This window comes from Chroicocephalus ridibundus, chromosome 4 (assembly GCF_963924245.1).
Source record: "Chroicocephalus ridibundus chromosome 4, bChrRid1.1, whole genome shotgun sequence".
Lineage (NCBI taxonomy): Eukaryota > Metazoa > Chordata > Aves > Charadriiformes > Laridae > Chroicocephalus > Chroicocephalus ridibundus.
In genome coordinates this window covers 23,470,839-23,542,927 of record NC_086287.1, presented here as the reverse complement: position 1 = coordinate 23,542,927, position 72,089 = coordinate 23,470,839, and the positions used below count along the sequence as shown (strand labels likewise).

Here is a 72,089-nt window from a genome sequence, read left to right as displayed (position 1 = left end):
AGAGCCAGGCAGAGAAGCTTCCTTTGGTAGAATCAGTGGGAATTTCAGGCAGCAAGAGCTAAACATTTCGCAAGCCCATCAGACAAATATTTGGAAGAATAATGACACAATAAATGTGGCATTTTATAGCCTCAGCTAATGAGTATGCTTCAGCACTTACAGCTCTAACATAATTGAAAAGCAGAGCATTACTTAACCTATTTCTCATCAGTGTAGGTGCTTCATCCTCAAGGTTCAGTTCAATCTCCTTCACTCATTTACTCCACCAGCGATCTGCCAAGAGTATTTCCCCCTTTGCTAGGCTAGTGAATTCTGCCTTCTCTAAAAAGCAGGACTATTAATTGGAATAACTCTCTTTGGGATTTGTTTCCTTTCTTTGTTTTGATGGGTAAACACCAGGTCCCACTGCCTTTTTGCTCTCTCTTCTGTGGCATATATTGAATATATGCACTGCTTTTACAAGACCTATCAAAAGTGAAAAGATATTTTTATGCAGGTTTGGCAATAGTCCTCTTTAGACTAAAAATAGATAAATAGGTAGAATAGGCAGGTTAAAGAAGAAGACAAAAAGAACAAGGTACCAGTCTGATGCAATATAGTTGCTATAGCTTTATATGGACTGATTCTGAGCTGCTGTTCACCCCAAAACTCTTCTTCAAGTCTGCCTGAGTTGTGGATGCTCAACCTATCCTTTTTATTAATCCCACAAATAGCTCATGAATCAAATTTGGCATAATTTTCCAAAGCACTCAAGATTTCCTTATCATTCTGATACCAAAGAACAAGACAGCAGCTGCTGGCTGCTCTGTTTGTGTAAAAGGGAGTTCAACAACACTTGAGGAAGTGTCTTGGAAGTCAAACCCCTGAAAATTAAGAACTCTTCCTTAGAGAACCAGACCTTACCTCTTTAATTAGGACTGTTCTGGGGCTGCTGGAGCCCTGCTCATCCCCTTCCTTAGCCCTCCAAGGAAATCACCAGCCACACCAGAAAACCTAATCTTAATATTCCCAGCATTGACAGAGGTGGAAAAGAAATGTAGAGAAACATCCTTCTTTTTTTTTCATGATAAAAACCTTTTGGGTTGTTTCTGCCCTCAGATAAAGATATGGAAAACAGGAGAAATCTGATTCTGCAGGTCACCCTTACAGTCCTGACTAAATAATAGACACAAGGGTGTCAGTGACCCTCTTATAAGATGGTTATCTGCTGACCTGCTTGGAGCCAGTTGCGCCTGCATAGAACTGGTCCCACTGACGTGTTTACAGCTCTAAGCCTGTTACAAAGGCTGAAGGAGTTTAGATGAAGGAAGAAAAGAATACATACTTTCTGAGATTCATGTCTACAGGGGGGCGGTGGTTTAAAGAATCCTATAGTAAACAGAAGTCAAACACTAATCCTCTTTTATTTTTTGTCTCTTTAGCAGAAGCGCAAGGCTCCAGAGGCGTGAGAAGTGCTTACTTGGGAGAGACAGGCAATAAGACAGGCTGAGAGCCCTCGGCTGTATTTGTACATCCCAGGCAGGGAGCTGGGGCACTCACACGGGAGAGTCAAGGTAGTGACTAACAGATCTGCTGCTCTGGGCTGGAAAGACCTGGTCCTCTTCTGCAGAAACCTTGCTTACAGCTGCTATAGCAACAGGATAAGAAGGATGCAGAAGAGGACATTATTTTTTTTAACTCTGTGCTGAGTCACCTGCTCTGCCATGAAGAGCAGGTAAGATTGTTTCATCCTGAAACGAGTGGGTTGTTTCTGTAGTTCAAAACAAAGCATCACAAAGCAGTTAGTGCATATCACAGCTATAATCCCGGTACTCTGTACGAAATAGGTCCTGCTCACTACACCCATCGCTGAAACACAGACATACCACGGGGGGACAGCGATGCAGAAGAAGACAGCGTACCAGTAATCGAGAACCAGTGCAAGCAGGCAGAGCACAGTGTACATTATTACAGGTTACAGGGCTCACAGCCTTAGTGGTGCAAAGCCTGACACTGCCTAATTATGTCCTAAAATAATCAGGCCTTACCTCATACCACATCTAAAACGCACCATGCATGCTAACATCATTGCGTACCTTTGGCTGATGCATGGGCCAGTGAGAGAAATCTCCATCTCAGTGGCCTATAGCGTCCTGGGTTGGAGGTTTCCTGTCCAAGTTCTGGCCAGCTTATGAAGACTGACGAGCTCAGGGTCCCCAAGCGTAGGTGCTCTGGGCACTGAGATAATTAAAGACACTTGGTTCCATCCCCAGCTGACTCAATCAGCAGTTGCAGGAGAAACTATGGTTGTGCTGTACAATACAGGGAAAGCCTTACTATCACCGTCTAGGGAAAAGTGACCCTCCTGTAAATATAGATTGTTATTTTGAGAAGGTTTTTTTGGTAACTAACATAGTGGTCCAAAGAACCCAGCCACCTTCATTCAGCAGAGCACACTCTAGAAACTATATTGCCCCAAAAACCCGGCTCCTACAAAAGCCAAGACAAAGCCTAGGAGCAGGAAACAGTCACATCTGCAGAACTGAAGCAAAAGGGATTTACTAACTGTCACACAGAAAGTCTGTGGCCAAGACAGCTGCTTTAAGACCTGTCAGTCTAACAGCTAAAACACAAGATGTTCCTCCCTTTGTAAGCCGAGCCCTGACAAACTTTCAGCTTTATTTTGAAGCTTTCATTTCACTTCACTTTCACTGCTAAAAGTAATACTGGTTATCCCAAGAGGAGGAGAATATTTCTTTGCCTCTCAGAGGTGCCATGGCAATTAACATGGGTATAACTTTTTAGGAAGCTACAGAAATGGAAGGCACTGCAGAAGTTCAAAGCAATATTATTATATGGCTCAGAAAATGATACAATATGCTGACAGAAATTACACACTATAGTGCTTAATAAACTTACAGCCAGCATAATAAAAATTCTGTCAGTAATAAACTCCTTTCCCAGTTGACTGCAGACCTGTGTTGCCAAAAATTATCACCCCCTTGCAGATTCTATAGAACTCCACCTTCATACTCAGTAAAATGGTACCCCAGTGACATTGGCAGCCATTTTATTTATTATCTACAGTAATGAAAAATACAAATAATTGACCTTAGAATTCTTGGGCTTAGTCCTAAACTGACACATTAAAAAAGTAATAAGTCTTTATGCACACTTAGGTGAATGTGTCTGCATCCACGTGAGTAAGCCACCAAGCTATGGACCTACCTGAATGTAATATCTTAGAGGTAACCTTTATTCCCCGTTACAGTCTCTTCCTTGCTGACCCAGATGTTATTTGCACTATGACTTATTGCAGAATCATCTGGGCAATCCGTTCTTACATCCCTGTCTGGCCTGCAAAGGAACCAACACACATCCAGAAGCCTTAAAAATAATACAGAACAACAATAAAGTATTGGTAGATATTTTTTCACTTCTGGCATGATGTCAGCTTTTCCTATTACTTTAACAAGTGGCCACAAATGATGTATTTGTGCACTCAAATGATTGTGGAGAACAAACATGCTGCCACAAATGACAATGGCCAGTAATGTCCATGGGACCATTTTGCAAGGCCTTGATTTACTTGTTAGGCATAAATGATCCAGTCACCGATTATCTGATCAAAACCAATATCTTGTCCACTCAGCTGTCAGCACTTTCCAAAAGGAGAACAACATAGAGAATAATTTGTAAATAACGAAGCAAAAGCTGTTCACGTAAACAGATCAATGGACAAACGCATAGAGAAAACAGCACCTATTGACAGATTAGTCATAAAGAGAAGTGATTAGAATTCATTAAATGAGCATTACCAGTTTACCAGCTCTAACTATCACACTGCAGCAGACACTGGATTTCAGAAGACAGTAGTTTGAGCACAACGTGTTTGAAGTATTTGAATACCCATGAACCACTGGTTTGAATCCACAACCTTTTGTCCCTTTATGGATGATAGGCCACATATTGGGATCCTTACTGAATGCAGATAAGACTCAGAAAGAAGTCTCCAATGCCAGTATAAAAACAATCACTTACTAGCTTTTAATTAAAGGAAAAGAATTAGTCAACAGTGTCCTTGGCCAGACTTCTCAAGTTCGGCACAAGCATGCTATGCATGACTCCTATCTTTCTGTTTGTTGCAAAGCTGTGGACAGTGGCTTTTTATGTTATGCATAGCACATATTTATGTTTCTGTACAGTCCCTTGCCTTGTCACACTGATCTGAAAGTTTACTGCAGACTCTGAAAGCACAGGTTCTGTCTTTCCATGTCATTTACCAGACCAGACCACCACTCACATCACTAACAGAGAATGTGTTAGTTTGTCTTTCCCATATGAATTGAAAGACAACCCATAAGCAAAATTCAAGCGAACTCTAAAATACAGCCCACAGTCAAAACAAGAGGCACACGCAAGTTGTGGGGATGGAGGGGGCACGAGGGGGAGAGGGGAGACCCTAGGACCCCCTGACACCAGGGTTAGGTTCTGTAGTGTCTACAAATAATTTCTATTTCAAAGGCTGTTGAAGCTGTGGGAGTTCCAGAGAGATCACAGCGGGGCATGACAATAGAGTGCCTGTCAGATCCATGGGTGGGACATCCAGATTTAAGAGAAAGCTGCTGTCTGCACTATTTGATTCAAGTGCAGTGGGGTAGATGGCGCTGACCCTACCTGTAACTAGCCAAAGCTGAGTGATAGAGTATGCCTGGCCAAACAGCATCAGCGGGGAGTGCAATTCATTACTGGGTACCAACTGTGCAGCTAGAAAGATACTACGACCAATGCTACAGCCATAAATCTTTACCTGAATCCTACCGAAGGGCTTAAGCATCATCCTGATGAGATTCTTCTCTTTGCATACGTTATGAAAGAGCACTCAATACTTGGAACTGATTCAGAGAAAAATTATTGTGTGAAATATGCAAAATCTAAGACCAGCCTGGTTTCTTCTTGCACTAAACATTTGCTTATGGCTGGTTAAAAAAGCACAAAAAAAAAAAAAAAACCAAAAAGAAAAAAAAAAGAGAGAGAGAGAGCTTAGCAAGTCATTTGGCAAAGGAAATTATGAAGAGGGAAGTGCTTTTTCAACACAATAATGTCTTGAGAATGATACAGATTTATCGTACTGTGGGAAACGTCAAAATTCTTTTGATATATTTACAGTGCTGTTACCCTGTGTTATGTCTTCAAAGGATGTGATGACCAAATGCCACAAGGCCTTCTCAGAAATGTAGCATGGACCTAATAAATACTTAAATAATCCAACATTTCTTTGACATTTATTGACTTCCCAGGGGCTCATGGAATATGAAAGACAGGCCTCTGGAATTTTAAGCAGTGTTGCCTTGCGTAATTGAAAGGCAAAAGATGGAAGGACTTTGTGTACCCGTAGTCTGACATGCGAAGAGAATACAAGAAGTTGAAGGTGGGAGGAGAGGAAGTAGCTACTGAGCATGTTCTGAAGTCAGAGATAATACAGGTACCAATCTCTCATCCAGAGGGCCCGTCATTTAAATGTCATCTGTCAAAGTGAACTGTGATTGGTGTTTAAAATTCATATTCCATAAAAGAAACTAGAATTTAGGGTTGAGCAAAGTTTAAGATGCCTTATCATGTCACAGTGCCTTTGCTGAGATTTCTCCCTTGTTCCCTCTATCGGGATGCCGATACTGCTAGAGTCATTCAGTGCACCACCAGGAAAAAGAGGTTTTCCCCCCTACTGCATCCTACCTCATCAGACAGTGGTAAACGGGAAACAGATTCTGTCATTGTTCATGTACATAGTTTTTCTACAAGATGCTTCAAAATGTATGTAGTTTATGAAGATATTCAATTTGGATATGAAGGAATGTACTGAGCAGGATTTCATGAAGCAAAACTAGCATTATTGGTGATAGCTGGTCCAATGTTGTGAAGATCTCAGAATTTGTGCTCTTTTTTTAAAATGTATTGTGGCTGAATTGCAAAACTATGAATGCAAATAGTTTATATCTCTGTGTGTATACATATCAGGAAAGAAGCAGAATGTAAAAACAATGGAATAGCTCAAACTCCAATTCAGCTATCACGCTTGCAGATCTTGATTTACTGTTTTTAATAGGGTGTCTTCTCTGTGCTGGAGCTGTCTTAGGCATCATTAAATTACTAAAATTTGTTGCAAGCTAAGAACATACATATGTTTTTACAACGGTTCAGCTCAAATACCATAACTCATCTGACAGCAATTGTAAACCACTGTGAGACGAGGCTGAGACCAGACTGAACCCTCATGTACACTCTCCTCTCCTGCTCCCCTCCCTCCCCAACCCCCGCCCAAATAGCAAACAACCTCAACATTAGGGAAAAAATGGACTGACAGTTTAATTTCCAGGACTAAATCAGAGAGAACAGGGGTCTGAATCTTTTTATTCAGAATTCAGAACCACCAACCCGACTGCCAGACTGTGAACTCTTCTTCCCTCTATCTGAAAAATCCCGATCTGCTTTGGAATGGTAATAGATCCTTTGAAAATCAGCATTAGGAAGGTCTGCCCACATCTACTATAAGCCATGAAATGTGCATAGAAAGCACTGAAGCCAAACTTGAAGTCCCTTGTTATGGTGCTTTTGGTTGAACCCAAGACAAGGAGTCATGCCAGATGCATCAAGTGGATTCAAGAAAGGACGATACTGAAAAAGACTCTCCTTTTTGAAGTTCTTATGCTCCTGAAGGAACAAATCCAGGAAAGTTATTAGACCTCTTATCTCACTTTTGCACATTTTTTGTGAACATAATGGATCTAGTGTGGCTTCTCAATCTGAATTCCCCTAGAGTTAAAATCCGGATCTGTATGAAATCAATGGAAACTCAAAGAGGTTACTGAAGCTAGAATTTCACTGCAAATGACAAATGATTTCTTATATCCATGACAAAAGATGTCATTTCCTTGATATCCTTTCATTTCCCATTCCAACCACAGGCAAAGGTGACAGGTACCCTATATTATGCTCAAGAGGATGCTGCAGCAATGAGATGGCTTTGAAAGTTGCCCATTAGTGGGTCTTTCCCTGCTCATACAGAAGTAATTTTGAAAGCATCACAAGGAACACATTGCTATCCCTTTGCTACCCCATCGGGCAGTTGTTAAACACCATAATTTATTTGCGAGAAGCTGGTTCTTGTTTCCTCAGCCTCCTCGTTTTTTCCAGAGATCTGGCTGCCTTGACAGACGCTAGGAAAAAATCAGAACCATGTTGTCATTGTTCTCTCCAAGTGGAATTTTTCCCTTGAATTTTCCAAGATTAATTTTTTCCCATACCATACCAAAGACATCTTTTGCTACAGGATGGAAATTCCATTTTTCCATGTCAGTTACAAAAGGTGAATAAATAAAATACGAAAAAGAAGCCTTATCATTGCGTTCATCCAAATGAAGTTTAGGCATTTAGGCATGCTTTACACAACAGACGAATGCCTCTCAGGTCTTGGACACAGTTCTCTGCCTGAAGCAGGTCCCAGTGTCCAGAGCTCAGCTTAAACCATTTCTGTGTGCATAGCAACTGAGCTTTCATTTCTCAGTTGTTGTGTTGCCATCACCTAACTACAGCCCAGGTTTTAGTATTCCAGTTCTCCAGGGTAAATTCCATTACATGATGCTGACTTCCTATAACACAAGTTATTATTTCCAGGAGGGAAGGGGGAAGGGGAAAGGATTTTTAAAAGACAAGAGCTGTAATTCTTGTATTTGTTGTCTGAGTTATAATCATACTTTTTCATTTGTGATAGCATTTTTATGAATAGATTTCAAGGCTGGAAAATTGGAATAATGTTACTGGCACACCATTTTACAGACAGGGAATCTCATATACAAGAAACTCACATCAGTGGCAAAAGACTACAAAAATCTTAACTCCAGGACTGGTGCCAAGACTGGGTAATTCTTCAGTAATTCACACACATTCCAATTTCAGGTTTACAGGGGTTTCTTTTCTTCAGTATTAGAACTCTGCCAACGGATTGACAACACTTCTGTGTTTGGCCTATCACTTTACAAGGGTACCAGCAGTACTAAAAGCCACTAGTGGATTAAGATGGGGGCATTCTGTCCCCTTGGTCTGAACATGAAAACCTACCTCCTAAATTTCCTTAATCATCATTCCTTAAGATATCTTCGTGTCTTTTCATCAAGTGAGTAGTAAGGACAGAGTGCACAAATGAAGTCTAACCAGAAACCTTTACAGATCTGATCTGCAGAAGGGCTAACTACCCACAGCTGCAGCTGAAGGTCACCAACTTCCTTATCTTCACTTCCTCTGGGAGTTAGGTCCATTCCCTCACTTTAAAGATCTTTTAACTAACAGGGGGTTGCTCCTTAGACTGCTATTCCCAGGTACCCTGCCTTACTCCTTTGGTCTAGAGACTGGCACAAGCCCTCCATTTGATGTGGTGTTTTCCACATTACAGCTCTCAGGAGAAGACTCTGCTCTGCTGAGTGTTATGTATGGCTGTCTGAGGCATCAGATTATAGCTCAGCTCTGTTACTCGAACTCCTTCTTATTAACTTTACAGCTCTGTGCTACGTGTTACACACGAAGCAGCCCAAGCGCCCACCAGTGCTGCAGCACTGGGGCCAAACAGGTGGTTTGTCATCATGAAGGGGGAAGCCAGAAAGAGGAGCTCTTCCCAGCAACTGGCAAGTGCAGATTTACAACAGCGGCTTGTACAGGCTCTTCCTTCTCTCTCAGGAGGTAAAGTCTCTGTCTTAAGTAAATTCACTCACTAAATAACCCACAAGGAACTTTTCAAAATGACTCAAAGCGTTGCTAACAGGCTGCCAAGCTACAACCCTGCGCTGACTACACAAAACACAGTTGTCCTGGTATTATCTTGCTGGCCAAGACAGGGCCATATAACTCACCTGCTCCAAAGATACTTGTAAACAATCACTGTCCTCTACAGGCCATACGATATCTTGGGATCTCTCCTCCACTTTACTGTATCTTCACTTATCCAAGCACACTTTTTGGTAAACAATTTGTCTTCAAAGTACTGTGGGTGAAAGGGAAAACTTATCAAGGTTTCATGGTCACATTTCAGTCCCTTAGCACCTCTTGGTAATGTTTCTTTCTCATTTTTGCACAAGAAGACAAAGTTATAGCAAGGAAAGGCAAAATGAAAACCTGAGATGTTCCTGAAGATTACGTTCTGTCACAGCAGACTACAAGGAAAAGAGCTGTGACCCAAACAGCACAGCGCACGTAAGGACCTGTACTCCTTACTCCAACACTTGGAGGAATTTCATCAAGAAAATGGACAAAAAAATACACAGACAGTATTACGGTTATAAACCAATAAGCAAAATTTCTGTAGTTCTTTGAAGAAGATATTCCCTCTCATTAGACACAGGGACACGACACTCCCACAGAAAACATTATCTTCCTCCTCCGCAGAAACTCTTATGAAATGCTGGTCCTAAGAGCCACTTACAACAAATAAGCACCAAGTTCCATGCCTTGTGCCTTCTCCCCACCACACAAACGATATATCCACCCTTTAGAGAAGTGACCCTCATGGATGTCTTACATAAAAGCAGGACTAAAGAAGAACAGTGCCCACTTCAGTTTCACACGTCCTCTGAGTATTGCTAGAAACTGTGTCAAAATCAGAAAATCAGAAGGCAAGGCATAGCGAATTTTTTCTTGTATCTTTGTTTTAAATTCCACAAGGTCCTTCTACTTCTAATCTCTACACACATCTGGGTAGGCCTTTTCTGGGACAATGCAAAGGGCACAGAAAAAAAAAAAAACTGTGAACCCATAAATAAGGATTTCCTTGAGCAAGGTGTTACCAGAGAGGCTGAGCTGAAATGGCCCGTGCTTATGACCAGCATTGAGCTGCCTGACATCGGCTGCCTGTGAGGGACAGGGAAGGACATCACCTCAGGAAGTCTGGGGCTCAATCTAGAGTGAAAGAAAATAGCTGTCTATTAACCTACGGCACATAAAGCTTTTGAAAACCTGGCATGAGGGAGTGAATTGCTTTCCCAGTAATCACTGCTCATTTACCTCTCCCATATTTCTGATTATGCTGTTCTGAGACACTTGATAATGGCCAAATGTATCCTCCCTTTCTGCTTTCACACTATTGAACCCTTTTCTTTTTTTTTTTTCGTAAGTTTCTCGCTCACCCCAAAGTCAGTTAGTTCCAGTTTCGAATGTGCTCTTCGTGTCCTCCCTTCGGCACCTGTTTACAGGGCTACTGCCTTACCTTGTCTCCAGACCTCTTTGAGCCAAGAACTGCCTTGTTCAAGGACAAGCTGGATGACAGTTCCTCTACCAGTGCAAACATGCTGCTTCTTTCTCACAAAGTGTCTCTGTCCCTTGCAGCTGCCCAAGCTATCGATTTGATATTTTAAAATTAAAGCAGAAAAATATGAGTCCAACACCTCAGAAAACCTCAAAGTGACAGGAACTAACAGTCTTGCAGCTGTACACTGCAAAGAGCTTCTATACGCCTTTCTCATTTGCTGTCACATCTAGTCTGGGGCTTCATTCTGTGATCACGTCTGTGCGTGCGCAAAGCTCTCCTGTACAGAGTCTCAGCAGAGCACGTGTGGCCGCATGCAGCAGTACACATGCGCACCCTCGCCGGCAGACCTTCCAGTATCGGGGCTGTGGTGTGTAAAAGGCTTTTAGGATATGGGCTGTGTAGCAGCACAATTATCAGTGAAGAGCAAACACATTGTGCACTAAAAATAATCATTGCAGATCCTTTCACAGCTCGAACACATGAGTTAAAGATTACTGAGACTCACACAAAAGCTATGCCACTGGCAGCAATTGGACATTTGGGGCTTTTTCTTGTTTTAATGACTTTGATCCAGACAAACCACTGTAGGTAATAGATGCTTTACAAAGCATTTAGTTTTTTATAGGTTAATCTGCTTAAAGCAGATGCAAAATTATTAAAAGACGAATTAGTATTCCTTCTAAGGGAAGCCTTGGGTTTTATGCACAGAAGGCTGTCCGTCCTCTCAGTCTTATCTTTCTTCTCAAGTAAAGCCGCCTTCATTCCTTCTTTTCATGGCTCAGAGAGGCTGGCCCCAAACGCAGCAAGGCAGCTATTTTCTTAGTCATACTTCCACTGCCATCTAGTGCCTCCGGAGCAGACCGCAAGGTCCTCCTTCCTTTACGAACTTGTCACAAAAGATAAAAAGTCCTAAGGTTCATGTCAAACCTCAATTTTTCATTCGGAAACCAATCTTTGTGATACCACTATAGATTTTTTTCTGAGTACAGATCAGACTTGCTGTAATGAGGTTTGGGGTTTTTTTTGTGTAGCCTGAAGTATGAGCCACCCCTCCTGACTGACTGGGGTGAGCGGTGGTTTCAAATACCGTGTCAGTCACGCTCAGTGAACTGGAATAGCGTTGCTGTTTATCTGGTTTTCGTTAGGACCGAGAGACTTTTCACAGGGAATTAGTTCTCCAAAGGAAAAGAAGTAGCTATAGTTAAGCAATAATGTGAACAGCCTTCATTAGCTTCAGGAATACGGCATTGAGAAAAGGTGACTGCAGACGTAACAAGGGGACTTGGCCTTGTTTTCCTCTTGTACCATTCTGCTCTTTTGCTAAGTACAACTTACACAATTTTTTTAAAGGAAAGAAGGGAGAGAGCCTGGCGACGAGCATTTCTGAAGGCATATTATGGACTCAGGCCTTTTATAGATGCATTAACACAACTCCTCCTATCTCGTTAAATCACAATAAGTACTCGGGGACTGATACAATTCCAAGGAGACACTATGTAAACTTTACACCACTCCCCAATCTGCTACTACATCAAAAAGGCCGTTTCCAACCTATCCTACTCATCTCCATTCTACCAGTTCCACTAGAAAGGCAGCTCCATGAAGCATAGCATGTTGCCTTACCTTCTCCAGAAGATTTCTTTGCGGGTAGTGGCAGCTATTGGTGATGTGCTTATGTTTCAGCTCACTGACTCCATCACTTTTGCCTGTTTTTCCCCTACTGTGAGACTGTTGGACAGAGAAACCACAGGACACCAAGGTACTGCTGGTACAAGGAATCAAGGGACTCCCCTCCAAAACTCTGTGAAAAGACCCACACCCACAGCGTGACTATCATTAGAGGTAGAGTATCATCACTGTCCTATGCACTGTAAGCCTCTGACATGAAGAATAAAAAAAGGCAGCATGTTCAGTGGCAGGTTCAAAAGGAAATAAAGCCACCGCTCCCAGTCCCCCACCATCACAAACGCAGAGCAGACAACTGGCAAGCAGAAGCACATCCACAGTGGCTTGCTCTCAGAGCACTGTCACACTTCCGATAGGAGGTGACACTGAGCTTTTAATCAGCGCTTTTCCCTGCTAATGCTTTCAGTCTTTGTAGGAAGGAAGTTAAAGCAGCAGCTCTATTTCATACCTATTAAGCAAGAATGTTCAGTGCCACTATATCCCTGTGTTGCATCCCTTTTCTAATGAGGAAACTGAGGCATGGAGTGAACCCAGGACACCATGTTAGGAAGAAATACCATACTAGGACATCCAAGATTTCTTTAGATCTTCAAACTGTTTGTATTCATTCTGGTTTGCATAGGGACCTTGAACAGCAGTTGCAGTTTTCTACCCTTTGACTGGTGCACTCCAAATCATCTACCACTCACTTAAAGCTCAGGTAAATTTAGTGAATTTAAATGTTATAAAAAAATTCAGGACTATCCAGGACTGCACACAGTGCTCCATAACCACTTAAAACCATAACAGTACATTTTGAAAAGTCAATACAGCTTCATAGGTAAATGCATTATATTCTGCATTAACCCCAACAGAGATAAACCTAAATAGAGAATTTCCAGATCGGAAATGCACAGCATGCAACGCGCACTTCTCTTTTACCTGCAGTAGAGGGCAGTGGTAATACTTACATGGTACTGAGCTCCTTGCAGGATTAAAGAAGTGGGATGTGGTCCACAATCTTTTGAAACAAGGAGGCACAGGGAGAAAAAGACAATTCAGTTAGACAATGCAAGGATAAAACCTCACAGGGCAGAAAATAATCATCACCACACCTATAATCAGCACTTTAGTCGAAGCCAGCAACTTTTCAGAGAAACTGCCTTCTGAAATGACCTAGTATGGGTAACTACCCCCAGCAGAAGTCTTCAAAGGCATCTGAGGGTGTAGTATATGCTCATCAGGGAGGCTGCTAAACTCAGACTTGCTGAAATCAGGTTTTGATCTAATAAAAGCAAGCCCGCACCCTTTCTGCATAAGGCCACTCGGGGAAAGGAGAAAAAAAAAAAAAAAAAAAAGAAGAAAAAAGTCAAATGTGAACATTTTGGTGGTAAAAGGACGAATGATAAATAGAAACCTGGTCCAAAAGGAAAGAAAGAAAATTCTTCAGACTATTAACACTACAATGCCTGATTGTATAAGAAAAGTGAAATTGGCATCTACGATTCCAAAGTCACCAAAAACCAAAAGAAAAAAAACTCACCTTCAGTCATTAATAGCACCATTGAGGTAGCCACCTTGTATGGCACTGGGGAGCCTGTGGGGCGATAAATGTAGAGAAGAAAAAATATAGATAGGATGACTTGTGGCTTGGCAGCTAAAACACCATAAGGAAGTTTAGTTGCCTACAGGGTCCTGCTGATGCCTTCTTGCAGAACCTGTTTTATATGTATTCTATTTATCACAAAAATCCTGTTCCAGTGAAAACCTATTCAGTTTCATTAACTGTAGACTATGTGGGAAAATCCAGTGAAGTGACAATATTGCAATTCAGCACAAGAAAAAAATTAATTAGCTGTAATTAATTGAATTGTACAAAAGATGAAGATTATTGCATTTTCACCTGGCTAAGTATTTGAGTGGAAAGGGTGACAGATGTCTGTGAGTATCCAATATTTAAAAAGTCTGAACAGGGAAGGAGAATGAAACCAAGGGATATAAAGAATATATTTACGTTTCTGGAGGGTGGGATTTCTGTTGCAGAGATCTACTAGAACTATTGTTAAGAAAAAATTATTTACAGCTTTCTCTTATGGCATTTGAAAGGAATCTCCCACATGGGTTCAGCAACAGAAACTCCCACTGGCTTGGGAAGTTGGTATTCATAGTAATAGAATCATAGAATGGTTTAGGTTGGAAGGGACCTTAAAGATCGTCTAGTTCCAACCCCCTGCCATAAGCAGGGACACCTCCCGCTAGACCAGGTTGCTCAACACTGGACACTGCCAGGGATGGGGCATCAACAGCTCCTCTGGGCAACCTGTTCCACTGCCTCACTGTCAATATATCTATATGAAAGCATTTCATCTCATCAAAGCATTTTGTCTCTCAAGGTAGCATCACAGGTATTTCACAAAGGGCTCAAGCCACCCCACAAATAAACACTAGAGCTCAATAGATATTAGATGCATTCAGCAGTATCAATCCTGCTTTTATCATAAATGGGGAAGAAAAGCTAAACTATCTCCCTCCACCTCTTACACAGATCATAAATGGAAGTAATGATGCTGTTTGTTTTAAAATCAATAGCAGAATAGCCACCTACAAAAGAAAAGTGGAAGTTCTCCCACTGTTTTGTCTCAGCAGTCAACTAAGGCAGGCCCCAAAAACATACAACAGGAAAAAATTCTTACTTGGCAAGGAAATGGGCTGAACGATCAACAGGGTGTTCTCAGCCTCCTCCTCCTGGTACAGACTTGCCCTGCTGCGTTGAGCAAATTTCCTACAATGCTAGCAAAACATTTTTTTAGGATAAAGGATCAGCTGAGCAGCAAGAAAAAAACCTGAAGTTGAACCATTAAACGGCAATCTTAGACTGAATAGGAAATAGGCAGCTTATGCCAGAGACATCATGCATCCCAATGCAGCTTTATAGATCTCTGTACCAAGACACTAGTGCGTACCTCAACTCAGCACAAAACCTGTCTGATCTCTTGCCAGCAAACACTACCATTTATTGCTCCCACTACAAGAGCAATCATATCAGAAGCGAACATGGACACCCTTAATAGGATTTGCTGTTTGCCATTGCCGTGTGCTCTTTCAAATGCCTCGGTTAACTTAGTGTAATCAAGCTGAGAGGCTATAGAGCCACTCCTGGGCGATCTCTGATTGGCTGATGTACATGAAGCTTCCCAAAACCTTGGAAGGAGGGTGGCAATAATAGACAAACATTTTCCCTTTTGTCACAGCTCTGCTGCTATGCTAGCAGAGAAGAAACCTCTTGCAACCAGGAGCAGGACTGATTCACACATCACAGGCGTGCCTTTCAGATGCATAACCTGTTAGAAAACATGACAACCTTTTCTAATCCTCATGCTCTTGGAAAACAGCAGCGACTATAATTAGCTAAAGAACATTTGCTTTTTAGTAACAATGAAGTCTTGTATTCTCTATAGGCATTTTAATTAAATTATTGTTCATGGAAAACAGCAAGGAAGATGACTGCATTTCCCAGAAGGAACTGAACAAAGGAAGTCAAGCTAAACCTGGACTGTTCTTCATTTTTCCCTGATTTTTTGGGTACACGTGTGCAGAGTATGTTTTGGGTTTGTTTCTTTTTGTTGTTATTGGTTTTGTGGTTTGGTTTTTTCAAGTCATTTTGTTGTTCGTAGAATCATAGGGTTGGAAGGGACCTCTGGAGATCATTCTAGTCCAACCCCCCTGCCAGAGCAGGGTCACCTAGAGCAGGTTGCACAGGAATGCGTCCAGGCAGGTTTTGAATGTCTCCAGAGACGGGGACTCCACCACCTCTCTGGGCAGCCTGTTCCAGTGCTCTGCCACCCTCAAAGTAAAGAAGTTCCTCCTCATGTTTAGGTGGAACTTCCTGTGCTCAGGTTTGTGCCCATTACCTCTTGTCCTGTCGCTGGGCAACACTGAAAAGAGCCTGGCCCCATCCTCAGTCAGAGGTCAGATAAGGTGCCCCCTCAGTCATCTTTTTTCCAGACTGAAGAGACCCAAATACCTCAGCCTTTATCTTCTTTTAGACCATCAAGGGTTCCCAGACCATGGCTACGCAACATTAGCCTACTGTACCAGGTTCTGTTTTCTCTTGCAAACCCTCAAAATAGTACAGTACTGAACCATCCTCTGCTATAGTTCTGCATTTTGAAATGCATCCACGAGCACAGTAAAACAAAAAGGACTGTTCTCCTGCTCTAAGTGAGGTACACTTGATACCAACAGAAAAGACTTTTTTGAAAAAAAATAAAAGTAAACACTAAAAAATATTTTTAGGTTCCTTTCATCTCCACTTTACAGAGATATGCCTAGGTTTAGCCTGGGGTGTACAAAAGTGAAGGACAGGTTTAATGCACTAGTTGCAAAGATAGTTGGAGCCCCCCTGACAAAATTGATGTTTGGGTTCTGCATCTGTTTCTAACCTTACCCGAATAGAATTCCTTGAGGGAAAAAATACTGTCTCACAGTTGTTTGTCTTAGCCATGATGAAAACCACGCAGAAGTATCTTGGCATATAGTGAAAGCTTGGCGACACTGCTGCAACACACATTTTCCTCTGCTCAATTGCTAGTAGGTGTTTTGGGTTTTTTTAAAAACACAAGTTCCAGAAACAACTACTTTATTGTTTCAGTGACACATGAGCATAAATCAAATGAACATATCTAGTACAAAAGGAACTTGCTCTTGCTAACTTCTCATGCATTACCAATATTAGGCAGGATGATTGCTAACATTCCAGCCACACACAAAAATCATTTAATCTTTACCTAAGATATCTTCGTTTAGAAAATGGATAATCATTTGCATTTTATTTCTCTGTTTCAGCAAGCCCTGACATCAATTGGCACATGGTATTTCTTCTCATTAAAGTATAATATGCTCAGAAACTTAAAATAGCTGCCTGATGATTCTGCTACAAGCCTAGCAAGTCTTAAAACCAGGGGTTTTTTTACAGCCTTCCCCCAGAAAAACCACTCCTAGCATGTGCTAGACTTGTATGAATGTAATACTTACAAGGGGGGGGTAAAAAAAAAAAAACAAACCACAAAACCCAACAAAAACCAAAACAACCTCCCCCCAAAACATCGAAGTGAGGATAATAAGGTCTCCAAGCACTGCTATTTTCATAATATGCACACCCCTCCAGAACATGGACTCTGGCTAGAAATTTCAGGTAAGCCAATGAAAAATTAAGTGAGAACAACTAACCTGCTGCTACCATGCAATAAAACTGATTCCACAAGGAAAGGGCAAACCACTATCACCCCAAATCAAATCCTGAACTAGGAATTTACTTTTGATACAGTGAAACCAGGAGGTGGCTGCAAAAGCAACCATCATCAGTAGCCTAAGGTAAAAGTCTCCTGTAATTTTAAAACAAAGGAGTCCTGGTGTTTTGCAGGAATTTGAAAGTCCCAAGAACTGCTGATCGTGTCCAACCTCAAAGGTGGGGTGACACAGAAGGGACAGAATTGATTCTGATGCAGTGTTTGTGTAGGTGGTAGTACATACCTGGCTACTGGAAGACAGTATTTCCAGGGTAATTCATATCTACTGGCATGATAGCCTTGAAAACATGAGTAGTTCTATGGAATGTCTCCCTGCCTTTTAAAGTTTAACGCTTAAGTTTGGGGAGGTGGGGGGAATAAAAAAGAACATTTGAAGCTAGATTCAAAAGGATACTCAAAGTAAAGAAGCCTCATTTAAACTTTAAAAGTACATCCATACAGCACTGTCCGTTTCCATAGCTCAAAACAGACTTTCAGCTAAATCTCCCAAGACTTTAGTACTCAGCAGTTCTGCATGACTCGCCCTCAAATACAACTTGATTCCCTTAACTAAATGCAAGGTAAAAAAGAAAAAAAAAAAACAAAAACAAAAAAAAACCCAAAACAAACCAAAACAAAACACCAAACCAAAAAATAATAATAATAAAAAAAAACCAACAGAAAGTAGTAAAATGTATATTGAGCACTGTTTTAAAAAAAAAAAAGTCATTTTATCAACAGCACGAGTCCTAATGCATATGGATTTTGAGTTATTTGTTAATGAGGGCTGTTTGGCTATTCAGAGTGTCAAAAAAAACTCTTCCAACCCAATTAAGCTAATGCCAAGCATATTTATCAGGAATCACAATGGACAAACTGTCAGCTTTCTTACTGGAGAAAACCAAGTCCCATTTACAGAAGCACTCTGCACAAATAAAGGGTTTTTAAGTGTTTTATTTGTCCTTTTGGAATGATTAGTATTTATAATCAACAACATAAATCCACCCCTCAGTGAAAGACCTGACAGCTTGTTATTGCCAAACATATTACAGCCTGCTGAAGGGTGAAGAATTACAGACACATAAAGATGAATAACATTATATCACCATTAAATCACTTACTCTGTTCTTAACAGTTTAATCCTCTAACATTATAAATTAAGATTAGAAAAAAATAATCAACACTTCCAGTGACAAAATACATTGTGTTTAGTACACAATATAACAGTACAGTTTATTACACTAGTCCATTAAAAGGTAAAAAAACTGGACAGGTCCTTTGGAATAACTGCATCATTGCTGATCTCTTTCTTACACAAACACTGCTTGCAGCCACACAAGCTACCAAAAAATCTCCAAGAAGTATCCCACTAGGAAAATCCATCACAACTAAAATAAGTTTATTCTGAGAACTACTTCTCCTATACTCATATTACTTGAATATGAGGACCTAAAATTAGATTCCTTCACATCTGGAGTTACCAGTGACATCCATTCTGAAATCGAGCAAGTAGTGAACAGATTTGCGCCCATACTTCAACCATCAAATGAAACTGAAGTGGAAAAATGGCTTTCATTTTTCACCCAGTTAAATAAATAGTAACCTAATATTTGGCAGCCTTCTACAAGAGTTTGAAAGTTAAGTGGTTTGGACCATTTTTCAAGGTTAACAGCATGTATGAAACTTGCACATATGAATGATTCATAACCAATCAATAGCAGTATCAGTATAATTGCTAAAAGATAAAACATTTTTTCTTATTAGAGATGTGATTTTGAGATCTCTTCTCCAAAAGCTAATTTCGAAGATAACCTTTATAAAAAATTTCCAGTAATGATTCATATTACATTAACTCTATATTAAATGACAACTTCAAAGACTGAAGTTAACACTTACTGGAATCAGCCTTCAAAATAAAGCAGATCAGAATAATAATCTGCATAAATCAAAGTATACTGCAAATCTGTTTCTCTAAGATAAGATTTTGCATGCTACAGATAGCCTCATACAGCTATTAGTGCCTTATCAAGACTGTGGAACTACTCGCTTTTCAGTTAGGATGTGAATGTGAAAAGTAGACGGACACAGGAGGCATGTTTCATTGTGGCAACAGACAGCACCTTCATTCAAACTGACCAACGGCAAACAAGGAAAATTCAGAAGCCGACATAATTTGGAATGTGTGTGATGAAAATCCTATTCAGTATCTCATTGTATTCCAAATGAATATTGTTTTTATGTAGTGTAGTAACTTGGAAAATAAAACAACAATGAAACAACGACAAAAAAGAATCCCTCCTTTCCCAAGGATCTGAAATTAGCTCTGAACTTTACTCCATGATGCCTAGAAAAATTTCTAAAACCAGATACTATTGTGTCAATGCCACTGCCTGGCACACTAAGCAATTCTGTCTGCGTCCACCTGCTGCCATTTACCTTATGAACAGATTGCAAGCTCTTAAGGGCAAAGACTATTTTTTTTTTGTTTTATTTTATACCAGGATGTGATAATATCCATATCTGCTCTGTGCTACAGTAATATAAGCAGCTGAATAACATTGTTATACTTTAATTATTTTCTGCTCTAAGCTTTAGATCCATCAAAAGTGAGAGATGTTTGCCCAAGTTTCTAGGAACAAAAGGCCAGTTTTTCCACGTGTGATCTGAAACAAAAGTAAGCACTCTGCTTGCCAGCATAAATGACGCAAAGCTTTTATTCTTTGCACCATGCAAAAAAACCCCACAAGGCTATCATTAACGAACTGCAAGTTACAGTATCTCTTCATCCATTTCAACCCTTTCATTGGAAAGAGGAGGTAGTTTAGAATTAAGGCACATCCTGCACTGCCTGATCAACCATAAGGCACCTTTCCATTCCACTGAAAATACAATCTATTTTAAGGCTGGCAATTAAAGTTGGAAGAAGTAATCAAATGCACTTGGAGTACTGTAATGTCTAGCCTCAGACTGTAGCAGAAAAACAGACAAAACACCTTTTTTTTTTTTAACCTAGAAAAACTAAGTACTTTATCCAAATGAAATTTGAGAATGACAGACCTCCAAAAAGTATGGGGCCACTGGCTCATAAGGCTTACTGGCATTTAATTCTTTCTTTCAGAGTGAAAGGAATGGACACAATCATTTAAGTGTTAAAAGTGCATCTTGAGATACCTCTGTCTTCTGTTAACTTCTAAAGTTATCTTAAAAGTGAGCTGGGAAGTTAAGAAGTTGTTATTAAGAGATTTATATCCATGATTTTGTTTTCATCATTAGCTTGAACTAAAATTTACCCCCAAAAATCGAAGAGCAAAAATCCCATAGCAACCAGGGGATAAAGTTACAGTCATGTTGATATCTATTCAAGTAAAACTTTAACAAATAATAAGGACAGAATTCAGATTCCTTGCCAACAGATCAATCTCAGAGTAGCATTAAGTTGCCCTCAAAGTTTGAGCTGGCTCATATTCAAAGTAATATGAGAACTGTGTTCTTCAAATGCAAAAGCTACCTCAGCTAGCTTCAACATGAAAGTTGTCAAACTGTGCAAACTCAAATGAGCGAGTTCCAATAGCCGCCCAGCCGTTACTTGGTTTAGAAATGGTGACATTCTCCCAGAGCGGATAACCATTTAACAGTCCTGAGGCAGAAGTACCCTGTCAAAAAAAGGAAAAAGTTAGCTTTGTAAAATCCAGTGATTAAGTAAGTGTGTTGACACTGAGCCTACTCACATGGGAGAAGAGACAAGGCAGAAAGATGTCAAGTCAAATTTCAACTATATTTCACACATTTTTCCATGCAGAGGCGCTTCTAAATATTGCACAGAATCCTCCAGTGCCCATGAGCTCTGTGAAACAGATCTAATGCCTTTACAGTGAATACGTAAAAGGCTTATCTTCCGCTAACTCTCAGCTTTGCAAACTCAGAGTAGAATCTGAAACGTAAACTGGTTTTCCTCTTCCACTTGTGTCAGGTTCCCTCAAACAGCCCAACTGTATTAAGGGATATGATACACCTGGCCCTGATTCTGCAGAATTCGGTAAAAATCAAAAGGAGAGAGAGAGATGTATTTTAGACATTAAGCTGAGAGGAAGAGGGGACAGCAGAACTTTTAAGTATCATGCTGCCATTAAAATTAAAAACCGTTTCACAAAAAGTTACAATTTATCTTGCCAGCGTTTCACTAAACAGTATTTAGAAAAAACTTACTTCAGTTTACTTGTATTTCTTAATCCGAAAGACAATCACAGACACAGATAAAAGCAAAGAATGCCTTTCAAGAAGCAGTCAGCGTGAGAATTCCTTAAAGAGGGCTCTGCACTCTTGTTACATCAGAGGCATATTTGGTACAAAATACTCCAGCAGCACAGATGGAAGCTTGCAGCATTATCATTTTAAAATTAGAAGTGCTGTTTTGTGTTTTAAACAATTTATGTTCACATTCAGCACCCCATTCAGGTTAGCAAATGTCTTGGCCCATTTTACAGATAAGTGTAGTGTACAAAAGCCAAAAATAAACTACATCCATTCCAGTAAATGCTTCAGGTACAAGTGTCTCTTTGTCTCCCAACGTAAAAGCACAAGAGACAGCTTCTAATACTCACTGACATTTTAGGATTAGAAGACTCGGTGCATAATTTTAAAAAAGAGTTTACTTCAGTAGGAGATCTCCCCAGCTACCCCAGCTAGGATTCAAGCTTCCTCACATTTCAGGCCCCATTGCAGTTGCAAAGGTTATATTGGTCAAAAGGAATAGGCATTCAACAGAGGAACTTAAAGCTTTTTAGTTACTTGTGCCAGTGTCACAGATATATTTAAAGTAGAGCTTGGGACTACTTTCCTCATCAAGTGACTATGGCCAAAAGGGGTGGCAGGAGGGGGAAGAAAAACCGTGGACAGGCTTCTCATTATCGGTGACCCATTTTTACAGCAACGTTATGCCTACGCTTTTTCAGTATAAGAAGGAAGGATGGCAGCTCATCTGAGTTCTCCAGCCCTTAACTAGCTCCACATTCAAGGCCTTAGTACGCAAAGGGAACTGGTGGGAGTCAGATTTGTAAAACAGGCTAGTTTAGTAGTTTACTGACAGTCTTCGGAACAGGAGGACAAGTGATAATTTTTTCATTAGATTAAAAAGATTTGCCCCTCTAGCCCTCCTGTCTCTGGCTTTCAATTGATCTTTACATTTCTTTTCTGTACCCTCTCCAGTTTGTCAAGATCTCTTTAAAAATACAGGCAACACAAGTTGGTATGGTATTTTAATATTGGTTTAAAATAACAGAGATATTACTTATGGTTTAGATACGGCAAACTAATGCAAGTAGACAGTCAACAGTATAGCACAGTTTTGTCTAAACCATTTAGGGCTGGAAGTTTCATAACTGGTTTTATAGCTTTTTGCCTGTGTCCTTACCTGAATGTTGAGAGTAAGCGTGTGCCACGCATTATCCCGGACACCGGAAAGGCCTTTCATTAATATTTCTTCTCCAGCTGCAAAACATGCTTAAGATTAGCAAAGTGTTACATCACCCCTTTGCTGAGACTGACAGATAAATACCAAGCCAACAAAAAGAAAATAATACCTATTTTTCAGAAGCGTTCATGACTGGCATCTTACCACTTTCAACTGCAGCATGTAAGGCTTAACACACAAACCTGGACTCTACATGATTGGTGCATTCTCCTGTTTTGCCAGGACTGCATTTCCACTGAAATCTCCAACGCTCTCAGAAACCTGGCCTGAGATAAGGATTCCCCTCTATTGATAGCATGGGTTCATGAGTCTGACAGTAGTTACTGCTCTGCTTGTTCTACAGATTTCCTTGTTTATATATTGGAACCATTTTAAATTAGAGGGTTTGAGTTGCCACATAATTACGTAGCTTAGTTATAGTCAAAATTTAAGCTAAGCAAAAACTGGGTGTAACTGACACCTGGATGGAAGACCTGAAAAAAATTAAGTGCTACAAGTAGAATCTTCAATTATTCAGCAGTTTTAGCTGCAAGTTAATTTAACATTCAGGCTCCCTTCCAGAAAACTATAAAGATCACTGAAAATAGCTGCACAGAAAAAAAATTATTATATTGTGTAACAAGTCTGAAATAATGAGGTGGTTAATCAAAATCCTTTCATTTCATCTAGGAAAAATTATTTTTGACAGCCTGAGAAACTTCTTGGGTAATGTTGTTATGTCTTATTAAAAGTAAATACTGGAGTCAATCCTAAACATGAGTATATTTTTACATACAGCTGAAACTTAAGTTGTTATGGAGTTTGCGAAGTTTCCTTAGGGAGCACTGGTATGTTGTGAGAAGCTAATGCAAAGCCTTCTTTATGATACCCATGCATGGTAAAAAAGGAAAAAGGGGGGGGGAAACTCAAACAAAAAACAAACCTAGAAAAATGAGAAGAAATGAGGAACTACAGCTACCAAATACAAGATGAGACTATTTTTAAGGTCCAGTACAGTGAGAAATGGGTCATTACAGGCTGTCTTCGTATTAGATATACTGCAGATCTAGAAATTGCATTTGACTCATCAAAAACTACTGAAAATTTTAATTTATTGTCATGAAGTGATAGGGAATGCATCTAAACAACAAAACTTGTGACTAATTCAAAGCAAATTAAAAAGAACTTTTACCTATTTATGAAGTACTATGTCATACACTCTTTTGTGTGCCTGTCACGTGCTCTATAAATGATCACATATGAATGTTAGCACCACAAGTAGAATATGCTCTCACTCCACTGAGCTCGACTAACAGTAGAATGCATAATTTGTGGAACCAGTAGGCCACTCATCATCATCATCTAAGCCAAACGTATGCACATTGACTTGCACGGCTCTACGGAACAGGCCACTGCATTTCGAGCAGGACTTTCTTTTCAGGTGTAGTATAAGAATACAGATCAAACCTTCCTGTAAATAATATTGTATCAGAGTATTTAGGAAAAGCAAAATAATTTACATTTGGTAGTGTAAAATACGTTTTGCCAGCAGAAAAAAAAAAAGAAAATATCCAGAAAGCTCAGACCAGTGGACCAGCCAGTAGCTTTCATATGCTCTCTTCACACACAGAATGTGGCCATCATTAGAGCACAATGGGTTAAATTCATAGTGACGACAACTGGATTACAAAATCTGAGGCTATCAAGGTTATCAAAATGACATGTCCATATGTCAGCATCCACTTTAGCAAAGAGCTGCTTACCTAGGTCACCAGTGACTCTGTAAGTGCCATCTGCAAAAACCCAGAAGAAAACTCCTTTGGTACGCCGAACGTATATCCCACCATTGTCAACTCTTCCTGCAATAAACACGCCCCCATCACGCTGTTTTTCTATGTAGATGTCACAAGTGACTGTCATGTTTACCCTATAAGAGAAGTTTAGTGTTTTAACAAGCAATGAATCAATTTTTTTGAGGAGGCAGTAGTTAGAAGAGTATTCCCTATTTAGTACAGTAAAGTTTTTGAGGAAAGATTTAGCAATCCTAATTGTGATCTGCAGATGCAAGACGCACAGGACTTGTCTAGACTGGTTGTTTCCCACCTGTGAATCCATAGATTTTCTTAGGAAGAGCAATTCTTCTCATAAACCAATAACAAAATGAAGTATATTGTCAGCAACTTTCAATTACTTATTTAAAAAACCACACACAAACAAACAAAACAAAAGCACACAGAAGGTCTGCACCTCCACAGAAAAGCTTTCAGGTCTGCAAAATGAAGGGTTGCTTTTAGATAACTAAATCCAAGACTCAAGGTCATAGCACCACATCTGCTAAAATTGGATCTTCATTTCTCTAGGATTTTTAATACAGGCCAACTCTTAAGTAATCCAGACCTCTTGCCCAAAAGCCAAAACAAACCTTTTTAAACAAAACGTTCAAGTAGGTTGAAATTATTTGATTTTCCTGAGATGACACTTCATCTCAACAGTAAAGCACCATGTTATACATATAATGACAGCTGTAAAGGAGAATAAGTGAAGGAATACCAGAAAAATCAAATGGCACCTAGAAAATTTACACAACTTCCCCTGCCCCAGAGCTGCACTACAAGCGTCTTGATAATAAAAATTAAAGGCATTCTTTACCTCTATTAATGTACATTCAAGTTAGAAATCTACATCCTGTGTCTGAAAGGACTTGCAATACGGATACAGCCACAAGGTCGCATATTTAGAAAGTTTCTATTTATCTATAATTATTTACAGAATGTGAAAAGATTCTCTAAGACATCAGCTCAGCTAATAACTAAATCATATTTATTTTAGTAACAATTCTCCCCTCCTCTTACATAATAGTAAAAGTGACCCCAGATTTCATTCTAACGTAATGCTGTTAGAAGTATCAGATTCTTGGATAGATATTCATTACACAAACAAGAGTTCTTTCTTGCCTTCCTGTGTACTAAACAAGAGATTCCCACATCTTGCTTAAGACATTATAAAGAGACTGGAAGCAATGTAGAATGAGTTAAATAGTAAAATTTTCAGGATACCGCTAGGTTCAATAAAACCAACAGAGCAAGACACTAACAAGTTCATGAGTAGAAACAAAAAGCTTTCACAAGCACAAGATTAAATTCAAACTAAAACTAACTAAATAATCCTGAAATTTAATCATAATAAATTGCCATTGATGACTGAAGTCAAATATCATTCCACAGAGAAATTCAGTGCAAGACTGGTTTGATGTTTCAATAGCATGCACCGATGGTTGAAAACATCTACCTAGGACAAGACGAGACTTAAATTGAGGATGAAGCAAAAAAATCAGAGGGCCTGAAATGAGGGAAAGTTGATTCTAGGGGAAATACAAGACTTTGCTTAACAGAGTACTGCAGAAGAAAACATCAGGTAACTGAAGAATAACATCCAGCTACAGTCTTCAGAGCAAAGTGATTCAATCACTTTTCCAGGACAGAAATTAGAAGTGCGAAGCATGTTCTGAAAAAGTATTTGGGGGATCAATGATCCAATCAAAGTGAAAAAAAAATAAAAGTGACCAAATGGCTATTTTAAAGAACATATCAAAGAATTTAAGCTAGACTTCCAAACAGAAGAAAAAGATTTAAGCATAAGTTCTGTGATTACTTACTATTACCAAACCAATTAGTTAACAGGCTCTTTCCCAAATGCTTTTTAATTTTAAATAACCATTACGCTAAAATATGCTGCTTGATTCCAAATTACCATGATTATAGCTCCTAGAAAGAATTGCAATCAGAAGCATGCTCTTATCAAACCAGTAAATCTCAGTTACGTTTACCCAGAAATAAAACTGTTTAAAGTAGCAGTTGAATCGCATCCACACAATTCTACGAACTGCTCAGGAGATGGCAGTCTGCAACAAATATAACTGAATTAACTCCCAGACTATTTCATTGATTCAAGATTGATCAAAATCATTAACAATCAAGCAAGACAATTCAAAATTAGGTAATTTAAACTGAATCAATTTTTTTGTTCCATTTAAAAATGTATTGAAACTCCATGCACACTTTGAATTAGGATTTTGACTTGGTCTTTCTAGTATGCCAACCCACATCCATTATTCTGAAAAAACAGCTTGAACAAACATGCCCAGCAAGATATTAGGAAAAAAAAAATTCTAAGACAGTGCAGCAGTGTACCAAGCTACCAAGAGATGTGGTGGACTCTCCATCCTTGGATGTTTTTAAAACTCATTTAGACAGAGACACAGCTGATCTCGTAGAGTTGGCAAGAGCCCTGAGCAGGGCTCAATGACTTTTGGAAGTCCCTTTAAGTCATCATTTCTACATGCCTACAGAGAGTCTGAATGCAAAGCCCTATGTCCAAGAGAAATGAGGCTTGAAACAGATTAACTGATCATAACTCAGACTGGTAAGGAGGTCATTTCCCCAGATGCCACTAGAAAATAGTATTTACATACCACTTAAAATTTCCTATGAGACTGATGGTCTGGTCTGCATCAGAAGCCCAAGTGATGGGTCGCTGAACCACCACCTGACGGAGCGTGAACACATGATCTCCTGGGTCAGAAACATTCATGAAGTATTCAAATACACCTGTCTGATCGGCAAAATTCGGGGCTTCACTGAAAGGTGGATTAACTGTTCAGAAAATAAAATACATATCAACACCAAAACATTACTTTTCTTCCGTGTATTCTTGTTTTCAGAAAATTCGTCTGAAAATATTCTCCAGAATTTTGACTTACTCTTTCAAAGCACAGCCTCCAAAGCTGAAGTTTCAGGAGTTACAAGGTGATTTTAATTTTGGTTTTGTTTTTAAGCAGACCCCAGTCTTTGCAAACACATCAACAAAGTAAATTGCCTTCTTCCCTATCTTCCATCCAAAAACTACTTCACTACAGTTATGAGCTATATCATTTGCATCAAGAACTTTAAAATTGTTAGTGACCACCCAGTTAAGACATAGAATTAAATACACCTCATTGCAAGTGACGTATACAGGTGTAAGTTGTTGGAGAAGCAGGCATAAATAAACAAAAATAAAACACGCATTCAGACTACTTTATGTCACTTCCATTAGAGGACTCAAATAACGTAATTGTTATTGTCTTTCTACATTAAGACTATATCCGTGTGCGAATTAAGTTTCTGGATAAGAGGATTCTGACTTACGAATATTGAAATCGTCTTTGTAATTTGAAGGAAAGGGTTGAGGTGGTGGAGGCTCTGGGCAACCACATTTCTTCCCTGTCTTGAGTGTGGTTAAAGTATAGACTTCATCCACATTTAGATCTAAAGAAAAACTTCCCTTCCACACCTGGAATTAAAGAAAGCTCAAGCTGCAAAAATCAAATAGGTAAATAACAAAATACTCAAGTTCCTGAAATAAAGGAGATTTATAAAGTCCTGATTTAAGGCAAAAATCTCATCTTCTTGCCTCAGCACTTAATATCTCCAAGCTATTTTGAAGACCCCTTTCCCCCAGAACCCTTTATTACCTCCAGGTAAGCTTGTATACAGCTAGTAAAATTGTAGTCAAATGGAGCTAATGAAACACGCCCTAATTAGGCAGTTTAGTCATGAAAGTACAGGGGTTCCAGCAAAGGGGGAAAACCACCTGAAGTTGCAGACTGTAATTAAAACTGATCAACTTACCTTTACAGGATAGAGTTGCTGGAAAAGACTAGAGTTTCCAGATTCAAAACCAAGTCTAGAATGCCACACTTGAAGAGTTTCCACCATATACTACAATCAAACACAATATAAAATAAAAAAAAAAACCAAACTAACAACAAACAACTTTAATATTCACCTTGAGAAATATCAGTCCTCTAAGGGTGTCTAATTTTTGTTATTTTAGAGCTGTTGATCACATTAGAGGCCACCACTCTATTCAGCTAGCCATTACATATGGCTTATCTTTTTATAGATTATACGTCAATAAGCCATTGTCCTAACATGCAGTAATGCTGCTTATAAAGACAAAAAACATTGCAATCACACATGCAATCTTTAGCTTCTCTAATACCAACAACAGTATCCCTTTGATACAAACTCTCTCCCCCTAGGAGCAACCAGGCTGAAATAATCTCCTGCTAATTTTGCTTTAATGAGACCTTTAGTTTAGTTGCTGGTTCTTTTATATTATTTTTGAGCAAAGTACTTTGCTTACAGATCTCCAAACTTCTGCAATACTATGGCACATCAACTACATTAGTTACAGATTTTAATCATACGCAACTCCTAGAATATTTTTTTTTTTAGTTACCCAGGTGAAAAACAAAGCAAGCAACCTAGAGTTTGGTTAGGATAAGCTGTCTGATACTTCCCGCAAAGGGAGCTGTATATCATAAGTGACACTCAACTACACTTCCCGAGCAAACCAGATTATTGCCAAAAGTATTTTCCAAACTATCTCCTCCTAAATGAAAGGAAATTAATGCCACCAAAATTCAAATTCCAAATAAGTAAACACTTCCAGATTCTGAGGAGCAATCATCCAAATCAGCTTACAAAGATTCACTCCAGTTTACACTGTGAAAGTATTGTTCACTTTTTAGAGGGAAGTTCAGTTTAGCAAGGTTTTAAAAAACAAAAAAACAAACAGACAAACAAAAACAACAAAAAAAACCACAACTGGGAGGTTCTCATAATATCTCTTCATAGGATGGAACAACATAACCTACAATATACAATCAACTGCAGCTACTCCCCTGGAAGCTGATAACAACCAGAAAGGTCGTGGCCATGATGGCTGGTCAAAGTATATCAGTATGTCAGGGCACCCTTGGAATAAATCCTAAAGAAAAATCCAATTGTATTTCTGTATTTCTCCTTCAGTACACAGATCATTAGACTGGGAGGTAGTAATTCTACAAATTCCATTATGACATTACATCTCACAGTAAAAGCAGAACTAGAATGCTTAAAACTGCCAGGTACGTAACAGCCTCTAGTATTAGAGGTAAAGAACTCCAGTTTCTTGCTAACCTGTGATACTGTCTTGCATGTATTTGATTATGGATAGCAATTCATTTTACAAGACTGATCAAATGTATTCAAGATCCACTTACAAATGACCCTTTGAGGTAGAAAGTTGCCCTCTGAGGTGTCACACTGAAATGAGGTAGTGGAGGCCTGATACATTCAGAGTGATTATGAGTCTGAAGAGAAAAATAAATGTAACAGAAGGAACATACGTTACTGGGATGCATCATATGGCAATGTTCATGAAAAGTATATAGCATAAATTGAAATTAAAAACGAAACATAGGATCAATTTACAATTATTTATTTTGCTGTCATCTGAATGACAACTGCAATTATACTAGCTTAATAATTTTATCTTGAATACCGCTTAAAAAAAAGTACGATTGAATTTCCTTACAGAGTGTCATAAAATTAAAGCTAATTTGTGATATAAAGATGACATATAAATTGGTCTCTGGGAAGATTCAACTACTCACTCAAAATTTAGACAGGAAGAAGGACCTCTAGTGGTCTGACTACCAAAGCTACAAGCATCAAAGAACATATCCATAGATAATGAACTACATCGATCAAAGCAGGTTCTTCATAACAAAACATTTCCTATCTCTTTTCTAGTTCATTGGAATTGCTAATGCACATACCATAGTTTCAATGATGATGGTAAGGTTTCCTAGGCCATCTGTCAGAGCTACAAAACTGCCACCTCCTTTTAAGTGTCCATCCACTTGCAAGTACGACCAGCCTGGCTGAGTAAATTGCGTCGTGTGTGCTGAGACAAACAGAACAAAAAGCAATAGAGGAAAATAATGAAGTCTTCATAAAAAATAATATAATTTGTGGTCTGAATTAAAATTTCTCTCCATTCTTACACAACATAACTTGATTTTGGGAAGCAAGTCATGGAACTTCCAAACAGATTCTACTGATACAAGAAGAAAGATTAAAGAATTACACTAAGGCACAATTAAAAACATTATCTCTGTGGCAGACCAAACAGTTAAAATAATAGCAATTATTCAGACTGGAAGAAAAAACTATTACACCACTATATAAGTCAGTCATGTGCATTCGATATGAATATTCACCACAGTTTAGATTTTCCAAAATATCTTTTTTTTTTAAAAAAAAAAAAAAAAAAAAAAGATTTGAGTGAGAGAAAGCATAGATGGGAATCTCCATGAGGGATAACTAAATAAGTAACGGTTTTCAGCACGTAAGAGAGAGTACGAAAGAAGTATATGACCTAGATCATGAAAATCCTGAGCAACATGGAAACAGGAAAAACTGCTCAGTTGTTCTGAACTGTTCATATGACAATATGGCCGTTGTTTTTTTAATATGTTTTTACATATACAGGTAACTAGCAGAAGAATAAAAAGGAAAGCATTTGCCTTGTCGCTCCTTTATGGCATTGCATATGCTACCTACTCTACTGAACTGTGGCAAAGACAGTAAAATATTACAGGACTACAGAGTAGCCACTGAATACATGTGTCCATAAACACTATATCTACGTAATTCCCCTTTTCCCAAGCACAAGGAAATGCTGACTTACACAAGCCAAGAATCTCAAGCAGGACAAGAATACAGAGGTTCTTTGTTCCATTTTTTCAAATTTAGAGGTATCAAATGTCTACTTAAGGATTAAAAAAAAAAACGGAAAGGAACTAGGAAAGTACACTAACATTTATGGGCATTTTAGATCAAAACACTTTAATAGTAATAGCTATAAAAGGCAGTAGTTTGTTTATTTCTACTGCATCTAACAGTCAAGTATTAAGATTTCCCTTGCTAATGGATCTTTCTGCTTTCTATTGAAAGGAGATTTTTTTCCCTTCTTCTTCAAAGTATTCACAAAACTTTCCACAAAAATAATATAATTTGGTACAATAAATAATACACATAAAAACACTAAATAAATAAAGGCCTTGGAAAATACAGTTATGGTCTGTGTTAGATCATCACAAATTTATGTACAAACTTTTTACCTGTAATCCAGATAGGAGCTTCTACTTTGTAGTGGCCACTCCACGGCTCTTGTGCTGTCATTAATCCACATCGACCAAAGGGCAACTCTTCATAATAACTAGCTACCAAGTTCCATGCAATGGTTCTGGAAGAAAAACAGGTTTGCTTGCTTCATTCATACAGGTAGCATTAGATGAACTTAGTATAATAATTTATTCCTCTTTTCTCTAGCATACCAAAAAAAAAAATAATAATCTTTCCAGGTAAAGGAGAAAGAAAAAAAAAAACCACAGGAGAAGAAAATAAAACAAATCAAACTCTTACAAAGCTCATGATACATTCTCTGGCTATATCACCATAAAAGTTGCACATTAAAGGACATGTGCACTGAGGGTTAGAGACTCTATTCATATTTACTTTTCCTCCTGTTTTGAAGGGGAAAAAACTGAGTTACCAAAGTTCACAGCTTTTTGTTGAGGTAGTTTTTGGGGGTTTTTTTGGTTGGCTGGTTGTTCCTGTTGGTAATTTTTTTTTTTTTTGGAAGCAAGGTGGGGATGGAGGGGTGGGACAGTAGAAGTACCAGTGAAAAAAAAAAATAATCCTTCCTTTATCCGTATAAATAACGAACCAATAACAATGTTAACGAGCCATCCTCCAGGAGTTGCTGCCATTTCAAGCAGTTGTCAGGACACTGGCAAGGTTAATTACTTCAGGTCTTTTGATTTGGTCTTCACTGAAAATCTTCTGCTAGGACCTTGAACTTAAGACCTCTGCCCCCTAAGTATGGAAACGCAGCCAATAAAGCAGTTACGAAGAAACCAAAAGCTAGCATGCTGCTCTGCTATTGCATACAGATGAGTGCAAAGGCCTCATATTCTAAAGTCATTGCCATAGATTCAGCACACTATATATGCATTTCAGAAGAGATCTGAAATCCTACAAAAGTTGCTCATAAAATAAACAACTCCTGCATTGTAAATTCAACAACTTGCTCACATTAAACTTGTTCCGCATAGTTTCAATCTTAGAAAAGGCATGTAGGCAACTCAAATTCAAAGGAAATGAGCTTAGCAGAAAGATAAGCTGCCTGTCATCAGAAAGTCTGTTTACAATATAAAAGCCAAGATAACTTCAATATTGGATATATGGACTTGGAACTATTCCACAATAAGTTCTAAATACAATACATAGGTCTCGCTATCAGGTTGCTAAACAAATGGGGCATATATAATTACAAAGGGCTTGTCAAAATGAAAAAAAAAATGGGAAAAGAAAGACTCTAAAGTAAGATACTAAAGTATATGAGAGTCAAGAGGCAACCAGAAGGGTCAGGAATTCACATAGGAAATATTCACCTATTAGAAAATTTCAGCTTGGAGAGTAGACAGAAGAATCATAGAAACCATGTTACTCAAGAAACTTCCCTTTACGAGTATCCAAGTGCTTTGTGTTGTGCTCCATTTCAAGCATTTCAGACAAAAAACATTTGTCTTTTTTGTTGCAAAATGAAGTTACATAAAAACTAAAAACTTTGAACAATTATGCTTACATCTTGATGTCTAGATTTTCTTTAATCAGATTTTTTTTTTTCTTTCAGATTAGTAGTTGTTGCACTGGAAACATCAAAGTGTGTTTTCTATTCTCTTTTAAAACTGCAAGTTACATATTTCCCAATAAACAGAACAGCTTTCTCCCATATTTCAGTTTGGAAAGAAAATGTGCAGGAAACAGTAAACATATCAAAAGACTACAGCAAGTTTTAGAATGGACTCTGAGAAAGAAGTTGTATGGAAAAACTAGATAATGACATCTGTACCTACTTGGACTACTGAAGACAAACAACATGATAAAGACCCTAAGAAAAATGTAGAAAAACTAGCTTTACTGTTATTTTCCTCCAATGTTTTTCGTGTTGTTAGTTCTTCTTAAGAACATTCCCTTTTTAACAAATATCGTCAGAGTCTCAAAGGCATCTGAACTCAGCTGCATAAGCCATTGGATACTGTGGAACAGTAACTCAAGAATACATTAAAACTTGTGGGACTTCTACCCCTGAAAGAGGTAAGGACAGTAAACTTCATACCTTACTATATTTGAATTCAGACTGACAGTGGAAAGAGTTTCAGTTTACTTACTATATTACCACAGCAGATGGATGTGTTATATAGTACCTGAAACAATTCTTGCATATGAAGCTGTGAAGGCGAGCAACAGTGCACAACACTTACGAGGTCATGTTTCCATTCACGTAGTTTTGGTTCAGGATCCGAGCCCAGCAGCCTGCACCAACTTCATCATTGAAAGTACTGTAATCTTCTGAAGACCACAGTTTCTTCTTAGTCAATAAGGCATTTGGCACTGTTTTTGTTCCAGGATAGTGAGCCCTACACAATGTTTTAAAAAGAAAGAGCACTTATCACAAAAAGAAAAATCAAAGCCCAGAAGTACAAACAGAAGCAATGATTCACTAAAAGCTATGGAAATAAAAATAGCGAAGATAAACAGGATTAAGGTTACAGGCAGAACAAACAGGTTCTAGCGACAGACTCCTTCAGTGTATCTTTATTGACAGCTATGCTCCACTTACAAGCCCACACACATATAACATTCTCATTTTGTCCCATTGGTATGCAATCAGGTAAAACAGTTTCAACACCAGCTGAGAAATTAATAATTTTTCTCTGCTCTTAGATGCAATTTCTATTACTGTTAATGAACATAATTTACATTATATTTGCTTTTCACTTACAGTGCTGTTAACCGGGGGGGTTTGTTTTACTTTCATTAATATCTAGATTAGTCCTTAAGAAGTAGGACACAACTAAAGAGTTTGTAACTCCTATTTCATACGAACACTAAGTTTTTAAAAAAATAAGTACACCAACCTTTTTTTTTTTTATAAACTTTTAATAGCACTGTATAGCACATACTTTAAAAAGACCCACCCAAATACACATTTGCTATGGGATTATAGTGAAGGCTTTCGCGCACAGTATGCGCTGGGCTTGCTGAACTCTATGCAATTTATATTTAAAGAAAACACTAGATCATGCTACAGCCCTCTTTTAGACCTCTTGTGCCACTCTACAGCCTCAACAACTAACAAAAGGTGTGCAGCAAAGGACAGGAGATTAGCTGCGTCCAGAACAGCATGCTCTGCTTCTTCAGTAGTGAAAACAATCTTTTTACCTCACTGGAAATGAAAACTCCTATGAAGGAGTGACTATACTCCAATTACCCCCAGGAAATAGTTGGTCCACTCAAGGACCACTACCATTTGGAGAGACCTGAGTATCATGATTAATATTTCAAGAAAAACCACAGACACCTAAACACCTACTTTTCTTGCTGCCTGAAAAGATGAACTGGAGTAGATTTTATGCATCATTCTTACAAAAGCAATGCTTCAGCAGAAGCAGTGGGATTTTGAATTCTCTGGTCAAAAGAGCAGAGTCAGACACACTATAGCAGAAGACCATTTCAGAGAAAGAGGAAAATTGATGTATAACATGAAAGGGGGATAAAGAATGGATCTTGGTGGAGAAAAGGCAATGAAAGGAATAGTAGGAACAGAATTACAATAAAAGTGACACCTAAGTTTAAAGCTTACCTAAGTTTACAAAGAAAGACACCTAAGTTTAAAGTCACTGCGAGAGAAGAATTTACCAACAGCTATTACGATCAGTGTTTGAATTCTCCAAACCACTGTCATTTACTAAAAAAAAAAAAAAAAAAAAAAAAAAAAATATTTCCATTGTTCCCTCTTTCTTTCAGTCTCTCTGGAACCAGCAGATGGTTCTAGCTGGTTCATCTATCATTAGGGCCTCTAGCTGTTAGAGTGGTAACAAAGTGTTTTTAAAATAATAACTATTATGAGATTGAGCGTGTTTTATACAGCAGATGATGGAACAATATAGCTCCAATGTAAAAAAAAAAAAAACCCAAAACCACAACACACAGTTGCCTGTGTAGGGCAGCTAGACTAAATCAGATATATTAAGAAAATAATATTAATTAAGAAAAGTTCTTCTACTTATGGATTGCAAATGCTGCTTTGCACAATTGTCCACAGTGATCATTTGAATAACTTTGTTAAAAACAAACAAACAAACAAAAATCTTTGTGTCATTTTTTGTTTTGCATATAGCAATGGTCTGCAGGAGAAAACGACAATAGAAATAGCACATTTTTCCACCATTTTTCTCTTATGCATCAGAACATGGCCTTAGAAATAACATAAATCTTAGAAAAGATCAGCCTATTTAATAATACACTACAATGAAGCTTTGCAGAAAAGCACTACCTATGAAAACCTAGTTCTCAAAAACATCTCTAGAAAACAGAAATCATCAGCTAACAACACTGTCTTTCCTGCTTCTCATTCTATGTCAGCACACAGGCCCGGGAGGGACTTGGGACAGTTTGCATTCCCACTACTATAGATGCTTCCAACCTAGACAATTCTATGATTCCATCATGGAGTAATGTCACATCATCCTGTTTTTCTTAGGTTGTTAACTTGGGCATAATTAGGTCTAACACATTGCTGTAAAGGTCTGGTTTTCTTTGACACAGCCAACTGTGTTCAGAACAGATCTGGTTAAGAACACTGATGCTGCTAACCCAAAAGACTGAATTGTCACCTAATGGCATACTAAATTTATATAAGATGAAAATGAAAGTTATTACTTCTAAACTCACTGAGACTTTCTGAACACTTCCTATTTTCTTTCAATTAATAGCAGGAAGAGCAATGGTGGGTGGCTGGGTGTGTGTAAATTTTCAACATGTAGAGTTGGAATAGCTTGGTCTCTAACTGTATAGAATGCAAAAATCTAACTGGTTTAACTGTGTTACAAATAAGTAGCACATCTAAAGTACTACTACTACTACTAAAGCACACCTAAAGTAACCATGGAATTTGCAAGTCCATCCGTGAAAAACATTGTTTTCAAGAGCTACAATGTAATTTAAATTTGTTCAAAGTAGGAGTAATACTTGTTTATAATTCATTATATTTCATTTCACTGGTAAAATTGATGCATCCATAATAGCTCTGAAAAGCTGTTTGGAAGTATCACATTATAAAGAGCTTTGGTGACCTGTGTCATTCCTATGTGGGTGAACATCTATTAATAGTTTTACAGTGTGTCTTCAGGGCTCCACCTAGTTTCTAGCCATTACAGTATCTTACAGATGAAGCCCCAATGCAAATAGTGCAAAAAAAAAACCCCAAAAGCAGCAGTTTTAACTGATCTCCAATCCAGCTTGTCTGATGAGAGACCTCACAGATCACAAATTATGTTACAAAGTCCAAAACTGATTTATGTGCATTCATGTAAAATCCTGTCTATCTGAAATACTTTTGAAATAAAAAAAGAAAGCCAACAATTATTTTTTTAAAAAAATACCATGATGAAATGTGCACCACTAGGTGTCCAGTAGCCAACTGATTATCCATTACACAATAGAGTGTTTCATCTCTCTGTTAAGATTGAATCAGAGTAAGGACGTAAAACTCACATTTGCAAAGAGTTAAGCAACTATAGCTTAGTAAGATACTGTAAAAACCATTGAGCTTCAGGAACTGACTCTGGATGCATACTTGTAGCTGACAAAAGCAAGAAAGGACGCATGCTCACTACATTGGGATCATGGTAACTACAGTGGCTTTGTATCTGATCAGAGGGAATTCACAATTGCTTTCACTTGTTGATCCACAAATTATCCAAGACTCTACTTGCAAAAAACTGCCAGGATACTTTTTGTTATTCAGAATGGGGGGGAGAGATTGATCTGGAAGGGACATGGACTGTGTATCTGTATTTGGAGGGAAAGCCTTCATTTCTACACCTCCTGCAGGTCAGATATATAAAGATGAATTAAAAAGACTCAAATTGAGGCAAGGAACAGCCACATTTGAAAGATGCCAATTGGGTCAGGCAAGTTTATGGAACCTAATAATTAAAATTTAGAACTAGTATAAAAAGAAAAGTTAATGAACAAGTCTTACACACATATCCATTCAGCAGACAAGTCAGTAATCAATCTCACATTTAGTCTACTACTTTTGCAAAATATTAGTATTATATGATGAAACCTAGAACCAGAAAAACAAGTCAGCTGTTTGCATGCTTTCCAAAGAAAGCTTTCCCATCAAAACGGAGAGAATCAAGACGTTATTGTGACTCAAAAAAAGAATCACAGCCCCGATTCACTTCTGGATCATGCCCATTTCTGTAACAGACCAGTGGAAGTCAGTAATACAAGGCTGTATACAAAACTGTAAAGCTAGAGCACTTTTGCATACCAAATACAGGAACCAAAACAACCCTCAGAGTAAACAGGGTTGTCCCAAAAACCTGCAATTCATCAAAAGTGCAACCACAGCCAACAGGAATCTTCCACCTTACAGGAGACTCATGATTCAATTAAAGGGTTGAGGCTGTCACCAGAACAACAGCCAGGATGTTAGTAAGAAATATTATAGTATCAATCCTTTCATTGCAGGTAAGGGCATAGAAAGGTAAAGCTATGGTTGTGCTAGTTATAAATAAGTGAGGTGAAGACAAACTATGAACAAACCACCAAGAAAGAAAAAAAGAGAGAACCCCCTACCCAATCACATCGACCACTTCGTGGAGCTCAGAGTCAAGCAGCAAGACAAAGGAAATGGGCTCCCACAGTCTATCGCTGGCTATGATCCTCACCTGCTGCAGACCGTGCTTATCCAATGTGTATCTCAACAGCTTTGGGAAAAAAAAAAAAAAAAGAAAAAAAAGAAAAAAAAAGGAAAGCAAAGAACAGAGAGAAGGGAGAAATAAAAAAATGTTTTTCAAATTGTTAAAAATTTATATCGGGAAAGGCAGCATCTTCATCAGCACTATTTGAACAGATTTCAAAATAAATCATGTTCCAATTCTTGTTTTTACTCAGACAACAACTGTTACATAAAACGAAGTGTAATAGATTGTGGAGCACAAAGTGCCTTCAAAGAAGGACACCTTCTTCCTCTACCATGCCAAACCCCAAAGCACATGACAAAGGAAAAATTAAAAACATTTGGTTCTTATTTTCTTACACACAGAAATCTGCAGATAAAGTTAAAGACAAAGCATATCACATTTCATGCAAGATACTCTATGTGCAGATCAGCCACTTAGATGTTACAACGCTGAGGGCTAGCTACAAGGACCACATACAGGGCAACTGAATTGTAACTTAAAAACCTTGTGACAGCACAGTAAACATTCAATTAAGAAACGGAGTTGATTCCCCCCTATTATCCCTGCTAATCTACTATTTCATTTTAACAGTGAAGCAACACAAATGAGATCAGCTCTTCCTAAATACAAACAAAACAAGGAACGAGAAAAACACTGGACACATACACACCTTATTAGTCAACTGCATTTTATTCAAAGTTTTAAAACTGCAATGACTGTAAACTTCCCTAGAGACATTTTAAGGCCTCAAAAGTCAATGAAACGATTCTAAAATGTCACATAAGACCAAGTCTAACAACGTAGTTTCTTGAAGTCCAGAGGTCCCCTAAACAGCGTTTGCTGTACTTGTAAATTCAGATAACGTCAAATGCGTTACCTTCAAATCATTTCTTTCACCTTTCTGATTCTCACCCCTATCTCACTGGGGAGGAGTGAATGAGTAGCTGTGTGGGGCTAAGCTGCCTACCAGGGCTGACCCACAAAAGCAATTATATACTGAAAAAAAAGGGCTGTTGTTTAGAGGGAATTAATAGACCAGAAAAAAACAGTCTGACAGGAGCCTCATAAAGTTCAACAGATGCAATCACTAAGTCCTACACCTGGGACAGAATAACCCCTTGCAACAGTACAGGTTGTGGACTGAAGAAAGATTCAGTTATGTATAAGAACTTAAAAGAAATGGAAAAAAAAATAAAAAAAGAAAGAGCATGAGTATGCTCAAACACACAGAATAACTTGCCCAAAGGGGTTGTGAAGATATTAAAGCTAAACAAGCCTCAGCACCACAATCTAATTGCACTTGCTTGATGCAGTGGAGTTCAACAAGATAACCTCCAGAGGTCCTGTACAAACCAAGTTAGTCAATAATTCTATCTAATTATGGATAACATCCCCAGAAATAAGATCCAAAAAAAGCAGCCCCACACAAGGCTGTTCTACCACTAAAATCTATTGTTTTTAATTGAAACAAACATTATGTCTTAAGATCAGTTACATCTTGTGCTCTGAACTATGTAATACAAAAATCCTGTTTAAAATCATGGCAAAAGCAGCGTGTTCCAAAATCATAAAATAAACGCAGGAGACAGTATTTTCTGTAATTAATCTTTATTGTTGCACCAGCTTAGCACAGTCTCAGCCAATTCAATTCATCTTTCTCTCTTACAGAAAATGTTTTCTGCCTCAGAAAGAGCAAGTAAAAGCAAAGTGAACTTGTTCTTCCCACTGAACTGAGAAAGCATTCCTGGATCATAAGACTAATGCTTCCTCCAAAATTGCAACTATATTAGCTACGAAAATCAACAGAACTCCTTACATAACAGCCATAGTCATTGACAAATAGCTCTTATATATGTCACCCATCATCTTTGTTCATTATGAATTACCATGATTGTTTTCTTTCTTTTTAACTAACAGACACTAGGAGACCAAAAAAAAAAAAAAACCAAACACCACAACCTGAATTGTTTCTGCTATTTTTTGCTATTTGAACATTGTATTAGAAAAGCCTCCTGCTACATCAACTTAAAATAACATATGATTTGTTCTGTCTGGTAAATAAAAACTGATGAAAGCAGATTTTCTCCTACCACCTAATATACAATTACTGTCCACTGTAATGGCTTACAAGTGAAAGATAACTTAAATCATTGATAACTATGGAAAAACATTTTCAGTTTGTCCACTTTTGGATAAACATCAGAAAAAAAAATATCATGGCATGTATTCAAGTCTAATTGTGTATTGGCATACAGGCCTTTAACAAAGACTTGAAAAATAGAGCTAGGCGTTGTTAAACACAGCAACCATAATCCAAGTCTAATAGAAGATGTAGTACTGAGCCATAATACAGCCTGGGAGAAAATTAATATGAATATATACTATAGAAATACAGAAATAGCACCCATCAAAATAGCATAGGAAGAGAGTAGTAAAGACGGTCTTCCAAACAAAACAAGGAAGCATAACATAACGCAGTTTAAGACTTGAGCTAACTATATTCCAATTATTTTTCCCCATTTTCAAGCATTTTATGAATACTGGGTAAGCAATTAGATTTAGTAGCAGATAAACACTTTTCCTCTTCTAACAAAATTCCTGTTTTCAATGGCAAGTACTGCAACTCATTGGTATGAAATGATGGCAAGCAATATGCTCAAGACAACCACTCCCTCAACCAATGATAATAGCTGGGTAGCCTTTACTCTAAAGAGAAAACAAGAAGTCCTCTATCTTTCAAATCACAAGCCAGCAGACAGCAAATACGGAGGGGAAAAACAAACATACAAACTTTACCTTAAATCTACCTTAGATATGCTTGGGATTGCAAATGGTATTTTAGGCAGGGATAAAGCTCCACACGGAGCAGTGCTATCAAGGTAAAAATTACCCAATGTGAAAAAGAAAAGAAAGGAAAAAAGAAAATGAAAGGAAACACAAAGAAATGGAAAAGTTACTTTTTGTGGATGGATGCCAAAGCAGTAATTTCAACTATCTTGATAATTTCTAAATAAAACAATATAAATTTAATCCCGGGTTTCCCTTTCAAAATAGAAAAAGTAAGAAAAAGTTACAGAGAGGGTTATACTTGAAAAAGAGTACAATGTACAGAAAAGGATTTCTGAGAAAAGAACCTAAGACTATTTAGGAAAACAGATTGTCAAGCAGATTTTGCAAACAAACACAATTATCTAAGAGACATACAGATACAGTGTACTTTTAGCAACTTTCTGAACCTGAGCATTTGAAGGACAGACAGCTAAATATTATTATCTTTTTCTAGGTCAGCAAGAACTCTGTTTGGTAGTTAGTGCCTTCAAGTCAGCACTGGCTGAGAAACATGGTGTTTTCTACTAACCTTAATTTCTTGATAGGTTACAACACTACTGCACAGGAAATATTCTCCTAACTCCTAATTTTTTTCTGATCAGTAGGAGTGGGGGAGTTGGGAATAAAATATGTGTGACATTCAAGAAAAATCTCTGATAAAAGGGACTTTCATCTTAAAAAAAAACAAAAAACAAAAACCAAAAAAACCAACATGTCCATAGCCCTGAGGGCTACAAACAGAAATAGGTACTTCTAGCCTTGATTCTGTCAAGCTCTTAAAGAAATAAGCAGCGTAGACACTCAGTGCATTCATTCTGGAAGTTTCACTGGCATGGAAATCACAACTAAAACATTTCCTAATGCACTATAACTTGCTGAGGTGCAAGTCTTGCCTAACCTAGAATCATAAGTTTTTAAACCAACGCTGGCATTATAATTAGTATTTATCAGGCAGCCACTTCCAGGTGATCAATTTTTATAAGCTCCACACATACACAAGCAGTTGCTTTATGAAATCCCTGCTTAACTGATTTGCTATAACCTTTGGACCATGCATTTGTTTAAAAAATTATGAGTATATTATCACAGTCTCTTACATATAGATGAGGATAAATGGTACACTAGGGACCACAAGCATGTTCTTATCACAGTAAGGTTAACCATAGAGGTAAGCATGTTAACAAATGTAATACAAGTGAACAATTTATACCTGTATAAGTCATTTACACTGGGAGCATGCTACAAATTTTGAAAACCTATTTATAGTTTTGAGAAATCGGAGATTACCAGAAAAGCAAGAGCAGCAGAATAAGTATCAAGCCACTTGACAGAAGCAAGGTAGTAAGAAAGCGTATTATGGAGCAAGAGTGCAGACAAACTTTCAAGTTGCCATTTGCTAGAACTACAACAGTGGGCTTCCTAGCTGCTAAAACTGAGATGGTGGTATTAGTTTAAAAGAAAACAAACAAACAAAAACTTCGGATGCTTGCTTTTACTTCTACTTCACCAACTGTGTGTGCACTTTAATACTATCTGTTATCAGATAAAAGACACAAACAGAAACTCCTTGTTTAGGACATGACCAGAAAAATCTCAAGCAAAGGACACATAACAGAGAATGCTGCAAGCATGGAAAGTCCCAGAGTGATAAATTCTAGTGTTAAAGTTCAAGTTCACCTAAAATTAAAACTGACTGCAGACTAATAATTCAGTCCTAAGGTTTTTCTGACTTTGAAGATGCACATGCAGATTTGCTAAAAGTCTCTTGTCATTCACTAGTGCCAAGATAAGAAGCCTAAAACACAGCTCCTAACTGAACACTTGAAAGAAGTGATGGAAGCGTGGTAAGGTTACCTTACACATGCACTAAACTGCAAGAAGAGGGGAAGACACGAAAGAGTAATCAGTCACCACTGTACGTGATGGTGACAAAACTGGAAAAGGCTAGGAAGTATGAAATAAGAATATATGACTTCTCAAAATGGAGATGAAGATTTACTTACAGAAATGAAGTAATAAGCAATGTGTAAAACTTCTTCCTTCTCCCACACTTACCCGACTACCTCAACAGCATCATTAAGATAGGGATCAACTATCATCTCCTTTGAAATGTTCCAATCTCCATCTGCAGCGATGATGCCAACGTTCCTTAGACCCACTCTGTCCAAAGATTGTCGAAGTACCTTAGTAACAGATAACACCACAGCCTTCATCAACCAGGCAACATGAAAATTTTAGACTGAAAACAATTTAAGAACTGCAGGAGTCATCAGTGGAAGCATTTGTCTTCAAACCAAGATGGATAAGAAAAGTTCTCACTTCCCAAAAGACAGCTACGATGATAACTAAAACAAAGATAAGTATTTTTAACACTGAAGGGTTATTTATGACATTCAGATAGCCATTACATAAAAATGGGCTTCTCATCAACTTGGATTACTTTTGACACCCCATGTGCATACGTGTACTCCACTCAGAAACTTTCAACATACTGACTCCATCCACCGCATGCATGTAATGCATTACATATGAGTAATGGATTTATCATACAGTCAGTCACGTTAAGTTCATCTAAAAGTGATGATCGGATGGAACGTGGAAGTGGACACGCCTTTACAAGTGATCAAAAGTGAAAGTTAACTTGATCCAAAAAGAAGTCTATTGAGAAAACAGGGATTGAAGTTTTAAAATAGAAAAAAACTTGTAACCATGCAGTTCACTACAAGAACAAAAGTCTTTGCCAAGCATCTGTCCTTTTCAAGTGAAGAGCATCCAAGCATTCTTTTCACAGGCGATTTTACTGAACAAAAAAAAAAAAAATCATTGGTGTTTTAAGTGTCTGATATTTAAGTTTACCCACTACTTGGCTCTCATATGTCACTAATTTTCAAGAACATAATGCATAAAACTGGAATTGCATATTTACAACAAAACTGACAGCAGTCAACTTTGAACTCAAACATGCCAGTAGAACAGAATTCCTATTCTGTATTTCCAGATTCTCCTTATTATTTCACTATCAAAGATGATAAACCTCTCACATCTGCCTGTAGATGTATACCTGCAAAATATACCCAGCTCTAACAGTTAAGAATGAACCAGGTCTATACAGGACTGATATTATACAAGCATGTTTCATCTGAACACTCAATTGAAAAAAAAAATTAAGAGAGAATTTTCACCAGCTTCCACATACAGTTGCGTCTGAAAAAGGACATCAGTCCACAGTTGAAACTCCTTTTTTCAATCTTGAATATAAAGGAATGATGTACTACGTGCTGTATGTATGCATGTATAAGAAAGATTTTTACAACCATTTGAAGATCAGTAGGCATGAATCCTTAAATAATTGTAATAGCCCTCCAGCAATGTGAAGGAGAATAGGGAGCATTTATATTTTGACTTGTAGTCAAATAAGAACACAAAGCAAAGTGCAAGTGTTGGTGATAATAAAAACTTAGATCTAAAGGACATAAAACTTATTAAGAAGAAGAAAAGTAACAATGAAGTTACATGCAGCTGCTTGAAGCTTTTGAAGCATAAAGTTTACCAGAAGAAAAATTCATAATGGCAGAAATACTTACAGTAAGGTCCTTGCAATTGAAAGCTTTCTCACTAGCTAGACATTCAGGAAAACTGCTTAAACATGGAGATAGTTCAGAAGAACAAAATGACTAGAAAGGGTGCAGAACTTCCACGTTGATAGATAAGTACCAAGGACACAGAACTGTAGACACTCAAAATGCACTCCATAACAACATATGCAGATTGCTTCCCCCACACCCAGTATTCACATTTATATACACATACTACTTAAATTATAGGGTTATTTTAAGATGACAATATTTAAAAATCTAATTGGAAGAATAGGATCTTCTTGAATAAGAATTTATAAGACATAGAATCATTTCTTTTTTCATTTTTTCTACTTAAGAAACATAACTAGCACCTTAGTGGATGAAGTAAGTAAAAATATAGTAAGATAACTAAGAGCTTATCTGTGTCATGTATTTGTCAGACATTACCGACAATGTTTGGTGTGCAACAGCATACTTCAGTAAATAGATCATTTTCCAAAGTGGCAAATAGAACTATCATTCTGCTTAGAGAATAAATGCTACACAACACTGCAAAGTAAGAGAATGAATGGTAAAACAGGTGTTTAATAAAAAGCCTTATATCAATTAATGTACAGCGGAGGGAAGGCTGACACTTTTCAGCAAACATTGGGGTGATTTTATGATCAAATTTTAAACTAAACATTTAGCTCTAGAAACCAAAAGCTTAGTCCTAATTCAAGAGCATTTAAAAAACTAACAAGCAGAATGCCACACCTACGCTCCATAGTTTGTTAATTCATTCTCCCCACCTTAGGAAGCCAAGTCAAACAGATGAGAAAACCTCCAGGTGACATGACATAGGACTGAGTGAAACAGAACACTTCTATTTCTTACAAGACATACAGAAAGCCAGAAAAACAGTTTTTTTAAAAAAGAGCCAGTGATATAGGGAAATAAAATTAGTATTTTATTTACAATAAGATCTGCCTTCTCTCTGATGATTCTTTGTAAAAAGGGTTCAGTCTCATAGGCATTCCAAGCAAGATAACATCTAGTCAGCAAAGACATAATATTTGCAGCTCAAAAAAAAGAAAAAAAAAATACATTTCTCACTATTTATCTTCCATTTTACTTGCATTGGTTTACTCCAGCCTGCAAACAAGTGTTTTCAGTTCTGTTTAGTTTTGCTTCTGTAGCATACATACTGAAGAACTAGGGATTTCTACTTAAAGTCCACACACACATCTCCCCCTCCTAGCCTACCAGCATAACTTACCTATTATTAGGGTTATCCTTTAGGAGACTACTAGTAACCTTACTGATTTCTCCATTGAAAAAGAAATCCCTGGACCCCACGCTGCCTGAGGCTAAATATAACAGAAAACTTCTGTTTCCTGAGGGGTTTTTGTAATAGACAGCACCCTATGAACTTGTTTCCCAGCTTTAAAAAGTTAGGCTATGGTTTGTAGTTAACATACACTGGGATGGGATATTTTAAGAGGATTCTAAGCACACCCACTGAACAAGTTTAGACAGGGATTTAAGTTGCTTCACTAGCAAAATCTGAAGCATCTACACATCCACTAGAGTTTTGTTACTTAACATGCCCAAAGAAAGAAGACACCTTGACATAGGTGCCAAGATATTCTGCTGTGTCACATTTCAGTGTATTTTTGTTTTCTCTAGAAGGGATTTTGTAAGTCACTCGAAAACTCTAGTGCCAAACCTCTGTGTCCAAAGGAACTAATGACCTAGCAGCCTACAAAAGCGAGAGTCTAGAAAATACCTTTAATGAAATTAGTTGTGGAGTGAAATATACATAACAGAATTTGGTCTAAGATGTGATAAGAATGGGAAACTAAGTTACTGTGGTTACTGACCCAGTAGATCAGTTTAAAATACATGGTTGATTAACATATTTTTTAACAAGAAACTCAAAGCTGGATATAAGGTATTCCTCTTTCTTTGTACAAGCTATACGCCCAGCATAGAACTTTCTGCCAGTGCTTCCTGCCCTCCCTCAGTCAAAGCATTGCACAAATCATAGGAAATGGCTATAAGGGTATTCATCTAATTCTACATTCTAGGAAATAACATTTTAAAAAGTAACATTTTATAGGACAGCATTCTCAGTTTTCAAGAGTAGGCAGAATTTTATATGCCAGCTTCATGACAAATACTTTTTGCTCTATTGCAATGTCAAGTTTAACTGTTGTACACCATTTCCTGTATCATTCTATTAAAACTAATGATTGAAAAAAAAATAACTACAGAAGTTGCCAAGGACAAATGATGTGAGTAACCTCATCCAGTGTATACAAACTGTAAGAACTGAAGCTTTTCTAACAGCCATGAATTGGCTAATTTTAAGCAGATTGGATTCAATCCCTGCTAAAAAAAAAACCCAAACAATTCCTGGAAAAAAAATCAGCATTTTTTCTAGACATTCAATTTAAGTCTTACTTGCTTTTAAGAAGCGGTAATGCTATTGCTTCTTAGCCTTGAAGCAGCAACACGGAAATGAACAAAGCAAAAGCTTGTACTTAAGATTCCACTTCAACATAACATAACATAGTTTTCATAAAGGGCAGGGAGCAGCAGGGGCTGACAGCAGCAGGGGCTGAGAGCAGTGAGAGATATTAGAGATATCTCAAGGTTGGTTATGTGGAATACTGTATTCTTTCAACTCCTTTGGAAGAGGAAGTACTGAATTTTACAAAACTAAAAACAGAGAGCCTTTATTATGTTTTCCATAAAATAAGAACCTAGAGTTTTATAGCAATAAATATAGTATTATATCCACTGGAACTTTACTACAGAATTTTAAGTAATTCCAGGTCTTGGACTATATCCAAGGCAGTAGAAAGATGATGAATTTGTAGGATTTCAGTAGCATCAACTGGAGCTTCCATTAAAATGTAGAGGCCCTAAACATTTAGTATAGACTGACACCTTTAAACTTCAAACTAACAGTTTCACACACACACAAAAAGATATGTAGAGATCTGATCCTGTTAACATTCCATGCCTGCAATTATGAGAAACAGAGCTCAGTAAGCAAAGCAGTTGCAGAATTAAGGTCCCTTTTCTAGGCAAATTCAGAAAAGCTAGTTGTTTACATATGATAACAAAGACAAACACTTCACTTTGGAGAAAGAAGAAAAAATACATACCTTAATATATTTGCTACTAAATGCCCTTTCATTCCATATCTATAAAGGAAAAGCAAAAAGACATTTAGAAAAATCAGGATATGGCAATCCATAATGAAAGATTTTATTTACGTATATGTAAAATTATACAATCCATTAATGAACTCCATGGTTTCAGTTTGCTAGAGGAAAGTACTCTGGTTGGTTTTGTTATCAGCTCTTCAGGGGAAAATTCTGTATGAAACTTCAAAATAACTGCTTGTTTATCTATCTCTAAGGTCTACTGATTGCTGCTTTGCTGAAAAGAACTCTAGAGCTGCTTGAACTCTACAATGGTAGCAGTGTTACGCATTACTACTAATGGGTCTACAGTTTGTTAGAAATCATTGAGAAACACATTGTGGCTTCAAGGTGTGGTCCTAATGAATGGCTGCTGTTGCCACACACTGACGTAGGAAAGCTAGAGTAAGTTACAGTTGCCTACAGTTTCAGGGGGTTATTCAATTACACTTATAGTTCTTTCTAAGCATGGACTAAATCCATACTTGAGTAAGAGAGACTAGCATAGTTTAAGTAAACAGAAACAGACGTAAAACGATCTCATTTCTGTTGCTCTGCATTTTCCATCTTTTATGGAAAGAGTGTTTAAGCTAAACACAGCTAAAAATTTAAACGCAGGAATGCTGGTCTTCCTTTCTACCGAATACCCTGGCCAATAAAATACATAGTCAAAAACCTTCTTTCTTTTTTTCTAACCACAACATGAGCGCTATGTCTCGCATTCACCTGTAAAGGTGAAAGCATCCCCCTGTACGTGTAGATTACCCAACCATGTACAAGCAGACAGTTTCTTGCAGGTGGGATGTGTCCATTTGATTTTGATACTTCTAGATCTTTCCATAAGTGCTAATATGTGACTTCAGAAATGAGCCAAGCAAAAAGTCACTTACTGAAAGGCTCATTTCATCATAAAGGAAATAATAATATATAATACCTGCTATAAACCAAAAGTGCAGTAAAGGCTAACAACGTAGAATCCGAACAGCACTAAAATTGTTTTGACAGTTTCTGAGCCTTCACAGACCTCACTGCTTTCCTGTATTTCAGATCATACCCACAGAGAAATCAGACAATATGCAATGTCACCACATACGTAAAGTGCAGAACTTACCTTCTACTCTAAGAGCATAGCAAAGAGAAAAATTAACAGCAGTTGTTCTCCCTGTCTCACAAGTTGAATTGCTGAAGCATCACTGTGTTACTCAAAATGCAAGACTGACACAGCTGAACTAAGTCAGCAACGTCAAGGGGACTCCCCTTCCACAAAACAGTGATCATATTTTATGCCAAGAAGTCATGTTAGCTGACTTTCACAAACTCTCTTAATTAATGCTTTTTGTTAGCTGGTAACTGCTGAAATCCAAGCAGAACAAGCAAGGCAGAAAATGACAAGCCCAAGACTCAAGCAGATTTCAGAATTCTCAAATTCTCTGGTAACTTTGTTCTAGAATTGGGAAAACAGGAGACTGGCCATTTTACACTGGTTCTGCTTTAATGGCCATAATTGCAGAATGACTGTAAACTACCATAACTTCTGCCTTTCCTCTTGCAACAGAAAATGCCAAAACTGCAATTACAAAACAATATCTCTTCCCATCCCCCTCCTCCAGTAATCAACAAATAGAGACAAGACCAAGATTTTGCAACTGAAGACAGATAAAATATACAGGAGATTTTGCTTTACTGACCCCAACATAATCAATGTCCAAATCGTGATACTGTTTAGCTCCTAATATCCAAGAAATAATATAATAAGCAGTGACATCTGGATAGTCATAGGGCCAGTTTTCACCCTTCCCTATCCATGCTGGAAATGTCCACGGTAATCCTGAAAAAAGAGAAGAAAAGCAAATGAATTAAGTCGTTGGTCTACATTACTCAGTAAGCTTCAATAGCAAGCTGTAATTTGTTCTACCCAAAATGACGGAGCAGATACGGACTTCCAATTCACATAGTTCCAGTGAAGACATTGAAACAGAACTTTTTTAACTGGCAAGTATGCTCTAATATAAATATTGATCAAACATATTATAGTTGCTTCTTTTTCTAAGCTAGAAAACCTTCATTACTGGAGAATAGCTGACTACATGCAGTCTTACAATTTTGTGGTACTGGCTCTAACAGGTTTAAAATTCCAAAGATTTTAGGATAAAAATTTACAAAGTTATAGACAAAGGATCAATACCGAACACCAAAAATCGTTAATCTCCTCAATATGAATTTCAGAAGTGATGATCTGATCGTAATAGGGGAAGAAAGATTAGGATAATGAAAATGCATTTCCAAGTCTCAGCTGTTTACTGGATCTTGAAGTAAATAAGAACAATAAATTTACCTAACCAGATCCTGCTAAGTTTTCAACTGACTTTGTACAAGATACCATAGGCTAATTCAAAGGCAAACCCTCCTTCCTTTGTTGAGAGCTTGATCTGAGGGAAGAGGGAGGTTATTAATAATCACAATCATTCATAGATGGTAAGCTTACTGCTTGTCACAGTGCTTGTCTAACAGAACCTGACGAGCAAATCCTGCCCCAAGTCATGCCTTGTGGCTGGATGCGGCAAAGACTGACCCCTGGAAGAAGGGGCATTAGATACTTTTTAATTGATAGATTCATTACCTTGCTTCATGAGAAATACATTTCGTAAAGTGTTTCAACTAAAATCTAGGGTTCCACATTTGTATTGTCACAGCACACACACAACTCGTCATCAAAACAGGGAGACAGGAAAGTCCCCTTACAACGTAGCTACACACGTAAGAGAATTCAGAAGACAAGAACCACTACAACGGTGAGGGGGTGATTGGTTTGTAGTAAGAACATATAATTGAATTTAGTGCATATAAGATTTACATATATGCTTCCTGTAAGTTTAATTTATCCCTCCCAATTTTTTTTACTCTATTATTCATAAATTCAGCTGATGATAAACCATTTATGTTCATTGCTGTGATATAGTCTAAGCATTAATGTTACTTGACAAAAGCAAATGATCCTATGCTACTTGTTACATTCATTCTTGTTATGCTACTTGTTACAGTAGCACAAAATAAGAATGTTTTGCTACTGTAACAAAATAAAACACCGTAAGTTTAAGTAAAGCATCAAGGCAAGCTTACGAAATATCAGAGATTCTGCTTTGTCTACTGCAACATCAAAACATCTACCCATTAAAATAAATATGCTAATTAAGGGTCAGATATGACATTTAGTTGGGGGAAAAAAGCATTTAAATCCTAAAGCTTGAAGCAATTTACCAATCAGTTTAATTTGGGGATTCCTCTTTTTAGCTTCTTTCATCAGCCACCATTCATAGCCCCGGAAGTAGTTCTCATCATTTTCATAGTGCATATGGGAGGGTTCAGTACCATCTAGGAAGGAAAGAGGCAGCTCACAATTATCTTCTGTGTCATACACTGTTACACATCACAAAGTTTTCTGTATTGCTCACCACCATAGTATGTGAGCACATATCTCCAACATGGTTCACACATTCTTTGGCTTATATTTCACAGCAAAATGACTAGTTGAAGGAGCACACAAGACTTGCCACCCTTCATTCTTAGCATATTAACTTAGCATAAATTTAATATTTTTAAAGGACTATGCCTGCTTTTAATATCAGAATGTGATTAACTATTGGACATTTTCTATCCCTAACTATGATAATACTAAATCTATATTCACAATTATTTTGGTCCCAACAACCACTAGGAAAGTTATAGCATTAAGATCAGGAAGGGGAAGAACCCCCAACGTTTGTAGAAGCAGGTTATATCTAAACCAGAAGGCAAACAAAAGAAGGTTATAGTTTGTTTCTTCTGCGCAAGGCAAGTCCAGGTACAGAAAGGAAAGGAACTGCCATTACAGGACAGAGATTTTTTTATTTTTATAGTAAAACATCTGGTTTATAATTTCCATAGTGCTTTGTGACTGCAAGAAGAGTTTTCAGAATTGAAGGCTAAGCACTAACTTCCCTCAGGCAAAGGCAAACAAATTAGAAAGGTGCAAAAAAATCAGTGCTGCATGGGAAGTCATTACACATAAAAAAATCAATTAATAACTTGTGCATGCAACTGCAACAATTACTCATGCTAAACTATATGCCTAATTGTTCCAGAGATCTCTTCTGATGAGACACTTTTTTTCTTGTTATAAAACCTGCTGAAACAGCACATTTCATTACAGAAAATAGGACTGATTTTTTTTACCTGACTATTTGAAAGTTCTACTTGTCAGAGACATAGAACAACAATTATATTCCAAACTTAAGACTCCTGATCACACCTCTGAGGTCAGAATAAGAACTGCAGTCTAGTGTGTTAAAACATATGCATCTTATTTGTTCTACTTCTAAAATCTGGAAAGCGATCAAAGAAGCATGTAACTTCTCCTTCGCCAGTAGCAAGAGCGTTTGAAAAGAAGGTCTGTGTATGCATGAAGATGACTCCATTCTCCTCTAACCAGCAATTTATTGATCAAATACCAAGCTCTTAAATGCAGCATAATACTTTTCACCATGTTAATTTTTCTTAAGGAAAGTAAACAAAAGACATATATAAAATGCAGCAAAGACAGATGCTATGCTTTCTATTTATTAACTGAGCCTGCTTTAAGTCTACTATTGATGTGCTGTAGTCTAGCTACTGCTTCTCAGCTTCACAAGCAGTTACTAAACAGTTTCTCCTATATGTAAATATAACCAGCTAGGCAAATTACACCAAGCCATTTTCATTTGCAATTGTGGCCAGGCAAAAAAAAAAAAAAAAAAAAAAAAATATAGTGCCTACTGTCAGACAGTGCTACTCCAGTGAAATGTAGCAGCTCATTAAACCAAAGAAACAAAATTGCTTCTCACCAGCTGTCTTCACATTTTCATGTTTTTAAGATATAAACTACCTAGTCCTACACTAGTTTTACAGTTTGTATTACAAAACCAGTTTTTGAGAAATGCTCAGCAATTCAGAAAGCTACAAGAACTTCCTAAATCTTGGGGGGTGGGGGCGGTGTGTGCAGGGGGAGGAAAGAGCTCATTTGCTCTAGAATGCAACTTATTAACCATATGATAGTGACAACTGTCTCCAGAATGTTAGTGTAAATTTCTCTTCTAAAAGTTAGCAGACTTCATTATGTTTTTCTGCAGCTTTAGTAGAACTACAGAATGCAACTCCACACTTCAGCTAAGTGACACATGCAGGACGTGTTGCTTACGGCATCACTGCAACAATAAATTAAACCCTGTTCATGCAAAATCCATACCTGTTGATTGCCCATCACCTCCAATCTCTACTTTAAGGATATGTAAAGAAGCACCAAAATTAGGCTATAAAAAAAGAGAGACAGAAAAACAAACAGAATCCTTCTGTTAACAAGAAGAATGCAATAAATAAGTGTACAATTTTGAGGATGCTAAAAATTCAATACTTTTTTTTTTAAAACATCTATTACAGACACAATGAGAGATTATACAAAATTCTGCTTCAAAAGGAAATTGAGCAAGATAAATAGTACACGTATCTTTAGGCAGTTTTACTGACTCTTGCAACAGTAATGACACTTCTCTCCAACTGTGCAAATTTTAAAACGGTTATGCTCAAGAAAATACTGAAGCACTCTTAAAGTAGAATACAGGCTATATGAGGAACACAACAATACTTTTAATGCTATTATAAGTCAAGCTTGTTTTCTTTTAAATCAAATTATTGAAGTTAATATTTCTGTAAATAATTTATTATGAAAAGGATTACACTGCTTATGTGAAAGAGCATATATACGCGTCAGAAATAATCTGCTAACTACAGGTGAGAGAATAAAAAACACCACACGGGAAAACAAATGGCCACATAGTCCACTATCCTCTTCCCCTGGCATCTGACTGGTGGAGCAGAATATAAAATTCAAGCTGATATAGGTGATTCTACTCCTAGTATGTTCTTCCAGCCATTAGTGGCTTAACAGTTGCTCAAGCCAGAAGCTACAACTAATCATTATTTTAATAAGCACTAATGAGCTGGCCTCTTCCATGGCATTACCCAAGTATAATTTTGGCATTCAAAAAAAGTTTTAAGATGTAAGAATGCAGTTTGATTAAAAAAATATGCTGCATAGACAATAATTTGCTTGGCTTACAAGTTCTGGATATTTTTAATTGTTTTCAATAAGAAGTAAATATTCCCAATTCACCATTTTTCTTCCTGACATTTCTGATTTTAAATTTCTAACACATTTTCTCTCCCATCCCCATCATGAAAGCTGACTGACATTAAAAGACAAGGAGAAGGAGGCAAAGTATACCCCTCCCAGGTATCTCATGACAGCTTGAGAGGTTTTGGTGAAAGAACATGCCAAAAATTCTTTGAAAATCATGAACTCTCAGCCAGACTTTCTTTTACCACATGCCTATTGATTCCTTCAGAAAACTCATATTTGTAACACACAGCTTCAGTCTCCAAAAAACATAGGTTTTGATCACCCAGTCACATATTATGCCTTACTACTCCCTCTACAACCAAATCTTTAACTTCACAGTAAATTATTCCCCTCCAGCCATCTGGATTACACTACTTGAAAGTGACATGACATCCTCTTCCAGCAGAGTAATTTACAGTGTCAAAAGCAAAACAAGTTATTACTATCCATTGCAATAATCTTACCATATATTAAATTAGGTAACTCCACAGGTTACACTTGCTAACTAAAGCAGCTTACAAACCAGTAACGTTCACGCACCTTCTAGAGTAACTGCACTTGAGACTAGTTTGAAGCAGATACGCTATTGAAATGATGCATTATGCACAGTCATTTTCACATTCTGTGAATCTATCTGTCCTCCAAAAAAAAAAAAAAAAAAATCAAAACTGCCTGAAGACCCACTTCCTGCAATTGCTAGGAAGAGCCAATCCCCTCATTTTAGCCACAACAATGATTTAATCCTCTTTACACCCGCATGGATAATCAAAATATGTTGAAAACATATTTTTAAAATATGTCATAAAAACACAAAAGGAATTTTCATAGTAATTTGAAGAAACAGGCTCCTGAACAACATGCTGGTTGACAAAAACAACAGCTAAAATTTAAGGTTCTGATAAAAACCAACATTAAAGTACATGACTTACAAGACAGGATTTTGTCTAATTTCAAGTAGTACTGAATATAGTATAGGAGTTCCAACATTACACAATAAGAAATTCTGCACAAAATTAGAGGTTATTGTAGCAATGAAACCAACTTTACCTTGAACAGATAATCTAAAATCTGGGAGCGATAGGGTTCTTGGTAGTTCACCAGGAGTCTAGATGTGGCCTAAAATGGAAAGAAAGCATAATAATACAGAAACGTAACTTTCAAATAAATACATACATTCCAGTTCATCAGTCTGTGATTTTCACATAGCTAATAAACCTACAAAAATAATTACAGCACCAGCAACTCTGCCAAGCACCTACAAAACCTCTTTTCTAAGTCTTCAGTTGTGCATTTCTGGTTGCATAGATTGCAATTGCCTTATATTCCAGTAACCTACAATTTACCGCAAAGAGAGTCCAGAGAATAGAGGAACAAAAAGATCTCACAAACTTATCACAAGCAAAATGCAGCTCCTTCCCATCACCATTTCTCCTGCTCTACTCAAATCCCCCATGCTTTGGCTCAGCCAAAGGCAATGGGGGCTCACAGGGCACGCAGGTGGGAGGGCAAGGAAACCAACTCAGCAGGTCCAAGAGTGGGTAAGAATTCACAGGATCTCATGACTCTGCTTGCTGGACCACAAGAAAGCATACAACAGGCTGTTGGCTCGTCCAACATTTTAAAACTCAAAGAGACAAGCAGCTAAGATGACCCACTACAGAAAAAATCCACCCTCTTCTCCAACGGTGCCAACGATGTGGCTGGCCCTCGGGACCCCAAGCAGCCTGACAAGAAAGAGCCAATTGCACAGCTGATCGGAGGACAGGCACAAAGCAGGGCCCGGCTCCAGCCAGGACCACTGCACACACAGCTCCCCTTAGAGTCCCATTCACGTACCCCTCACCCCCCCTCTGCCCTCATGGCTTCCCCCGGAGACCCCCAGCCCTCACGGCTCCCCCCAGAGTTCTTCCTCACGTCAGAGACCCCCAGCCCTCACAGCTCCCCTCAGTGCCCACCTCAGCCCTCACAGCTCCCCTCAGAGACCCCCCAGCCCTCACAGCTCCCCTCAGTGCCCACCTCAGCCCTCACAGCTCCCCTCAGAGACCCCCAGCCCTCACAGCTCCCCTCAGAGACCCCCCAGCCCTCACAGCTCCCCTCAGTGCCCACCCCAGCCTTCACAGCTCCCCTCAGTGCCCACCCCAGCCCTCACAGCTCCCCTCAGTGCCCACCCCAGCCCTCACAGCTCCCCTCAGAGACCCCCAGCCCTCACAGCTCCCCTCAGAGATCCCCAGCTCTCACAGCTCCCCTCAGTGCCCACCTCAGCCCTCACGGCTCCCCTCAGTGCCCACCCCAGCCCTCACGGCTCCCCTCAGAGACCCCCAGCCCTCACGGCTCCCCTCAGTGCCCACCCCAGCCCTCACGGCTCCCCTCAGAGACCCCGGCCCAGGCCCCACCGAAGCCTCGACGGCCAGCACCCGAGCCACCAAACACACCCACTGCCGGAATCCCCCGCCCAAACGTCCGTTGCCCCGAGTAAGGTACTGGCACCACAGCACCGGAGAAGCCCCCACGCCGGCCGGCGCCGCTCACCCCGCCGCCGCTGACAGCCCCGATCCCGTCGAACTGCCTGCCCAGCCCGCCGGCATCGTCCAGCACGTAGGTGGCCGACGAGAACGCAGCGGCACCGACCCCGGGGGGTCCCAGGCCCCAGCTGCAGCCAATCAGGAGCCATCCCCACAGCAGAGCCGCGCACCCCATCCCGCTTCGCTCGCTCCGCGTTGCCGACAGCGTCCCGTCCGCTCCGCGCCGCCCGTCCCGTCCCTACAGCAACTCGGCACTGCCCGGCTCCGCGCGTCACGTGACCGCGCAACCTGGCAATCACCTGGAGGGGGCGGGGCGTGAACGCCCGCTGCCGCCATTTTGCTAAAGGGAAAGGCTTTTAGCCCTTACGGGCAACCCCCTCCCGCGGCCGGGTTGAAGTTATGTGTTTGCCATTTTGAGAAAGGGCAAGGCAAGCACCGGCTGGTGGGAAGCGTGCCGCCATGCTGAGATTGGGCACTGAATAGGGAGTGAAGCTGTGGCGGAGCCATCTTGGGTGTGGGCAAGCTGGCGGGCTGTGAGGCGAGGCGGTTGTGGGCGTCGCGGTTGCGGGCGTCGCGGTTGCTCGGGGAACGCACGGGGAAGTTGTGTTTAGTGCAGTCTGAGCAGCCAGGTGGTGAGAGCTACACCAAACTGACCTTTTTTCAGGGCAAGACACCTCCAAGGCTGTTTTCTTGGGAGAGGAATGGTGTTTCCCAGTGAATCTTTCATTTTCAGGCCCTCGCCAGCAGCCAGTTTCCTGGCTTTGGGTTGCTCTCAGGCTGCCGCCACATCCCTTGTAAAGTGGGCAAAAATCGGCACTTTGAAGGAGAAAACTCCAGCACGTTGTAAGAAAGACCTTTGATTGTTTGCACAGGAAGAGGCAGGGAGTGGCCCTGGGGCACAGGGACAGGCCCGGACAGGCCCTGCCCCAGAGAAGGGTGCTGGCAGCCCCGAGGGCTTCCTTGGGACTCCCAGTTGGCCCCAGTTAGATCTGCAGCTGGGTTGACAGGAACCCGGAGAGGGATCCTGAAAGCGGGTTTTGACTCGCCCCGCTAGCAGGGCTGAACAAGCCTTTCAGTTTTACAGCCTTCATTAGTAACGCTGCAAGGCAGCTGCATAAAAATATGACCAGCTGAGATGGTGCCGTGCCACATGTTAAAAGTCCATGAGGGTAGCCAGGGTGTTCCCTCAGACTCCAGTTATTGAAAGCATTTGGCTCAGAGGAAAAGTAATAAGGAGATTGGCGATCAGCTTCGTTATCCTATAGAAGTCCTTATAGGGGAACTGCCTGCCTGCTGACCACAGTGTTTTACAGAGGCAATGCTCCATGTGCTTAAAGGAAGAATGAGGCACTGGGAGGTGCTATGGGTGATGTCATGCAGGCAGTGTGTTAGAGCTGTGGAAAAGCCCAGGTTTTGCATGGTTCTGTCCATAAAGAATGCTGTTACTCGAGCCACTGCCTCTCTTGTCCATGTCATTGTGGGATCTAATGCCTCAGTGATGACATTACCTGACTGACGTTTCCTGTTTATTTCTTTTTTAATAACAATACCAAACACTCACAAAACATTTTGCACTTTACAGCAATATCAAGCACTAACTAATGAACCTGCTCACACCCAAATGAGCTACACAGTGTCATTATTACATGCAGAAGGACAGAGTGACTTCCTCAAGGCTACAGTGAGTCAGCAGCAGAGGTAGAATTATGCTCATGGTCCTAATTCACATTCATTCAAGCAGACTGTACAGCTTTGCACACCTGGAAGGTTTGCAAAATGATCATGAATTATTAATTGGTTAATTTTGATAATTTCTCAAATTAATGCATCAAAGGCTTCAGCTTTGGAATTCAGTCTCTTATTCACTCATAGCAGCCTAAAAGTGTCAGCTTTCAAAACTCATATTTCCATCCTATGATGTACTGAGTGCCTCCCCTTTTCAGTTGGTATAGAAAAACATTCTTAGAATCTGTTTTGGTGGAAAGAAGAGGATATTTTGGGGGGACTCTGAGGACTTTTATTCTGCATTAGGAATCTCAACCTTGCTTTTTATCTGTTTTTTCCTTTACACCTTTGTCCATGACCCAAGGACATGTGATCTGGACCTTTTGTAAGCCCAAGTATAACCAATAAAATTATTGAGGACTTATTAATTGCTTCTTTTGCAGATAATATAATTTTCCACTGTTAATGCTTTTCTATTTCAGTTGTTCTTTCTTGATAGTACTTTAATCTCAGCCAATCCAAAGAACACCTGCTGTTCTGAGATGAACTGATTTGAGATACCATGTATGTCCAGATCTCCAAAAAAGCCTGGGAAACTGTGCTGCTTGCATCAGAAATTAAATTGTTCCATATGGACATACACTTTTTGCATATAGCTTTAATTCCAGAACGTATAAAATGCATCACGTCCCCTCTTGCTTCCTGTGATCTTTCAGTCCCACTATCAATTTTTACAGTGTAGAAATGTATCAACTATATTTGTCTGTTTCTAATAATGATAAGAACTGCTTTTTCTTCAGTGAAGTATAGGAACCCTCAACAGAACAGCAGAACCAGCTCACCAGACCTTGTTCTTAGCAGGTACCGTGTTAGGAAAAGGCAGGTGAAAAATGATAAAAGGAAAAATGAGAAAATGACTTTTCTCTGAGTTCAAATAAATGTTTGACTAAATTTATTATAGAAATTATTCTAACCAAGTGACTGGAAAGTCTCCCTTTCACCAAACTTCAGGAGGCTATCATACCAGTTCAGGAATGACCACAAGGAGGATGATTTAATAATTTAGGCTTCATATAACAAGCGCATCAGTAGAAAAACTGTGGATGAAAAAGTCATGCTCTGGCTGGAAAAAAAGTAGGAACTCAATCTCTGCATCCAGTGGTGAAATATTATAAAGCTGCCTGATATTGTTCTCAAGGAAGTCAGTATGTCCTATTTTAGAGATTTTCAGTTTGCTCATTTGTTTCATTTCTCCTTGGCATTTGAATCATCCAACAGGCCAGTTTTTGTGTTACCCAACAGATGTGCATTTAAAGTGAAATTGTACCCAGTTTCTTAGAAGCTGAATTCAGTCATTGCAGACAGAATGTAAGAAAAAAAATCAGAGCGCACAATAAATTATTCTGATCACAGAGGGAAAAGAGAAACTGTGCTCATGTAACAGTTTTTCACCTGCCTAATTGAACAGAATTATCTGTTAAAAGAATCACTTGTATGAAAGACGCATCCAACCTCAGAGTCAGTTTATATAAAAATATATAAATGTGCAACCTGTTGCCATGCATAAAATTCTGTTATCCTTTGCTAACTAGAACTGTTCACAAACTTCCTCCCATCAATAGGCAAAAGGAAAAAAAAAAACGGTAATACAAATTCTGAAAATAATTATTTTTTGTGGGACAAGCTCCTAAAGTAATTGTGCTATATTTTTATGGGGTCTTCTTAGGTGGATTCTTATTTGATTCTGTGGTAAATTTCTTGGTAAATGCAAGTGACAGGTCCTCCAGTCAAAAAAAGACCCTATGTTTTGAACATATACAAGTAAACACAGATAAATACATACACACTCCACAGTATTTTATTTCTGTGGCGTTGTTTCTCTGCAGAATGTATCGTGTCCTAGATAAGAGGTTTAGAACATACTCCACTCATGTAATAATGCAATATTTTCAATAAAACTTTTATAAACTTTCTAAAAGTATTCCCAGATTTACCAAGGTTGGTACCATCCTTTCTGCATACTTCTACGTAACTATGTCGTCTTTTTTTCCTATGGATAAGTTTAGACTAATAAGGTCAAAAAAAAAAAAAAAAAGAAGTTGAGAGATGTGAGGGCTGTTGCTTCATTGGTGTATCGAAGAGCAGCTTCCTGTTGCTTTATCTGATGAAGCTGTTTCTTCTCAGAAGCAGACACGGGGTACACTACCAATGGCATCACTGTGAAACTGCTACGCGGGGACGCATGGCTGCCTAGGTAAGTGTTCAAACACCAAGAAGTCAGATAGGCAGATTATGTTCTGGTACGGATTTCAACCTTGCTCTCCCTTAATGAGATGCTGACATCGTACAACAAAAGGAAGGGACACAAAAGGGGCTGGAAAATATTGCTTTGGGAGAAGGAGTATTTCACTCCCAGCACAAGTGAAACATGAGACAAAAGGGCAAATGACATCAAAAGATTGAATTAGTAAAGGCATGCCAGCTTGATTTATTTATGTAATGGTTGCCATCATCAAAATTGTTGCTTAGGAGAGGGGGAAAGGATAGAGAAGAACAGTATCTGGGGGTGAGTTTTCAGGATTGTGAGCTGTCCTGTCTTCAGTGCAAAAAATGCCTCAGGCCTCACGGGGGCTTCTGATAGCTTTTCTATGTTCTTTAATATTCTATGGCACTAACAAGGTACTCGGCACTATTTATATGAATATACACAATGGTTAAAACTTAGCAGAAAAATAAGCTGTGTTAAACGTAGCTGCTTAGAATACCAAGTATCATGTACATGAAAATATTTTGTACAGGATCTTTCTGTATACATAGAGGAAAACATGATGCACGTAAGGTTAAAGCAAAGTAGTACTCACCTGCATGGCCTGCATCCTAATAAAGCATAGTGGTTTTTTTCTGTTTGCTCATGTTAACAAAATTTTTATGTTCTATAAAACAGTCTATAAAGTGTATCTCAAAGTTAAAAAGACCGAGCTTTTTTAGACCTGTTTGAGTCTCTACAGAATCTCATGGAGCCCTGTGAGTGAAATTTAGTGTTGCATGAGGAAAAACGCAGTTCATTTTAAGAAAAAATATCCGTGTTACGAAAGGCATGTTTCAACTCTCCTAAACTGTGAAGTTTTTCAGAATTAAGTTTTGAAATCTGCTCATTAGGAAAAAATATCCAGCTACGGAAGGTCCTTGTGCTTGAGGAAGTCAGCTTGGCACTGTAACTTATTTTGAGAACACAAAGCAATCTACTTTGTTGAAATTGCTTTGAGAGAAAAAAGAAATCAAGAAACCATCTGTCTTTCCATCCTGTGGCTGGTATACAATAACACCAGTACAGCAGCTACTGCAGTAGCTCACACAACGTTGTTTTCTTCCCCTGAAACTTAACTAAAAAACAAAGTACTTGCAAAAACTTACCACATTATAGTGAATGTTGCTTACAGCAACTTGCTTTTTTATGAACTTGAAGTAAAGGGTGAAATGTATCAGTTGCAGATGTTTCCAAAATTAAACTGGTGTTTATTAGCTAATGGAAGATTTAAATTTTTTTAATTACTGACTAAACTTTCCTGTTAATAACACAAAATCCTTACAGTCTCCATCTTTCCTCACTTCCCAAACTATAGCAGAATTCATTTATCTGAAAAATAAAAAAAGTCTCTTCCATTCTTCCCTCAGAAAGTTGTTTCCAGATAAAGAGTATGGAATATCATTTTGTATTTGTCTTATGAAAGTATAATTTTATACTTACTTTGTTGCTTTCAAAATGTCATAAATGGAGAGACCGCATAAAGCTCTCTGAATCTGCAAAATATACTGTAAGAATGCATTGATACAAATACAATATGTAATGAGTACTTCAGAAACTTTCACAAGGTTCCTTTACAGGCTTGTTTGCATAAATTACTTGAAGCGTAGCATTTGCTAGTCCATATCTCTAAGTTTTACGTCTGACTGACTTTTTTCAGAGTTCTGTACAGCAGGTTTTCTGTTGCAAAATGACAAAGAGACAGGGACAGTGATAATCAGTGAATAATGTGGCTAAAAGATTAAATTACTGTTGAGATTATTTTTTTTTTCATTTGAAACCCATCAGATACCAAACCAAGTCTATAAAATAAGTCACACAAATCTACAGAATTAGTCACAATGGGTTTGGAACATGAAAGTCAAACCATTAGACTATATTCTTGATAAATTTTTAGAAAAAATTAACAATCAGTGGGAAAATTTATCAAACATTGTGTTTTAGGATAGCTGTAAGCCAATACCATCCTCCTGGGCAAAACCAGCAGGTACACTCAGTAGCTGAGAGAAAGCCTGGGGATGCTTCAGATCATGCATTCAGGTAAGACATATCATTTTGAATTACGTAGTCCTAATTATCAGAAAAAAACTAAGCAAGGAAGTATGGTATGGACCACTTCCCCTGAGATAAGGCCCCAAGTAACTAAAGAAATGTGTTGTAATCGTAATGAAACAATGCTTTCTGCTTTTATGTTTCCGTGCAAGAAACTGCAGCATGCATTGTGGTATACAGCATTTGCTGGCTCGTTGACACACTTCAGTATAGGTCATCAATACATGCCAGAATGACACACTTCTGGTTATTATTCTCACTGAAAGCATGTCCACCTATAAGTAGCACCAATGTGTCATCAAAGCTAGGACATGGATTACCTGGGAAATTCTAGACAGCTTCCAGGGCTTTGTTCATAGAAACTGTTGATGGTACTGGTTAAAAATAAAAGAAAAACATGAGGTATGGTGGCGTATAACCATGAAGGACAGAAAAAAAATGCCGAGGTGGCAAATTTCATGTGGTCTCCAGTCTCTTCTTTGAATCCCATCTTCAGTGTCCCAGCCTGCCGGTGGCCAGTTTTATCTTAAGATATTAGTTCCTTAAGGCAGATCACAGAACAGCAAAGCAAGGTCTTTCCCCAAAGAATATGCTGTTTATTCAGACAAGTGCAATATAAGGACAAGTGTTTTACATTATGATCAGTGATAGCAACAGAGCAAAACTTTTAGAAACAGCTAAGAAGAGAAAGCTGAAGAAAAAAACGTGGGTGGTGTGAAGAAATTGGCATGTTGGTCTGTGAGTAGATACGAAAGAGCTAATAAAGGTAACCGTGAGAGGAGCTGTTGTGAGTAACATAGAGACAAGTCGGGAGCTTGTAAGGATGGATCTGTAATATAACAAGTCAACTAACAATGGATAAAGATTTTGTGGGGGAGGGAGAAGGAATTCCAGTTTCTCAGTCACGCGACTAGTAAACACTGCCTCATACTCTTGCTACATTACACACATGCTTCTGAAAGGGCACATTTCCTTGTTAAACATGAAGAGACCTGCCATAGGAAAAAAAATGCTAAAATGTGATTAGAAGAAGAGGTAGGTGTTTCATCTTTTACTCATCTGGTCAGTTTGCATATGTTTGCTTTGCTTCTGGTGAGAAGTGGGTCATCAAAACCCCTGGATCCAGTTTCTAGAACTAGATTTTTAGTTTATGATACTTATCTACACTGGTAATCTTACGATGACCTGTTTACTGTGTGGTTTTATTAAACCACGCTGAAAAGCAGGCATTTATGTTTTTCTTCAATACAGACACTGCGGTTTTTTAATTAGTCATCATGTAAGTAACGCTGCTCAATGGACCAAATTGGCAAGTCCTTCTCAAGAATTTTACTTGTCTTTCAAGCCTGTGAATGAATTTAGTTCTGACTGTGAAAAGATAGCCAACTTGATCAAATAAAGCAGTGGCTGGTAAAATTAAATATGTGCTTTGTGACTAGTTTTGTCATTGCTCTCTTTTTTTTCTGAATATGCATAAAAGTTTATTTTTTATCAAAAAAAGATCCATATAACCTCTCAACAGAGGCAATAGACGTGCTTAGGTTTCTCTAGTAAACCCACAAACCTCCACGCACACACATCAAACTCATAAAAGGCAGAATGAATGCGCCTATGACGTGGGAAAGTCCTTGGAAGACTCCAAGCTGTCTTCAGTTTGAACTGTTTCCTACGTGGGAAGAGTTATAGACGGTGCTATCTTGCAACCTACTCATTCTACACCTTCTTCACCTCTCTGCTGGCAGCCTAGGCTCAAACCACAGATTGGTTATCACAGGCAGTCTCTGAAGCAGTTAGTGTACTTGGCAGTAGAACTGGACCACAACAAATACCGCGCATTCTCGTATTTCCTGAACTTAACAGTTAGATCTTTGGAGGAGAGAATTAGTGAGTGTCAGAGCTGTGATGTAATCAGTGGTTAACTGGCAGTGTCATAGCTATGATTTTACACCCTTTCTTACTTAAAGGTCAGCTCCTCTAAGCGCTTCTAAGGCTCACACACACAACTCCTCCAGTCCCACTGCTTTAGTCAGGGCTGCCATTTTATGGTATTTTCATGCTGAAGCTGTTGATGCCCACAGCCCTGGTAGCGCCTAAGATAAGCTTAATTGCTACTGGTTTTGTAAACTCATGCATGGCAATTGCAATTCTCAGAGGAAAGAAACGTAAATGAAAAATTTACATTTCTTTAATGTAAATTAAACAGGTACTCAGAGAGTCTCCACCTCACGTGAGTCTGAGTGACACCCTGGCAGATTCTCCTGTGCATGCAGGAACACAATAGCCTGCCAGGTTTCACATGAGGGTTCCTGGGACGTGCAGTAAGCTTTGCTGGAATAGCACAGTTGATGGCAAGTTCTTGGGGGATTGGATACAAAGGAGGGGAGGGGAAGCGGGAAAGTGTGAGGATGCGACAAGAGAAGAGAGTGATTCGCAATAGGGAGACATACCAGCCACATATTCTCTTCTGAGCAGATCCCAACATCTAGCAGTACCTGAATCCCTGTCTTTCTATCCTTGCCTCTCCATTGTCTTAGAGGGGAGGAGGTTATTGCGGATAAGAAATCTGTCATATTCGTATGGCCAAATCCCTAGTGTGGTCACCAGAGTAATAGAAGGTGCACTTTTGTTATTTGTGGTGTACTTTCTGATCTCCTTCGGCTCTCTGACAAGAGAGACCTAGGATTGGAGGACCCTACCCCTCTGGAAATGTCTTGACCACTCATCCTCTTTCTGATGTAGAAGCTTGCATCTGACTGACCTTGACCACCTTAGACATTTGGGTTCCTCTTCCTGTGCGCTTTTAGCTCCAGGAGTCTTTAAAACCTTTGATCTCCTACAAACACAGTTTCTTCCTTCTAAAAAAAGGCATTCATCAAGAAGCCCATGAGAAACAAACAAAAATGTTATAGCTGACATTTTTCCTTTTTGGTAACAGAAGGCTGGAATCTTACCAACCAGGTCCTGAAGAACTAACAGATGACCACACATCAGACTACAGAGGGGGTTTTATTGCATCCAGGCTGGAATTAGCCTAAAGATACTACTCAGGGTGGACAATGAACAACACTACTAAGTGCCATGATGATCACACCCTGGATAAGTATTTGTTTCCATTTGTGTACAGCGTTGTGGTGTTGATCAGCATTCCCATCAACTGCATATCCCTCTATGCATCTTGCATTCAGGTGAGGAAAAAGAATGAGCTAGCGGTCTACCTCTTCAGCCTGTCCCTGGCCGACCTTTTGTACTCTCTGATTCTGCCTCTGTGGATTGATTATGCCTGGAATGGAGATGACTGGAGGCTCTCTGCCTTGCTTTGTCGGATTTCTGCCTTCCTTATGTATATGAATTTCTACACCAGCACTGCGTTCCTTGCTTGCATCTCTATTGACAGGTACCTGGCGTTAGTTCACCCCTTGAAGCTCCAGCACTTGCGCACAAGGAGATTTTCGTTGATTGTCAGCATAATTGTTTGGCTTCTGGAAAGCATCTTGAATTCAATCATATTGGTGAACAAAGAAGTATTCAGTGATCCTTGCAATTTCACTAATCATACATTATGCTATGACAAATACCCCCTGGAACTGTGGCAGGCACAGATAAATTTATTCCGGATATGCTCGGGGTACCTGGTCCCTTTGATAATCATCGTGTTTTGCTACTATAAAATCTACCAAGTAGTGAAATATAATCAAGCCACAGTAGATGAAGAAAAGAAAAAAGTCAGGAAGCTTATTCTGAATATCACAGTTACTTTCATTGTTTGCTTCACTCCTTATCACGTTATGTTGCTTATTCGCAGCATCAAAGAACCTCAGACCACCGACCCACAGATTCTGCAGTCAATGTATAAGGTTTACAGAGTCACACAGGCCTTAACAAGTTTGAATTGCATTGCCGATCCCATTCTTTACTGCTTTGTGAGTGAAACTGCACGAACAGACATACAAAATTTGCTCAGGTGTTGCTTTTGCCGACGAGAATGTGAGAGAGACCAAGCGAAACACCATGCTGTGTGCAGTTCTGCTACAAAAGACAGAGCGCTGATCACCTACAGAACTTCCTGTGAAACAGAGACTGTCAGAATGTCAGAAACGAGCGAGCACATTCAAAGCAAAATTTGATAACCTAAAGGAGAAAGAAAGAAAAACCCTCCCCCAGTCTGTACCTAGGAAATACCCCAAAAGTCACAGATACTAATCTAAGTATCTGGAACTAATAAGAACTTATTACAGGATGAGTGACATCAATGGAGCATCAGCACATGTCTTTAAATCAGGCATGGTACATAAATCAAAGTCAACAAACAAACGCACAGTCAAGAAAGATGACCACAACAGGCTGACAAAATTACTGAGTATCACCCACAGAACTGCCTCCTGTCGCTACTTGCTAGCTAGCCTGCGTGCTGGGCATACGCGTACTCAGCTGGAGGAAGGCTGAAGTCCTCTTAACCAAGTCATTTGTTTTTCAGTTTTAATGGAAACCTGAGGCTTAGCTGAGAAGAAGCCCCCAAAGGGATTTTTTAAAAAAAAATCAGTACTGCGATAGAAGTGAATAAAGCACGCACACACACGGAGATCATTCAAATGACTGACAAAGGAGCAGACAGTGGTAAATCTTGTCTCTAACCTCATGGTGTAATTTATGCTGCTATATGGTTCCTGTGTTGCATTAATTACTGAAGTTCTCTTTCAACATACCCCTGACATTAGTTACTTAAAATTGTTTACCACGCGTAGATGGCTACTTACCTGCTTTTAAGCTTTTCATCTTTTGTGTTCTAATGTATAACCATATGTCATGCAGTTTCATTACAATGTCAGTATTGGGTTCAGATAGTTGAAGATTCATTATTTCAAGTGCCTATAAGGAACCAAATTATAGCCACCGGTAGTTTAACTCAGATGAAATTTTTCCTGATACATGCAGGGAGGAAAGGGAAGGATTGAAAGGCGAGGTTTCATATCTCCACAATGTAAAGGACCAGCCTTTAGCCTTGCTTATTATGACTGAAATCTGGAGCGTGGTTACGTTTGCAGAGTCAATAGAGCAAGAAGGTTTCTGGAGGCCTCAGCTAGAGGTTCCAGGGCTCTCAGTCTGCCAGTTCTAAAACAATCAAACAACAAACCAACAAGCAATACTGACAAACCAGCAAAGAACACAAATGTACCAACACACAATAACAATGGCAACAAAAGAACCCACATTTTGAAAGGGTCGAAGTTAGCACAAATCAAAAGTACAGCTGTTAATTCAGGGACCTGTTCCTGTGTAGGCTCCTGCAATGGCTGTGTGGTTCCCTGGGCCCTGTGTGGTAGCCCTGGACACTCAACCCTCTGAGAAGAGTTAAAATACCATGGAAAGTTGTTTTCTTTTTCTTCTCCTTTCACAACCTTTTCCCTTTTATTTAGTTGCCAGGAAGGATGTTTGTTTATGGCGGTTGTTCGGTTTCATAGGGAAAAAAATTTTCTTTCCATCAAAAAAATCCCCCTCTAGCAAGTCTATTTAGTGGAAAGATTTTGACCAGCATGCATCTAGGTCTGACAATATACAGTGGCAATATGGAAATTCTTGTGAGAAGATCCCACTGTGTGGAAATTACAAATTACCCCATTACAAAGAGACACTTGCATTGTTTTCATGAGTTCCTGTTTGTGTCTATTTATACTTTCAATTAATTTCCCATTCCGAGAGGGGAACTTGAGAGGCTGAGCATGTTCAGGCTGGAGAAGAGAAGGCTTTGGGGGACCTAATGGCAGCCTTGCAACACCTGCAACGAGGGTATTAAGAAGATGGAACCAAGCTCTTCACAAGACTGCACAGCAGGAGGACAAGAAATCATGTGCATAACTTGAAGCAAGAAGGGTCAGAGTTGGTATAAGGAAAAGCTTTTGAGCTATGAGGACTGCCAAGCAGAGGAGCAGGTTGCACCAAGATGTTCTGCATTCTCCATCCTGACAGGTTTTCAGGACCCAACTGAACAAAGCCCTGAGCAACCTGGTCCGGCCTCATAGCTGACCTTCCTTTGAGCAGAAGTTTGGAACTGAGACTTCTGAGGTCCTTTCCAACCAGAATTGTCCTGTGATTCTATGAACTGTGTATGTCACTATTCTGGCTGTTGCCTTCCTCTCTAAAAAAAACACTGTGTTTCCTCCCCTTCGTTGTTTCCATTTGCTGGATTTTGTTTTGTTTTGATGTGTTGGTTTTTTTTTTTCTGTAATACCTTCTTGTGTATTATGAAGGAAAAAGTATGCAAGCAGCAGTGCAAGTTACTTCACCACAGATTTGTCCCTGTACTGACCCACGTATTTTGCAACAGAATGTGAAATTTCACTGCAGCACTGGAATAAAAGCAGAACCAAGTTTCACTGTAACTTCATGGAAAAAAGAACTCACTGGTTCATTTCTCAACCTTTCGCACACCAGAAAGGATGGAAAGTTAATTCTATTGGGGTTTTTACTTTGGTTCGAATAAAGAATAATGAAAACTAAAACTAAAAAGCAAAACTGAGTCAAATTTAACTTGTGCCACAGGGAGTAGTGAAAGCTGGCTGCTCTGCAAGGGACGGGGAGCCAGGAGCTGAGGGTGACAGCCAGACAGGCTGGGCAGCATCCTCACTGACAAGCCAGGCAGTCCCACGGCCCCCCAGTGAGGCACACAGAGCAGGTCCAGAGCAGGTAACCAGCGTTGGCCAACAGCTCTGAGATCACCAGACTAATCCATAGTGACAAAGCAGGTCCGAGGTCAAGCCAGGAAGACAAGTCAGGAAGGCAAGGTCAAGATTAGCAAGGTATGAGGCCGGGCACAGCTGCACCATGTCAGCACTGGCCTCCACACAGCCAGCCAAAGCCCAAGGAGGCAGGAGAAGAGACCACAAACTCTGCTGGTAAACTTAGGGCCCTAACCGTGTGCAAAAAGAGCTTAATTTCCACAAAATTTAAGCCTGAGATTTTATACTTTGTAATATTCCACCAATGGTTGTGAAAGCTGTGGCTTGGACCAGCTTACGTTGGTGTTTTTCATAGCATCATTTCCTATAGTACCTCCCTGCATTGCTGAAGATACACTTCAAGATAAAGGAAAACAATGATGATGACTGGCCTATAGGCTGGGCTTCGCAAAAAAAAGCTCAGGTAAGTTCAGCGTCCTGTCACTTTAGGAGAATAAAATGTAAGCACCTAATCCCTTAGATTCTTCTGAAATGCTCAGTCTTTGTGTTCAAAACACAGCCCTCTGGAGAAACGAGGAAACTTTTAGATGTAGAGACTACAATGTCCTGTTCTTCAATCATTTGTGCGTTTACCTCATCATTCTTACATAGCTAAAAATTTACACTTTTTTTTTCATTCTCTCTCCAAATTTGTTTGTCCCAGCTGGACCAAATTTACCATATGAAAGCGACCAATTTCTTTTTAAAATTGCAGTGTTACAGGAGAGGTACTTCTCACTATGCAAAAACGGCGTAGTGAAAAGTGCATGTCTTCATCCGGGCTCCAATCCACACTGTGTATTATTGTTATTGAATATTCCACTTTGAATTCCTGATGGCTCTGCGGGCAAAAAAGAATTGCAAATTCACAGGAACCCTTCCCAATGCAAGGACATTCCTCACAGAAAAGCGTTTATAAAATCCAAAAGTCTATTTAGTGGCAAGAAGAAACGCATGCAGTCAAATTCCATCTTCCTCACAGACAATGCCTAAAATCATTAGTATGTGGCCCCAGTGAGTCACTGTAGTTCTATCTCACTTGCCAATCTATACAATAAGAACATGGATAATTAAAAGGACTGTGATGGTAATTTAGTTAATATCCACAGGGTATGAAATGTCAGTGGCAAACGGTGGTGGTGTCAGCATAATAACAGCAGAGGTGAATTTATATGTCAATAATTCACTTAAAGCAGAATCCATCTGCCAAAAGTCCAGCAAAGACAGAGCTCAGCTTTGTAAGTTGGGAGCTTTTCAGTGAACTGTGGTGACCTTGCTGGTGGAGTTTCAGACTTCATTTAATCTGTTTTTCCTGGGATCTTAGCCGCAACCTGCATCACCGCATTCATGATGGAGATCATTATTCTTTTCTGATGTAGCTACACATCAGCTTTGCTTTATTAATGTCACTGGGGTCAGCCCTACTCACATGGTTGTAGGCTAACAGAGACACTTGCACAGCCTTTTTTTTCCTAACTTCAGAGCCACTGAGAAACATGAAGGGAAGTGTGAATTTGAGTTATAAGATTAATATATTCCACTTCCTGTTTCCATTCTCGGAAAATGTCGCTTCTAAAATAATTCTGATTAGTGACAATCTTCAGCAATGCCACCCCTAATTTAATGCCAGTAAAGAAGGGAGCATTGGCCCACAGTTTAGCCATGTGCCACTTTCCATATTACTTACCAGTTTCATCAGTGTCATCATTGGTCTAGTTCTCTGTTTTCTAAGGTGGTAAAGGAGCAAAGTGTTCATTTCCCTCAACGCGGTGTAGGGAGAGAATACGGGTGGGAGTATTCCCAGCACAACCACACCAGCAGAAGATCTGCTTGCGCAGAAGGCGGCTGCGTGGAAGGAAGGCGAAGCGTGGCTCTGTGCTCAGCAGGAGCCAGGGGCAGCTGCTGCACCCACCGGCCGGGGCTGCCGATTGCCAGGGTTTTCATTCTGCGTGAGATGGCAGCTCCTTGTGGTCCCAGAGCCCTGCGAGATGGCAGCTCGCCCCTGCCCAAGGCCACCTGCTCTGCTGCACCTGCAGCATCTTCAACTGCGCTGATCCAAGGCAGCATCTGATAAGTGATGCTCTGGTGCTGATAAGGGGAAAGAGAGCGAAACACCTTGTGCATATCATAAACGTTTTTCTTCTATCGCTGCACCAGAATGGCTGTGTTACTGGTAAATTGCTAGCCTACGCTGACACAGGGAGGTTTTGGCTGCTCAGCTATGAATTAAAAGTAAACAAGCCATTTCACCTAAATCTTGTAGTATCCTAGAAAGACATAAAGTCTGTTCTGGACTGGGGAATTGGGGGAAAAAAAAAAAAAAAAACAACCAAACAAAACACCACCAAAAAAAAACCAAACAGAAAACAGTAAAGAAAAGGCTGTATCAAATCACATCTAAAAAGCCTGACGCAGGTGAATCACAAAGGCAGTGGCCAAGACACAGTCAGATCGTCATCTGTGCCAGCCCAGAGGCTCTGTGGGCAGAGTGTGTCACCTGCACCCTCTGTCCAGCCTGTGTACAGCACAGCTGAACCCCTGTCCCTTCGCACCTCGCTGAACAGCAGAGTGCACATATATGTACTGATCACATCGCCAGTATGGAAAGG

The 72,089-nt window shown here is 39.1% G+C and overlaps 2 protein-coding genes across 5 annotated transcripts; one reads left to right on the top strand and one right to left on the bottom strand.

Annotated features, from left to right (window-relative positions):
- Window positions 1–18,182: 18,182 nt before the first annotated feature.
- GALC (galactosylceramidase) lies at window positions 18,183–56,927 on the bottom strand. Of its 2 annotated transcripts, none has more exons than XM_063332772.1 (17): window positions 56,693–56,927; window positions 55,211–55,279; window positions 53,234–53,297; window positions 51,232–51,345; window positions 49,662–49,801; window positions 47,935–47,973; window positions 43,257–43,384; window positions 33,876–34,031; window positions 31,668–31,792; window positions 30,321–30,448; window positions 29,763–29,852; window positions 28,345–28,434; window positions 27,862–28,006; window positions 27,147–27,327; window positions 24,439–24,602; window positions 22,637–22,713; window positions 18,183–20,879 (listed from the first exon to the last, which is right to left on the bottom strand). In XM_063332772.1, exons 1-17 carry the CDS (start codon window positions 56,858–56,860, stop codon window positions 20,736–20,738), a joined length of 2,022 nt encoding a protein of 673 aa, XP_063188842.1. In that variant the 5' UTR covers window positions 56,861–56,927; the 3' UTR covers window positions 18,183–20,735. The 2 variants fall into 2 exon arrangements, with proteins under 2 accessions (XP_063188842.1, XP_063188840.1); XM_063332770.1 differs by lacking the exon at window positions 43,257–43,384 and adding an exon at window positions 38,266–38,396.
- On the top strand, window positions 56,632–69,218 carry GPR65 (G protein-coupled receptor 65). Of its 3 annotated transcripts, XM_063332773.1 has the most exons (4): window positions 56,632–56,758; window positions 60,595–60,664; window positions 62,660–62,755; window positions 65,703–69,218. In XM_063332773.1, the coding sequence occupies exon 4, from the start codon at window positions 65,824–65,826 to the stop codon at window positions 66,889–66,891; it is 1,068 nt and encodes a 355-aa protein (XP_063188843.1). In that variant the 5' UTR covers window positions 56,632–56,758; window positions 60,595–60,664; window positions 62,660–62,755; window positions 65,703–65,823; the 3' UTR covers window positions 66,892–69,218. The 3 variants fall into 3 exon arrangements, with proteins under 3 accessions (XP_063188843.1, XP_063188844.1, XP_063188845.1); XM_063332774.1 differs by lacking the exon at window positions 56,632–56,758 and having other exon boundaries at window positions 60,603–60,664; window positions 62,665–62,755; XM_063332775.1 differs by lacking the exons at window positions 56,632–56,758; window positions 62,660–62,755 and having other exon boundaries at window positions 60,624–60,664.
- The last annotated feature ends 2,871 nt before the right edge of the window (window positions 69,219–72,089 follow it).

Coding starts and splice junctions, on each gene's coding strand:
- GALC (XM_063332770.1), bottom strand. CDS start 56,860: ATGGGGTGCGCGGCTCTGCTGTGGGGATGGCTCCTGATTGGCTGCAGC. Junction 51,346..53,233: donor AGGTGATGGGCAATCAACAG/GTATGGATTTTG, acceptor TTTCCTTCCTAG/ATGGTACTGAACCCTCCCAT. Junction 28,435..29,762: donor TCTACCTCAAAGGGTCATTT/GTAAGTGGATCT, acceptor GTTTGATTGTAG/TATATGGTGGAAACTCTTCA.
- GPR65 (XM_063332773.1), top strand. CDS start 65,824: ATGAACAACACTACTAAGTGCCATGATGATCACACCCTGGATAAGTAT.